Below are 72,089 nucleotides of genomic sequence, written 5' to 3'. Positions count from 1 at the left end.
GAAGCTAAGCTATCGAAAGCGGGAAACCCTAATGGGAACAAGGAAAGTGCAGGCATGGCCAAGCACTCCTCCGATCGAGATTCAACGAAACCAGAAATGAAATTTTTTTTGATTGTGATGTAGAAGAACTATCATCTGATGAGGAGGAAGCTTCTACTAAAACAAACTCAGCAGAGGAAGGAGAATCAATGGAAGAGGATAGAGAAGGCATTCCCAAAGTCAAAATCCCTCCGGCCCTTCCGAAGAAAATTAGAGAACCATGGTGGAAGTGTTTAATCGTGAGACTTTTGGGAAAAACTATAGGCTACAAACTTTTCATGACCAAAATGACAAAAATTTGGGGCTAGCAAGCTGATTTCGAAGCTCTTGACATAGGTAATGGTTTTTTCATAGTCAAGTTTGATATGATAGATGATTACATAAAAGTTTTCACTGGTGGCCCTTGGATTGTGATAAACTATGTGACAGTAAGAAAATGGCATCAAGATTTCAAATCTGATGATGCCGAAGAGAATACCATTATGATTTGGGTGCGGTTTCCAACTCTATAGAGTATTATAATGAGAAGGCTTTACTTCATGTAGCAAAAAGGCTGGGTGTCCCTCTGAAGATAAATATTAACACAACAATGGCAGTATGATGAAAATATGTGAGAGTTTGTGTAGAGATGGATCTTCGAAAGCCACTGATCTCACATCTTTCCATAGGTAAACATACATATGGTATTGAATATGAACATATACACTCATTATGTTTTTCTTGTGAGCAGATCGGCCAAGGAGCTATCAAAGAATAAAGTCAAAGGCAGAATACAGTCACTAGCAATAGGCCTGGTCCAAGTAATACCAAATTGAAGTTGGAGCCATACCTAGGAATTATGGGCCTTTGATGATTGTGTCCAAGCAAAAACAGGAAACCAAGGGGCTCAATTAATCATATGGGGCCCAATACCCAACATATTAATAGATTTGAGATCCTGAAAGAATGGAAAGACCATCCAAAAGGCCAAAAAGCCCATCTAGGTAGGGATAAAGATAATAGAGGTAAAGCCCAAACAGATATGAGCTTCAAGTATAAGGAAAAAGCCAAGAATCCAGAGGGAGGTGAATCTGAAAGTATTGATTTGGCAGTTGTAGACACTTCATTTTGACCGGCCCTAAGACTTGGGCGCTTTCTTTTAATTATCCGATGATGACAATTAGAAAGTGTTTCCCACAGAATCCTCAGTAAGAGAGATAGAATTTGAAGTTTAATCCCAACCTTCACCATTATAGCCAAATTATTTTAAAATACTAAATATTTCATTAGTTTAGTATTTTTGTAATTTTGCATAATCTTATGTGTTTGTTCATATTTTTAGTGCTTTTATATAAATTAGTATAAATTATATATTTTATTAATATATAAAATAAAATAATAAAAAGTTATATTATTATATTATATGTTTAGTATTTTGGTATAAATTATATATTTTTATATATTTTAAGATATCAGTTGATTATTCACTTGGTATCAGAGCCAAGTGATGTTGTATCCTGTTTCTAACTGTTTAGCTACTTCTGGTCAATCGTCTTCCTTGTTTGTTTAATTAATCATGTTTTCAGTTCATCTTAATCACCCACAAGATCAGTCTGTTTTATCCACCTAGTTTAAGTCACCCACTTCTTCCCAGTCTCCTGTAAGTCCTTCGGTTTAGGCATAGTCAGACTTTGGGGTTTAAAGATAGGGTATGTATGTATACTAGGTATGTGATAAAATTGACAAGAATATGGTATGTATTAAGATATCTGTAAAACTGGTTAATTACAACAAAACAATGAATCGATTATTTAGAAGTAACTCATCAGTAAGTTCTAGGTCAACTACCTTGCCTTTCCTACCTAATCCAGGCATCATAATTAATGAAGAAGATGTTGAAATACAAAATGATCAAATTAATTCTGGATGGAATATTCCAAAACTACCTATTAAAGAGATTTATAAAACTTCTTTTATACAGGATGTTTTTAAAGTTACACTTCATGTTAAAACTATTGAACAAGTTTATGCTTTAGAAAAACCAAGAGAAACTTGTCAGTTATTTGATAAAAAATTAATCAAACGACATTTAGATCGTGGTTACAATTTTATGCATATTGGCTTAATTCAAATTGGTGTCAATCCATTAACAATGATCGGCCAAAATACTTCTGTTTTACTCTGTTTAAGAGATGCTCATTTTCTTAATTACAATGCTAGTCTAATGGGCATGATGGAAACTGGTCTTAATAAAGGTCCCGTACATTTTAACTGTTTTCCTGATTTCACATTAAGTTTACGTGACCCACATATTCTCAAGGCATTAACACTAAACATTCAATTACATGGTGAATATACTTAAATGTTAGATTCTTCTCATAATATTGCTTTAATTTATCGTGTTCATTATAAATGTATGCAAACTAATTTAAATGTTCATGCTTTACATAAAAGTCCCAAAGATAAAACTTTACTAATCCAAAGCAGTAGTACTAATGAATCAAACATTAATATTCCTCACATGATTGAATGGAAAGATATTAATTTACCGGATCAATGGGTTACTATCAATGAAAATTACAAACATAATCAACAACAATCTTCAATCCAAGATATTAAACATATCCAGCAAAATACTGATGGATCCGTTAATATTAAATTTAATCGCAGTCAGTCTTCTAGACATAGTACATCTAGTGTCCCTTCTGAAATATCAACTGAAGATGAAATATTTAACACTCCGTTATTTAGAAAAAATAGTCAAATCCATCTTGGTCCAACTAATCCATCTTCCAAAAATAAATTAAAAGGAATTGATAATTCTACAACTTCTCAAATCAGTAAACCTGTTTATACTACTACCTCACACTTCCCTGAAGAAGAAATAGCTTCAAATAATTCTCCCACTCAAACTGATTTCGAAGAATTCACACCACCTGTGAATCCCCAGTTAATGACAATCAAAAAAGATTTTACTCCTGATTTAGATAAATTACTTATTGACTTTAGATCCCAAGAAAATAGGTCTAAAAGACATGCTTATAGTGCTAAATATAATTCTGCTCAACAATCCAAAATAACTAGAGAATGGTATGATTTTATGATTCAATATGGTTTCGAATTATTTTTCTTTGATTATATGGATCAATATTACAAAAAGATTAATACAATCACCAAACATAAGTGGAAAACTTCTCCTAATACTTCTGTGAGCTCTAATCATCCTCCTTTAGAAAATATAATTATTGATCACCAAGGTTCTGAAGTTCCAGCCTCTCCTTTTAAATTACCTGGTAATGATACTGAAATTAAAAAGGTTATTGAACAAAATAATTATACTAATCAATGTCTAAAAACAATTGGTAAACAATTAGATAAATTAGAAACTAATTTAGATGACCAATCTGCCAAATCAACTAAACCTTTAGATCAACCGTTACTTAATTTACCTAGTCATCGCTCTAAACGAACTAGCCTGGTTACTAATGATCAATCTACTGTCAAAGCCATTGAACAATTATTTACTAAATTAACTCCCAATGATACTTCTACTTCTAAAGATAAAGGTCTTACTGTGTTAAACCAACAACCTATTAACAACACTGTTTCTGACCAATCTGATAATGACACTACTGATAATGAAATAAATCAATTAGCCCAACAATTTCAATCTTCTCGTCTAAATAAAATCCACTATCCCAAAGTTAATCCTCACAATACCAAAAACTGGTATTCTAAACCAACTCCTGTCGACCTCCAATTTGAAGAAACAAACATTAGTAATCAATTTTCTGTTTCTGCTAAACGATTATATGAATGGAATATTGATGGTCTTAGCGAAGATCAAATCCTTCAAAAATTAAATCATTTATCTATGGTTGCAAATAGTTATCTTAGTAATTATCCCCAATATTCTCAACCTGAAATTGTTTCTTTACTCACCTCTGGTTTTACTGGTATGCTCAAATCTTGGTGGGAAAAATATCTCACTGAAACAGATCGTGACTCTGTTATTTATGCCAATCAAACTGATGCAAATGGTCTCCCTATTTTTGATGAATCTATAGGATGTTGTCACCCTGATGGTATTAATCAATTAATCTATACAATCGTTCGCCATTTTATTGGTACCCCTACAAATATCTATTCTCGCATACATGATCAACTTAGTAATCTTAACTGTCCCACCTTAAGTGATTTTAGATGGTATAAAGATGTATTTACCTCTCACGTCATGTTAAGAGAAGATTGTACTAAATCATTTTGGAAAGAAAAATTTATTAATGGATTACCTAGCTTATTTGCCCATAAAATTAGAGATGTTCTTAGTCAACCCACTGGTGTTATTGAATATGATAATTTAACATATGGTGATATAATTAGCACTATTCAAAAAGAAGGATTAAAAATGTGTATTGATCTTAAACTTACTCAGAAAGCTAATAAAGATAAACATAAAGCTAAATATGAATTAGGAAATTTCTGTGAACAATATGGTTTACCTCCTGTTCCACCCTCTCGTAGGAAATCACACAAATACTCTAAACATAAATCATCCTATAAACATTCCAATAAATATAACTATAAGAAGAACTATACCCCTTCCAAATCCAGTGATAAATTCTATACTAAACCCAAAAAGAAATATTATAAATCCAAATCACATCCAAAATCTAAATCCACTAAAGATGTTACTTGTTATAATTGTGGTCAAAAAGGACATTATTCAAATAAATGTAAAGACAAACAAAAATTAAAAGATAGAGTTAATCAACTCCAAATTGATGATACCTCTAAAAATCAATTATATGAAATCTTTCAATTAAATCACTCCCTTAGTAGTTCCTCTTCTGATCATCCTACTACTTTCTCTGATTCCCCATCACCCAGTGATGATTCTGATAATGATATTAAAATAGGTTGTAATGATGTTTGTTGTAAACCAGTTAAACAAATTACTGTCCTTACCAAAAATACTCAAGAAGAATCCGCTCTAATTGATCTAATTAGTAAGTTAGATGATCCCAAGTTAAAACAGAAATATACTGATAAATTAAAATCCTTATTAATCCATTCAGATTCCAAACCAAAGTTTGATAAACCAATAATCAGTCTATCAAAAACTCTAGAACGATTTAAAAATAAACAAAAAGAAGTTACCTTACAAGATTTACAACAAGAGATCAATCAGATTAAACAGACAATCAAAGAATTACAACATAAAGATAAAAAAACTCGAAGATGAAATTATTACTTTAAAAATTGATAAAAGTTTAGACAATTTCTAAACTAATGAGCACGAATCCCCACATGAATCTGAACATGAATCTGATCCTACTAATCCTGATAATTTGATATTTGATAACCGATCACACCACTCTCAATCCAATAATCCTGAAGACAAACGATTAAGTTTAATCAACAAACTTTACATTCAAAAATGGTATTCTAAAATCAAAATAATTGTTAATGATTTTGAATTAGAATTAATTGCCTTAATTGATACTGGTGCTGATTTAAACTGCATACAAGAAGGTTTACTTCCTACTACATATTATGAAAAATGTCAAGAAAAATTAACTTCTGCTAATGGTACTAAAATGCATATCAAATATAAATTACCAAAAGTACATGTTTGCCAAGACAATGTATGCTTTAAAACTTCTTTTGTCTTAGTTACCAATATGACTGATAAAATTATTTTAGGATCTCCATTTATATATTTATTATATCCTTTTACTACATCTAGTACAGGAATCACTACACATGTTTTGGGACAACCAGTTACATTTAAATTTCTATCTCCTCCTGAATTATTACATTTAAATCAATTAAAAGACTGTTCCATTTCTCACCAAATCAGTCGCCTGACTCGACATTTAAAATTTCTTAAAGACGAAATCAATCACAAACGTATTGATCAACAATTAACTGATCCCGTTCTTGTCTCTCAAATCAATGATTTCAAATTAAAACTTGAATCAACTGTTTGCTCCACTTTACCTACTGCATTTTGGCATAGGAAGAAACATGTAGTTACCTTACCATACATTAAAAATTTTAATGAACGAAATATCCCTACTAAATCTAGACCAATTCAAATGAATCATGAGTTACTTGAAATGTGCAAAAAAGAAATTAATGACTTACTACAACATCGAATCATTAGTCCCAGTAAATCACCATGGTCTTGCTCTGCTTTTTATGTTAATAAAAATGCTGAATTAGAACGGGGTGTTCCTCGCCTAGTTATTAATTATAAACCTTTAAATGATGTTTTAGAATGGATTAGATATCCTATTCCTAATAAAAAAAGATTTAATTAAACGACTTAGCCAAGCTGTTATATTCAGTAAATTCGATTTAAAAAGTGGTTTTTGGCAAATTCAAATTCATCCAAAAGATCGTTATAAAACTGCATTCAACACACCCTTTGGTCAATATGAATGGAATGTAATGCCATTTGGCTTAAAAAATGCTCCTAGTGAATTTCAACATATCATGAATGACATATTTAACCCATTTAGTCATTTTTCAATTGTTTACATTGATGATATCTTAATTTTTTCCAAATCCATTAGTGAACATTGGAAACATTTAAATGCATTCTTTTACACAATTAAAAGTCATGGTCTTGTTATTTCTGCTCCTAAAATTAAATTATTTCAAACTAAAGTTCGGTTTTTAGGATATGATATTCATCACAATACTATCCTACCCATTAGTCGATCCATTGAATTTGCATCCAAATTTCCTGATGAAATTCTTGATAAAACTCAATTACAAAGGTTCTTAGGATCCCTCAATTACATTGCTGAATTTTACAAAGACCTTAGGAAAACTTGTCAACCTTTATTTGATAGGTTAAAGGATAATCCTCCTCCTTAGTCTTCTGTTCATACTTCTATTGTCCAACAGGTCAAACAATATGTCAAGTCCCTTCCTTGTCTTGGTATTCCCACTCCTTCCTTGTCTTGGTATTCCCACTGAAAATTCATTCAAAATTATTCAAACTGATGCCTCCGATATTGGTTATGGTGGCATTTTACTTCAGCAACTTACTCCTCAATCATCTGAACAAATTGTTCGTTATCATTCTGGTGTCTGGAATAAAGCCCAATTCAATTATAGTACTATTAAAAAAGAAATTTTATCTACTGTTTTATGTATTCAAAAATTTCAAGATGATATTTTAAATCAAAAATTTTTACTTCGTGTTGATTGCAAATCTGCTAAATATGTCCTTGAAAAAGATGTTCAAAATCTTGCTAGCAAACAAATTTTTGCTCGTTGGCAAGCTATTTTAAGTATTTTTGATTTTGATATTACTTACATACCTGGTTGTCAAAATTCCCTACCTGATTTTCTTACCCGGGAATTTTTACAGGGGGGTAAGGGATGACTACACCTTTTACTGCTTACCATAAAACCCGAATTACCTATTTCAAAACTCTCATTAAACAACTTACCCATCGCATTCGCCGCCTCAAATCAGCTAGACCCACCACCAAACGAGCCAAATACATTAATTATCACCAACTTCAAGCTCGCCGCAATTTACTTGCTCACAACTACAATTGTTTACATCGTCACCAAGATTATTTAGATCTTCTTTCTGGTTGCTAATCACTGTTTACCATTTCACAGATGTCTCGTCCAAGGCCTCCTTCCAAGGCTTTGGCCTCCTCTTCCAATAAACCAAATCAACTTATTGTTCCTCCTCCTCTGGAGTCAGTTACCCCCTCTTATTCACTCGACCTCATTAACCGTTACCAAACTCTTGGTACTATTCATCGCCCTGATTATTCATCTGCATTGGCCTCTGATCCTTTTGTATCTAGCCAATCAGTTTCAGTTACTCCATTCCCAGTTAACCCTGTTAAATCATCTAGGTCTGAATATACCAATTCACATGTTACCAACCTGTTCTATAAAGAACCCAGTCACCCAAGAAATCAAACCATCAATGACATTGCTAAATTCCATTTTGGCTCTGGATGCCATTTCACCCTTTCTCATCCAGAGAAAACCCTAGCCTACTACAAGGATATTCTAATCAATCATCATTCCATTTTGATCAAACCAATTCAGGACCGCACCTATGCCTATAAGGTCTTATACCATTCACTCTATATTCACAACATTGTTTCCATGGCTGAATGGGGCAATCCTAATCAACTTCGGGATTTACCTGGCCATTCTATTCAATATAATTACCATGATTACGTTGATGCTTGGTTCAAGATTTTCTTGTACCAAAATGAAACTTTTAGTCATTCTTGGTTCATCTCCTTTGATCAGAAATTTAAATCTGAATTACCCACCTGGTTTCTGCGATGGTGGACTCACTATGGCGTCATTTCAGATATTCTCCCTGATGATCTCAGTCACATAATTCATTATTTTGCCTCTGTTTACCCATTTTCTACTCACCAACGGCAATTTCCCTTATTACTCATATTTATTGCCAAATACAAACTTCCATGGATATTCAAATGGCATTATGGGATTGATGATAATATCATCATCCGCCAACACACAGTTAAATGGTGGGTTAAGTTCAATGTTCCCAGAATTCTTGAAATTGTTCAAGAAGAATTCCCACCTGATCAATGTGCTCCAACTCCTGCTCTTGCTCAAGCCCAACAGAACCCAACTGCTGCATTTACTCAAGGAAGTCAGCCCAGTCTTCCTCCAGTCAATCTTGGAAGCCCCTCCTCTAGTGGCTCCAAGCCCAAATCATAATATATTATATAATATTTATATTATATAATATTTATATTATATATATTATATAATAAAAATAATAAAAGAATTTGATATCGGTCAGCTCGGCTGCCGACATCTCCCAGATCAAGCATATATATATATATATATATCATGATTATATTATTATTATATTATATATATTATATAGATTTGTTGCCTATATAAGGCAATCAAGAGAGCAGAGAAAGGGAGAGGCTAATCAGAGGAAGGGAGATGGCTAATCAGAGAGGGGAGAATGAAGTGGTGCGAGAGAGTTTGAGAGAAAAAAGAATCAGAAAGAAAGAAAATTAGTTTTTTTGAGAGAGAGAGAGGGAAAATAAAATATTTTCTTTGATATTTTTATTTCTATTTCATCAATACACTATTCAAAAATCAATTACTAAAGCTATAATTCCAAATTTTGGACTGAGAATTGAGAACATATTTCACAGACTTGAGAGTAATCAAAAGAAAGTTTGTGACTCAGAAAATTCATCATTTTCTCAAAAGGTGAGTTTTCGCAAATTTTCATTTAATTTAAAAATGTGATATAATTTGTTTAAATATTTCATTTACTTCTTTTCATAACTATTTTTTTTATCGCTTTATTGGGAAGGCTGCACCACTCACATATCTGCTGTAATTTAAATATTGTATACAAACTGTTGTAATTTATTACTTTAAATAATTTACCCTACCAGATGAATAGTAACCTCCGACAGTGAATAGTAACTTTCGGCGGTGAATAGTTACCCCAATGGTGAATAGTACCTCCGGCTATTTAATTTTGCTCGCTTTTTATAGCTTAATTTTAGCACAATTATATGTTATTTAGGGAGCTGTTTAATTTATTTCAATGATTTATGTTTTAAATATCAAGTTTGTTTGTACTAACCAATTAATCAACTTCGCATAATCATCTCTGCAACCTCCCTCCCTTCTTTGCTTATTTCGATTAAAAAGTTGTGAAAAATTAAGATTGTGGTTGAAGTATAAGAAAGAAACTCTTCCATGCTTAATGGTTTAATCTTTTTGGAGGTTCATTACCAAAGGTATAAAACGCTCTATACTTAATGGTTTAATCTCTTTGGAGATTCACTACCAAAGGCATAAAACGTTTTATGCTCAGGAGGTTCATTACTAAAGATATAAAACGCTCTATGCTAAATGATTTAATCTCTTTGGAGATTCACTACCAAAGGCATAAAACGTTTTATGCTTAAGAGGTTCATTACCAAAGGTATAAAACGTTTTATGCTTAAAAGGTTCATTACCAAAAGTATACAACGTTCTATACTTATTGATTTAATCTCGTAGGAGATTTACTACCAAAAGCATAAAACGCTCTATACTTAACGGTTCTTTGGAGGTTCACTACCTCAAATGTATACATGCTCTTATACTAAAACACAATCTTTTCTTTTTCATTTCTCTTTATTCATCAGTGTGTTTACTTTTAAGGGACTAATTGACCCTTGGAAATCACCAAGGAAAGTGTCATTATCACTTATTATCACGTTTAGATTTCAAGTCATTATCACTCAAGTTTGGGTTTTTCTACGTCATTATCACTCTTTTGAGTTTGACTAGTCCTTGTTGCGCATATTGAGTTTGACTTGGAATCCCTTATCGCGTGTAAATAAGTTTGACTCTTCCTTTGTAATTTCCCCCGAAGAAAATTTTCTCAGGTTAAGTTGATGCTTGTTTCTCTTTCTTGCGTTTTAGACTTAGTGGACGTAAATATCACTTTTGCACAAACAGGAGAAAAGATAAAGAAATAAAAGGGTAATAAAAAAGGCTAATAAAATTGGTTAAAATTGGACAGACATAAAGAACCAATATGATTAATTGAATTCAGTCAGACGTTATACTGAGTTTATTGAGTCAAGGTTTATTGTAATAAATTAGACAGCCCCTTTCATTTATTATTCATTCGGTTTTGTAATAATTATTTTTTCGAACATTTGGACATTCGGACCCTCCTTCGCGAGGACAAATATGTAATAAGTTGTATGTCTTCTAACCCTCATTCTTTCTCCATTTTATTTCACTGCTTATGATGGTTAGGTTAGGGACATCATATTTTCAAATTAGCATTTCCATGACTTGCATCCATTCGTTTTACATGCATAAAAGTTCGGCCATCATATTATTCAAATGTCAAATTCAAACTCTTTACTTGAATACATGCTCTATCACATGCCTTGAATTGACTCACATGCCATGCTAGTAGCCGAGCTTATTACTTGCACGTTGTATGTGTTGCATTAGCCATATCGCATTAATTAGGATCGTGCATTTTTTCCAACTATTTACTTTCTTTTGACTCGCCTTCGGACATAACGTAAGTTTTTATGCTTTAAGATATTACATAAGTGCGATTGCTATCATATCAAACATACTATCATGAGGCTAAATACTTACTTGATATACCTATTTGAATGCCTGTAGATGAAAGCTAATCACTTTAATTGGGATACTTTGATTCATGTATATATGAGATCACCATTTTCAGTGATACATATTCAAAACATTTTTTTCAAAACAAACATGGAATCAAACGTTTCAAGTTTTCGTGAAATTAGTCTATACTTGTATATTACATATGAAACAAGAGCATATACTGTACATAAAAACCACATCATGATTAGTAAAGGCCGATCTTTGATCGAGTGAGTGGGGTGTTCAATTATTGACCTTCCCCTCTCATACCTAAGTTACCGAACCAAGATACTTTGGTAACGACGGACTAATGGCCTTTGGCACGAGTCATGGGTTTTCTAAATTTTCCAAAGTAAATATTTAGGTGGCGACTCTGATATCTAGCAAAGCAGTCCATTTTTCGGCATTTGATTCAAACATCAATTTTTCAAAAGAAATTGTCGGATTTGGACTCTTTTTGTGTTTTCACTGTTTCATATTGCACTTGTGAAATCAGAATCAGAACCAGCACACAAATGGAGTCCGAACTGTAAAGGCTATTCATTCTTCCGAAAGAGAGCGTGAAAAGCCAAGCTACAGCAGTGACCAAGACTATAGAGCAGATCAGATTGGGTAAGTAATAAACTACTGAAATGAAGATTCGAGATCAAAAGGCTGGTCTGGGGAAAGATGAAGTTCCTACTCTTCCTAGCATCCTTTTATTCACAGTAACTCTTTCATCACCTAACACAATCCAGCCCTTAAAAACCCATCTACACCACACCACTTACCAATCTCCACCCAACAAACAAAACCTCAGTAACCTCATAACCAAACATAGGGATCCACCAGATAAAAATTGAGAAGGCCGGGGAGAATTTCCCAACGACGCAACACGCACTACTTCAGAACAGAGTTCTAGTGGTTCTAACCCCTGAGAAAGAAGCGTTTCACCTCATTGCCTCAGAATGGTGGAACAAAGAAGTCAAAGTAAAAATACAACCATGGAGACAAGTGGAAGTAGGCCAGGATCAACACTACATCTCGATATCTCTCCATAAATCAATGGAAGCTAACCACAAGGTTACAAAAGGATATCTGGCTCTTGGAGACCAAGATCCATTACCCAACCAAATTATTCCTTCCATGGATATGTAAATCTGGAATTGTAGGGGAGCAGGAAACCAGAGGTTCAAAAGAACAATGAAAGAACTAATTCAAATTCACAAACCAGACACACTCATACTTATGGAGACTAAAGTGGAGATTAAGTCTATGGGGATGTTTTTTAACTGTATGGGCTTCACTACCTCTATCCATATGGATCCAACTGGGCATAGTTGAGGCATTTGGATGTTATGGAATCCAAATGTGGTCAATGTTCGAATAGTGGAGGCCAGTTCCCAGTTGATCACAGCTACAATATCTAGGCAAGACTTCCCAGATTGGCTACTTTCAGCAATGAATGCAAGCCCAAACAACTGTAAGCGTGATGAGCTATGGGAGCACCTAGAAGCTATATCTCAAAACACGACAGAGCCGTGGCTTGTTGCTAGAGATTTTAATGATTTCTCCACCACTCAAGAAAAATGAAGCTTCAATGGACACCACAACCTTAGTCAGAGCCAAGACCAAAGAAGGAGTAAGAAGTTTAACGAAAAAATGCACCACTGCAATATTATGGACTTGGGATGCTCAGGGTCTAGATTGACTTGGTCCAACAATTGGAAATGATGGGCTAATACTTTCACGACCCAAACCTGCCCCTTTAGGTTTAGCGTCGTAACCTGCCAGTAATTCTTAGATTACAGATGGCCTCTAACCTGAAAAACAAACTATAAGGGGCTAGCAGAAGCAAATATAGAAACATACAGAGTCCATAGAGTTGTGTAGACATACATGAGAAAAAAACATTTAAAACTGATATACATAAACCCACGTATGGCATCATTTACATATCCATTCTTCATCATCATAATACAACATAAGGCAAAAGAACTGTTTACAAAACAACAAAAGTTCACAAAACTCAACCACTAAACTCTTTTGGAAACCTCCTTGAGAGACACAATGGTTGGCCAATAAAACAGAGACTCCAGGTCATCAACTTTGAGCCTGGTCACGCACTTGGTCGCCTACATACATAATATAAATAGTGAGTGAAAGCTCAATGAATAATAACAGAGTAAAGATTTTAATGAATGATGTCCAATTTCATATCATATTAATCAGAGAGATAAACATGGTCATATCATCATGTTCATAATCGTATTCAAATCATGTGTGGTACTTCCATTAGCATTAACATATCACTTTGGTCAAGCATATCAAGTTCCATAATGGAACCTTCGGTACTAGGTAACCTATCTTATACGTGGGCCGCGGTATTGTTTTCCCCAACCAAGGGCCTCATGACCATAAGCCACAATGTTATTTTCCCTAGACAAGGGTCTCTATTAAGGATACCACAAATACATGTCAAAGATATGGATCATCATTCATGGAATTACAAAATAGCCTTTTGTAGTTAGAAACAGTTCATATCATATCATAATATTCAAAAAGTATTTCATATCAAACATAGCTTTACTAAGTTATTACTCGCAGATAGTTGCGCAAATAGTTGCACAGATATCTTGATAGTAACCAATGGATCAATAGCTCATAGCGCGTGACCTACACAAACATAACAAATACATATACTGAAACACACGCTCAGATCGTACTTAACTTATTTCATTTTGTTCTTCGTGTGTTTATAAGTCTTATCCTCATTATTATATCTTAATCTTGGCCTAGGAATGCCTATGATGCAACGAAAATGCTAAAATGCACTTAAAAACACTTAGTCAAATATACTGAAAACAAGGGCCTCGCTCGAGTGCAATTTCTTTTGCTCGAGCGGATGTTCAAAAATGTGAGAGGTCGCTCGAGCGCAATTCTAGTCGCTCAAGCGGTCTGTAAATTTTGCAAAAGTACTGGTCGTTTGATTTTTTCGCTCAATGCACGCCTGACGATCGCTCGAGCGTGAGACTGAGGTCTTCGCTCGAGCGCAACTCTTGTCGCTCGAGCGGTCTGTAAAACATGAAAACTTCTGGGACCATGCAATTTATGCTTGAGCCAACTTTTGGTCGCTTGAGTGGAGGTGCAAAAATAAAGGTGGTCACTCGAGCGCAAGTTCTGTCGCTCGAGCAGAGGAGCAAAATTCAGGAATTTTTAGATTTGTTCCTAAGCTCAAAACTCGACTCTAAAGTTGCAACTCATGATCTTTTGGGTCAAAAACTTAAGGAAACTTAAATAAATTTGTTAAACTTCATTAATTTAAAGCCATTTTGGAAAATCAAGGCCCAAAAGTAAGCCAATTGTGCAAACTCAAACTCAAAATCCAAGAACATAGCATGTATGAATTTATCTTGGCTTCAATGCTTCAATACATGAGTTATTAAGGTAATTTGGTATGAAACTTCATGAATTCTCAAAACAAAGACAAGATGAACACATGTATGTGGAAATTCTTTGAAATCAAACTCAAAACATCATGAATTATGCATGCATGTAAAGACTCTTCCCAAATTCCTTAATCTAAGCTCAATTCTCATGTTTAGCCATCTTAATTTCTTGAACTCTTTCTCATATGTCTAGAATGCAAAGTTTAGGGACAAGATTCTTACATAGAGTCTTAAATTCACAAGTGTAGAGCTTAAACTCCCAAATTCTCCAACAATTCCTAGTAATTCCCTTAACTTGAGCTTAATTCCTTTCCAAAATGACTCTAAAATCACTCTTCTCACTCACCCTCATGTTTGGAGCTCAATGAGGATGAAATGAAGGTGCAAAATTAACTCATGGAGTCAAATTAGCCTTATATAGGCTCAATTAATGAAACTTAATTAAACTTGACTTAGGTTAATCAAATTGACATTAATTATTCTAATTTAATTCGTTTCGAATCGGATTTCAATTCAACCTACCATAAAATTTTAAAAAATCCAAATAATACATAACCGTAGTCAATTTTGTGATCGAATGTCAATAAGGTCTTCAATTTGCATAACAAAACAGAAACACAAACAAGTATTCCTACAACATAGATATATAAACGCAAATACCACATAGTTCATGCAATTAACACATGATTTTATCTTAATTACTTATTAGGCATATTTAATCATGAATTAATAGTTAATCTCAGGTTGAGGTTGTTACAAATACCATGGTCAAACTAAACAGAGCCATATGCAATTCGGAGTGGAAAACTAGCTTTCCAGAAGGTTCTGTTCGTAATCTACCTCGTACCTATTCAGACCATTCTCCTATGATGGTTTTCACTCAAGGTATGTCCCCCTTTAAGCCCACTCGTAAACCTTCTAAATTTTTTGTTGCCTGGATTTCCCATGGTGATTTTAAATCTATAGTAGAGAATAATTGCTCCAAACCTATTCCCTCTTTAACTAGTAAACTTGAGGTTCTTGCCAATGAGGCCAGTGTTTGGAATAAAGAAGTTTTTGGACATATTTTTTGAAAAAAAAGGTGGCTTCTTTGGAGAATTGAAGGCATACAGAAATTACAAGCCAATATTTATTCCTACAACCTCCCCTTAAGTTGGAGCTTATTGAACAATACAATAAAATCCTTTATCAAGAAGAGTTATTGTGGTTTCAAAAATCTCGTGCTAACTGGATTATCCAAGGTGAGAGAAACACCAAATTTTTCCATCTCACAATCCTAGCTAAAGGAAGAAGAAGGAGAATTGAGCACCTGAAAAATGATAATGGTGACTTGATTGACCAACCTTGCCTACTCAAAACCATGATTACTAACTTCTCCATTAACCTCTTTAGCCACCACTCTGCCAATTTTCTTGACCATTGGAACAATCTGATTTTCTGGAAAATTGATAAAGATGACAATGACCAACTTTCTAGTCCTGTTACTAATGAGGAAATTTGCCTTTAAAGCTCCTGGTAGAGATGGTTTCCAAGCCATTTTCTATCATACCTACTGGCCCATTATTGGCTCTGTTGTGTGTGAGTTTGTTAAAAAATGCTTTTTTAATATACCTCCCGAGATCAATAGAACTCTTGTTGCTTTAATTCCTAAAATTGAGAACCCCGAGAACATTAAGCAGTTTAGATTTATTATCCTGTACAATGTTACTTACAAAATCATTTCTAAAATCATTGTTAATAGATTACGCCCCCTTTTTAAGTGAGACTGTTCGACTCAATCAATGCAACTTCATACCAAGGAGGAATACAAGTGACAATATCATTATTTCTTCAGAAATCATACATTCTTTGAACCTCAAAAAAAGGAAGAAATGGGGCATGATTTCAAAAATTGATTTGAAAAAAGCTTATAATAAAATTTCTTGGGATTTTTTAAAACAAACACTTGAGGAGTTCAACTTGGACAAAACTTTTATTGATCTTGTTATGAGTTGTGTTACCACTGTGAGCACTGCCATTATTTGGAATGGTGAACCTCTTGAGGAATTTCAATCTAAGAGAGGCTTACGCCAAGGTGATCTTCTATCCCCTTACCTCTTTGTTCTATGCATGGAGAGATTGTCAAGCATGATAAGCTCCAAAGCTGAGAGCAAGAGTTGGAAAGGGATTGAGATTACTAGAGGTGGGCCTAGCCTAACTCACTTGTTTTTTGCTGATGATTTCATGTTGTTTGGCCAAGCTACCATCAATAACTGCAACACCATTATCAAGGTCATGGAAAAATTCTGTGACATCTCTAGATTAAGGGTTAACTCTCATAAATCCAAATTGTATGTATCCCCTCATATTGAGAAGAGGTGTGCTAAAGAGTTGAACACCAAGTGTGGTATTCCTTTAACATCTGAGTTAGGGAAATATCTGGGAGTTTTACTCATTAATGGCAGAGTTAGCAGAAGACATTTCAATGAGGTTTTAGAGAAAATGCAAAACAGATTGGTTGGCTAGAAGGTTAACATCTTATCCATGGTAGGTAAAGCTACATTCATCAAATCTATGAGCTCTGTCATCCCTTCCTCTACTATGCAAACTATGCTTATCCCTAAAAGAGTGAGCAATGATATTGATAGGTTAAATAAAAATTTCTTACGGGGTGACACCTTGGAAAAGAAAAAAATTCACCTGGTCAAGTGGGATGTTGTTTGTAACATAAAAAACAAGGGTGGTCTCAGAATTAAGAAGGTTAGAGACCATAATTTGGCTTTGTTAACCAAGCTAGGTTGGAACCTGCTTAGTAACAAAGAAGGTATGTGGTGTGATATGCTTAAAGCTAAATATTTGAAAAACAAATCTCTTTATGATTGAAATAAGGACATAAGAGCGTCCAATTTATGTAGGGGTATCATGCAAACTAGACGGGAGCTTCTATTTACACATCCCCGTCCCCTCTTTGCACACACTTCATAAAAATTATTTTTATTATAATTTTTTTTTCAAGTAAAATTACTATTATGGACATCAAATAAACATATTCGGAAGTCGAATGTCGAAAAAATGATAAAAATTTGGAAGTCTACTTCCGAACCAATTGTTTATTTTCAGAAAGCTACTTCCGAACCAATTGCTTATTTTCGAAATGCTACTTCCGAACCAATTATTTATTAAAAAAGATGTGTATAGAGTGTAATGAATGTGTGCAAATAGAAGCTCCCAAACTAAACACATTTTGAGTAAGGGTGTGAAATGAAAAGTTGGCAGTGGGCAACATGTGAATATATGGATAGATTGGTGGTGTGGAAATAAGGCCTTTAAAGCCCCTGAACCCCACACTAACCAAAACAAACCACAGTATTCATACTTCCCCTAATACTGTGAGCGAGCTGTCTAATTCTAATGGCAGTTGGATTGAGAACAAGATACACAGATTATTCTATCATACTATTGCCTCTTTGATTTTGGAAAATCCTAAACCATCTTCTTTGGAGATGGATAACCCTTTGTGAAAGGGCACATCTAATGGTTCTTTTAATGTTGTATATGTGTATAATCTCATCCTTGGCAGCCATGAGAATGGAACTGGAACTAGAACTGGAAATGGAAAATGAGATTGCCTCAAAAACTGAAAGGTTTTCTTTGGACTGTGTTCCATAGAAAATTTCTTACAAACCAAATAAGACTTAAAAGGGGTTTGACCACTGATCCTACATGCCTTCACTGCTGTGGGGTTGAGGATATGTCTCACCTATTTAGGGACTGCTTCAAAGCTAAGGAAATGTGGTTAGCTATATTTAACAAACAGAGATATTTGGATATGATGAGGAAAATTTGTTGGAATGGCTCCAGAGTAATGCAAAAAAAAAAAAAAAAAAACTTATGTTCAATGATAACACTTCTTGGCAATCTATCTTTATTGTTACTTTATGGAAAATCTGAAACAATAGGAATTCAATGGTTTTTGAACAAAAATGCTTTCACAACCAAGAAAGTGTTAAATTTATTATGGATTACTCTAGAGAAATACACCAAGCTTTTCTTCATTTCATATCCAATCCTAGACTTGCCTTTAGACTAATCCATTGGTATTTGCCACCTGTAACTTATAGCAACAAAAGAATTGGAGGTGATGAAGGCTTTGGAGGGTTGATTAGAGATGAAAGAGGAGCTTGGGTGTGTGGCTTCTATGGAAAACTGCAAAGTGGCACCAGTCTTGAAGCTGAGCTGTGGGCTCTATACAAAGGATTGACTATCGTATTGCAAAAAGGAATGAACCAAATAATCATCGAAACCAACTCAGAACAAGCAGTGCAACTAATGTATGAGGAACCAAGTGACAAAACACCCTTCAAGAACCTAGTACAAGACGCTCAAATTCTCCTCAGAGGCTGCGAGTGCTTTGTGCAACACGTCTGGAAAGAAGGGAATTTTATGTGCTGATGCATTGGCAAAAATAGGAGCAAACCAACCGGAAGATATGCTGGTGTTCAATGAACCATTGGCTGAATTAAGATGTTGGCTAGTTTCAAACATGATGGGAATGTCTAGGGAGAAGACTTAGTTCATCATGTTTGTTATTTATTTCTGATGTACCCAAAAAAAAATAATAATAAATTTTTTAAGGATGATTTACTGGTCTTGTTCATCGTTTGTACAGTTAAGTCCCGTAATAATTTTTTTTTCCCAAAACTATCTTTGAAGGCATAATTAACTATTGCGTGCTTTATATCTAGCACGCACGGACTACTTTATAATTTTTGCAATTGACTTGGAGCATGTCATTACTTTTGTCATTTAGTATAAAATTTTAAAATATTATGACTTTTAATATACGCATTTTTTAAATTAAAATTTATTGGTTAGATTAATTTTCAAATTTAATTTTTTATAAATTTTCAAAAAAATTAAAAACCAATTTAGTGAAAAACCAATTTTATTAGATAGTTTTGCAGACTAAGAAATTATTAGTTTCATATAGCTAAAAAAATATTATTTTATTTTTATAAAATTTTATATTCAATATTAGTCTTATTTTATATATCTCATTGTGTAGACTCCAAAAATATAGTAATTTTTATTAAAAATAAATGCAATTTACAAAAGTTATGAAAGTTTTAATTTTGAAATAACAAAACAAAAGTAAATATCACACCAAAAATGCCCACCTGATTTAGGAGAAATTATCTAGCACTTTTGGGATATGGTCGGGTGATTATTATGATGTTTGTGATTGGTAAAAAATATGGAATTCATAATTTTGTGTTAGGACATGAAAAATAATAACTGATGTTAATTAAAAAATGAAAAAATCAGTGTAAGGTCCCTCTCCCATTTTTAGTAATGGAAGAGATTTACAATATTATTTTATAATGTCTAAAATCCCTCAACCCACACCGATGTATCACAGAAAAATTTGACTCTCACAAATCAAACGTCTCTCTCTCTCTCTCTCTTCCCAAACTCCTTCCCTGAAGTCTCCCTCATATCCCCAGACGATCTCGATCTCATCTCATAATTTCCATAACCCGGTTCGTCTCTAAACTCATTGTAATCATACTCGTAAACCCGATTCGACAGCGATCGCCACCGCTCATCCTTCGATCCATACCTCTCAATCTCAAAACCACCACCATCACTTTGCTTCACCTCATACAAAATCAACTCCAATTTCTAGTCCAAATACAAAGCATAAGTCCTCACAAAAGCTGAATGGTCCCACGAATTTGAGTGCGTTTCGTCTAAAAAATCCGGCATGTTCAACAACCAAGTCCCTCTACAAGTCGCGTACATGATCTCTTGCTGAAACACGGGGTCGCCATCAGAGAGAAGGCAATGAACGATGATCAAACTCTTCAAAGCAATGATCCAATCTCAACTTCCCCTAATCACTTCAATACTGATGCTACGCAAGCACTCACGTAGCCTCTCAAGTTGGATGTCAATAGTGGAGAGGGATTGGGGAAGAAGGTTGAGGGTGAAGAGATTGGGGCATTGAGAATATTGCTCAAGACATTTGGAGAGATAGAACAATTCTATGACTGCATTGGAAAATCATTGGGTTAGTCTTCTATGTTGTCTATTTTTGTGTTTTAGTTCAATTATTTGTTGTTTGATTACTTTTCAACTCAAGGTTGAGTTGAGATATTTAGTTCATGTGAATTGTTGAATTGTTTTGATAGGTATAAATTTTGGAGTAGAATTGTTGGATAAGTTATGACAAAGGCTTTCTTCATAGAGAAATTTGTGAAGAAAGCCAGAGAAATTCTCTATGAACAAAGTCAGAGAAATTTTAATTTTCCGTGAACAAAGTGTTGGAAATGGTAGAAAAATTCTAGGTAAAACCAGAATTTTTTCTCAAGTTTGGTCTATTTTTTAGGTGGGCCCCAAGTGTCGATTTACTCGGGTCCAAGTGGTAACGCGTTCTATGCCGCGTTGTGATTCACGTGGTATATTTGGTTGCTCAAAACCATTACCGAGTGAATGGGAAATTGAAGCCAAAGTGTGCTCCATGGAAATGGAGTTTTGGTGAAAATTCCTTAAGGTTGTAAATTGGCTTATCCCACATTGATTTGGTGGGAAGTTTTGAAAGGGTTTATAAGGCTTGGGTTAGATACTTGGGGTGTGCCCCAAGGGGTACCAAAGTGTTTTAGAGGGAGAGGTTATGGGCAAAATGGGCTAGACCCATTGGACCCAAAAATCACCACACACGCACGCCACCGTCCGTCCGTCCGGTCGGGCTGGGCTTGGGCGCAGGTGCGTGGTTGGGTTGGGCTTCATTTGAATTTAATTTTATTTTTTGGTAAAATAAAATCCAAAATTCAAATTAAACTGATTTGGATTTTCTGTACATCCAAACAGGGCCCTTCCCATTTCCAAACAGAATTAAACTGGTTTGGATTTATTGCTCATCCAAACAGAGCCCTTCCCGTTTTTATCTGTTTGATTTATTAACCCAACAGATTCAAATCTGTTTAAATTTGAAACTAACAGGTTTCATACCTGTTCAATTCAAAACCAAGAGCCACCTTTACATCTATAAATAGACTAGCCTCTCATTTGGATTTCACTCCAATTTTCGTACTCCATCCTCTGCTTTAAATCTCTGCATTTTGCTTGCATTTTACTTCTGAAAGAAAGAGTGTAAACACTTTGTGTGTTCGACGAACGATTAAATTGTAGTGCTGCTTTTATTCGTTGATAAGATCATTTTATCCTGGGAGATAGACGTCGAAATTCTGAAAGCACCGTGGAGAGGACGAATCTGTCTTAAGGACACAGTGTTAAACACTAGACTTTATCAGAAAAGTTATTCAAATAAATTAACCAAGTAAGTTGTTTAATTTTATTCTGTTTTTATTTGTTTATTTAATCAGATTTTGTTTTTGTTTTTGTAACAAAAGATTTTATTTATTTATTTATTATTTCGAGTTTGATTTTTGTAATCAAACAAATTCTCTCCTTTTCTTTATTTCTTTAAATTCTAATTGTTGTTGTGTACACAGTAGAATTAAATCTTTTAAATACAGTGAAGATTGCACAACAATCTTAAGACAGATTCCTTTTTTGGTATCTTCATTGTATTTAATTTTCTGTGTTTTCAAAGTAATATTCTGGTTGGAAAAACAAATAGTGATTATGCTATTTGACAGATAGTAGTAATATACTGTCTCTTTTCTTTGACAACTAGTAGTAATATACTGGTGTCATTAACAATTGCAGAATATTATTTGATATTACAGAAAATTATTGTGATATTTTATTTTTCTAGTTTTAGTAACAAGGAAAATAAAATTATTTTGTTGTTATAATTTATTTTCTGGTTTTAGTGACTAGAAAATTAATTTGTGTTTTAATTTTTTCTGATTTTTGTAATCAGAGATTATGGCTACTACAACTGAAACTGCATCTGGCAGTGGTACTCTTATTGTTACACCTACATCGGTCCCTATTCAGAACCATGTTCATGTACCAATCAATCATGGAGAAAAACTGAAAAAATTTAACGGTACCGAGTTTAAGAGATGGCAATAGAAGATACTGTTTTATCTTACAACTCTTAATTTGGCCCGGTTTCTCCATGAAGAGGCTCCAACACTTAAAGAGGGTGAAAGTGATCGGCAAGTTGTTGCCGCTATAGATGCTTGGAAACATTCAGATTTCCTGTGCATAAACTACATCCTAAATGGCCTTGACAATATGCTGTATAATGTATACAGTCCTCTAAAAACAGCAAAAGAATTGTGGGATTCTTTGGAAAAGAAATACAAGACAGAAGATGCCGGCACGAAGAAATTTGTCATCGGTAAATTTCTAGACTTTGTTATGGCAGACTCCCAAACGGTAATATCTCAAGTTCAAAGTTTTCAAATAATTTTGCATGATATTCATTCAGAAGGTATGTCTCTTAGCGAGTCATTCCAAGTCGCTGCTTTAGTGGAAAAGTTACCACCGACTTGGAAAGATTTCAAAAATTATTTAAAACACAAACGCAAAGAGATGACTATGGATGAATTGATTGTAAGATTAAGAATTGAGGAAGATAACCGAAAGGCTGAAAAGAGGAATGGGAAAAATCCCATTGAGTCCAAGGCTAATGTGGTTGAACAAGTTCATAAACCACATAACAAAAAGAGAAAGTTTACTGAAGATGGTCCTAAACAAGGCGATAGTAGCAAGAAGTTCAAAGGAAAATGCTATAACTGTGGCAAAACTGGACATCGAGCTTCTGACTGCCGCCGCCCTAAGAAGGATCATGGAAGTACAAGTAAGAAGACCACCAATCAGGCCAATGTAACAGAATTGGATTACATCTCTGACGGAGTGAATGACATCAACCTCTCTGCTGTGGTGTCTGAGGCTAACTTGGTTGGAAATCCCAAAGAGTGGTGGGTTGACACTGGAGCAACTCATCACATTTGTGCAGACAAGAAGATGTTCACTACCTACAATGAGGCTGCAAATGGTGAACAACTTTTTATGAGAAATTCTTCTACTTCTACTGTGGCTGGACAAGGGAAAGTGATCTTGAAGATGACATCAGGGAAAGAACTAACCCTCAACAATGTACTGCATGTACCTGACATCCGGAAGAATTTAGTTTCTGGGTCTTTGTTAAGTAAAAATGGTTTTAGGCTTGTATTTGAGTCTGATAAATTTGTATTAACAAAGAGTGGTATTTATGTCGGTAAGGGATACATGAGTGATGGTCTCTTTAAGTTGAATGTAATGACAGTTGTACCGGAAGTTGCTATGAATAAGAATAACACATCTTTTGTTTATATTCTTGAGTCAAATTTATGGCATGGTAGATTAGGACATGTGAATTTTGATGCTTTGCGTAGATTAATTGGTTTAGATCATATACCAAAGTTTGAAATTAACCCTAATCATAAATGTGGAATTTGTGTAGAAGCGAAACTAACTAAGGCTCCATTTAAATCGGTTTAAAGAAAAACCGAACCTCTAGAATTAATTCATACTGATGTATGTGATTTAAAATTTATTCAAACTAGAGGAGGCAAAAAGTATTTCATAACATTTATCGATGATTGCACAAGATATTGTTATATTTATTTACTTAGAAGTAAAGATGAAGCCTTAGAAATGTTTAAATTCTACAAAACAGAAGTTGAAAATCAACTTGGTAAAACCATTAAAATGGTTAGAAGTGATAGGGGTGGTGAATATGATGCACCATTAAATAAATTTTGTGCACAACATGGCATTATTCACCAAACTACAGCCCCTTATTCTCCACAGCAAAATGGAATTGCTGAAAGGAAGAATAGAACTCTCAAAGAAATGATGAATGCCATGTTACTAAGTTCAAGCTTACCACAGAACTTGTGGGGGGAAGCAATATTGTCTGCTAATTATGTTCTTAATAGAATACCCCATAAGAAAACCAACAGCACTCCTTATGAATTGTGGAAAGGTCGACCGTCTTCCTACAAATACTTAAAAGTGTGGGGGTGTTTGGCAAAAGTTGAAGTTCCTGTTCCTAAAAAGACTAAGATTGGACCAAAAATAGTAGACTGTGTGTTTATTGGTTATGCTCAGAATAGTAGTGCATATCGGTTTCTGACTTATAAATCAAAAATACCTGATATAAATGTGAACACTATTATAGAGTCAAGAAATGCTGTGTTTTTTGAACATGTCTTTCCTTACAAGAAAGGACATGAATTAAGTTCACAGAAAAGAACTTATGATTGTACACAAAGTCAAGAGGCTAATGACAATCAAACACAAGAGACTAGTAATAGTCTCGACCAACAGGATTTAACTAATGATGAACCAAGACGAAGTAAAAGAGCGAGAACATCAAAATCCTTTGGTCCAGATTTTCTGACATACTTGTTAGAAAATGAACCTCAAAACTTTAAGGCAGCAATGACAGGTCCTGAAGCACCTTTGTGGAAAGAGGCTGTTAATAATGAAATTGAATCCATTATGCAAAATCATACTTGGGAATTGGTGGATCTTCCACCAGGTTCTAAACCTCTTGGATATAAATGGATATTCAAGAGAAAAATGAAAGCAGATGGTTCAATTGACAAGTATAAAGCAAGACTTGTTGTTAAAGGTTACAGACAAAAGGAAGGTCTGGACTATTTTGACACATATTCCCCTGTGACAAGAATAACATCCATTCGCATGCTTATTTCTATAGCAGCGTTGTTTAATTTAGAAATACATCAAATGGATGTTAAGACAACTTTCTTAAACGGTGATCTAAATGAAGAGATCTATATGGAACAGCCCGAAGGGTTTGTAGTATCAGGCCAAGAAAAGAAAGTTTGTCGACTTGTAAAATCCCTTTATGGATTAAAACAAGCACCTAAGCAATGGCATGAAAAATTTGATCATGCAATGCTTACTAATGGGTTTAAGATAAACGAATGTGACAAATGCGTCTATGTTAAAAACACTGACCAAGGATATGTCATAGTTTGTCTTTATGTGGATGACATGCTTATCATCGGAAGCAGTCAAAACATGATCAAATCAACTAAGCAGATGCTTAACAAAAGATTTGATATGAAAGATATGGGGGTCGCAGATGTTATATTAGGAATGAAAATTACTAAAACATCTGACGGATATGCATTATCTCAATCTCATTATATTGAGAAAATTCTTGATAAATTTATCAAGGATGATTTGAATTTAGCTAGAACACCTGTAGACATCAGTCTTTATTTATCGAAAAATAAAGGTGATGCAGTGTCTTAGTTAAAATACTCCCAAATCATTGGAAGCCTAATGTACCTAATAAATTGTACTCGTCCTGATATAGCTTATGCTATCAGTAAATTGAGTAGGTACACTAGTAACCCTGAAGAAGACCATTGGAAAGCGATCATTCGGGTTCTTAGATATCTAAGATTTACTCGTGATCATGGTTTGAACTTTACTCGATATCCAGCAGTACTCGAAGGTTATTGTGATGCCAATTGGATATCGGATACTAAAGATTCAAAATCCACTAGTGGATATGTCCTTACTCTAGGAGGCACTGCTGTTTCTTGAAAGTCCATGAAACAAACTTGCATCGCACGATCCACAATGGAATCCGAGTTCATTGCTTTAGACAAAGCAGGTGAAGAAGCAGAATGGCTTCGTCACTTCTTAGAAGACATTCCAATGTGGCCAAAACCTGTGCCAGCTATTTGCATTCATTGTGATAGTCAATCTGCAATAGGCAGGGCATAGAATCACATGTATAACGGTAAGTCACGACATATTCGTCGTCGACATAATACCGTAAGACAATTGTTGTCAAACGGAATAATCTCAATAGATTATATAAAATCTAAAGAGAATATTACGGATCCGTTAACAAAAGGTTTGACAAAAGAGCTAGTGTATAGTTCATCGAAGGGGATGGGATTAAAGCCTATTACATAAGAGTCGTCATAATGGTAACCCTACTTATATGACTGGAGATCCCAAGAACTAAGTTCAAAGGGACAACTAAGTTATGTATGGCTCACCAGAAATCACCAAGGGATTAAAATTTCCCTACCCATTCCTATGGTGAGAGTGATATCTGTAACATGTGTTGTCTGCAGGGGTATAAGGATAAGTTTTGCTTTTAATGATTACTTATATCTTGATTAAGGCATAAAATCAAGACGAGTATAAGGAGATACTCACAATAAGAATCACCTATATGAGTGTTGAACTGGGGCCGGTTCTATGAGAAGGAAAAGGCTAAATTCTCTAGAAACACTTATGAAAACCAGGCGCGTTTAAGGCCAAAATAAACACAACAGTGAGAACCACGATGTGTTAGAAGATATTTTGTGTGAAATCTATTGTCTTGGCTTACACAAACGGCTGAACAATTCAAGGCATCGCGTCCATTGGTTAGCCAGTAAGTCCGATAGGTTATCATTAGGGAAGGTTCAAGGCCGAAAACTACCTATCCTGATGCAAGGTATTTTCGACTTATACTCTTTCGTTAAAGTCTGCATATTGTTGCATTTCCGTTGTCATCAAATTTCATTCATGTGGGGGATTGTTGGAAATGGTAGAAAAATTTTGGATAAAACCAGAATTTTTTCTCAAGTTTGGTCTATTTTTTAGGTGAGCCGCGAGTGTCGATTTACTCGGGTCAAAGTGGTAGCGCATTCTATGCCGTGTTGTGATTCACGTGGTATATTTGGTTGCTCAAAACCATTACCGAGTGAATGGGAAATTGAAGCCAAAGTGTGCTCTATGGAAATGGAGTTTTGGTGAAAATTCCTTAAGGTTGTAAATTGGCTTATCCCACATTGATTTAGTGGGAAGTTTTGAAAGGGTTTATAAGGCTTGGGTTAGATACTTGGGGTGTGCCCCAAGGGGTACCCAAGTGTTTTAGAGGGAGAGGTTATGGGCAAAATGGGCTAGACCCATTGGACCCAAAAATTACCACACACGCTCGCGCGCCGCCGCCGTCCGTCGGGTCGGGCAGGCTGGGCTGGGCCTGGGCTTGGGCGCGGGTGCGTGGTGTATTGTTGGGTTGGGCTTCTAATCTTTTTGGGCAAAAAACATTTGAATTTAATTTTATTTTTTGGTAAAATAAAATCCAGAATTCAAATTAAACTGATTTGGATTTTCTGTACATCCAAACAGGGCCCTTCCCGTTTTCAAACAGAATTAAACTGGTTTGGATTTATTGCTCATCCAAACAGAGCCCTTCCCGTTTTTATCTGTTTGATTTATTAACCCAACAGATTCAAATCTGTTTAAATTTGAAACTAACAGGTTTTATACCTGTTCAATTCAAAACCAAGAGCCACCTTTACATCTATAAATAGACTAGCCTCCCATTTGGATTTCACTCCAATTTTCGTACTCCATCCTCTGCTTTAAATCTTTGCATTTTGCTGCATTTTACTTCTAAAAGAAAGAGTGTAAACACTTTGTGTGTTCGACGAACGATTAAATTGTAGTGCTGCTTTTATTCGTTGATAAGATCATTTTATCCTGGGAGATAGACGTCCAAATTCTGAAAGCACCATGGAGAGGACGAATCTGTCATAAGGACACAGTGTTAAACACTGGACTTGATCAGAAAAGTTATTCAAATAAATTAACCAAGTAAGTTGTTTAATTTTATTCTATTTTTATTTGTTTATTTAATCAGATTTTATTTTTGTTTTTGTAACAAAATAAAATCTGTGATTTTATTTATTTATTTATTATTTCGAGTTTGATTTTTGTAATCAAACAAATTCTCCCCTTTTCTTTATTTCTTTAAATTCTAATTGTTGTTGTGTACGCAATAGAATTAAATCTTTTAAATACAGTGAAGATTGTACAATACAAAGTTAGAGAAATTTCAATTTTCTCTGGTTTGAACTCAGAGTAATTATTTGCACGTAATGAGGTGAATTTCTCTAGGAATTTCTCTAGTTTGGAGAGAATTTCTTTGGTTTTGAGATAATTTCTTTGGGAAGTCTAGAGAAACTCTCTAGATCGATTTGAGAGACATTAAATATTATGAAAATATTAGATGTCCTTTATGTTATAAAATCTTAATATCAAAAATCCTAAAAAAAAATCCCCAAAAAATATATACAATATATATATATATATATAATATTTTTAATTTGAAATAACAAGTAAAATGTGAATGACACATTAGTGCCCACTCTACTTCCATATTAAGATTACAACCCTAGTTGTATGCTAATGTAAGAGTAATAAGGTCTAGAAAATATAAAATTTAGGGAAAATTGCATGTGGGGGAGAATTAGGACAAAAAATTACCAACAATGGAGGACACTTGCACCCTCATAACTTTTCATTTGCACTCTACCATGGACACACTTACACCTTTTTGTGTTCGTAATTTTTTCCTCCAACTTCCACCAGCATGTAGTTCTCCCTATAATTTAGGACTTTTCAGGCTAAATATAGGACTTATGCTACCATCAGTTAAGGATGTAAATATGGCCCAGCCCATATCGGGTCGCGCAGGCTCCCGCAAAAATTCGGACAGTGCTGGCCAGGTCCATGGGCCAGAAAACCAGGCCCAATGAATATTTCCCTGCCTTAGGGGAGCTGACGAGCCTAGGTTTGGGCCGAGCCTGGTGGGCTTGAACAATTTTTTTTTCTATTTTTTCCACTAAAATTTTATTCTTTTCCATCAAAAATGACATTGGGCCTTAGGTGTGCCGGGCCTTGGACCAGGCTTTAAGTGGCCTTGAATGGACCAATAGGCAAGTCCACCAGCCAAGGCTAGGCGAGTCAGGCTCACGAGTCGGGCCGAATCTCAAAATGACGGCTTAGAGTCTTGGACTGGGCTCAGACCTAAGCCTAACCAGGTCAAGCTTATCCCCGGGAGCGAGTGGGATTCTGGCCGTGGGTCATTTTTACACCCCTACCACTGGTCATGACGAGAGGACTTTTAAATAATTAACTCATTTTTTATTTTATTTTTGCTTATTTAAGTTATTGGTGCATCACATATCAACCGCGTGTATTTATTAAGAGAATATTGAGATGATCTAAATAAATATATTTTTTGAATTTTTATAAGAAGATGTACAGAAAAGTAAAGATGTGATTTGACCAAAATAAGTTCATTTATATAGGTTATGCCAAACACTCTCTAAATTAACTTTTTTTGCTATATAATAATAGTCTCATCTATATAGAAATATATCATTTTATTATAAAATTTCATAATATCAATCACAAAGTGTGTAATCTCATTATAAATTGGTATAATAAAAAACGTCATAATCAAATCATAAACTTTTATTACATGAAATACAAAATTTTAAATATTTTATTACGCTAATTTATGATAATGTCATGCTTGTTATGAAATTTTATGATAAAATTATATCAATTTGTAGTCGTATATGGGGTGTGTGCGGTGTGATTTGGGCGGTTTAAGAATAAAATTATAAACTGAATGATGGATTAACAAATTGGTGAGTTGGCAAACTACAGTTTGAGCGGTTTTAGGTGGATTGAAAAATATTCTACAAATTATTAAGCCTTTGCATAGTATATAATATTAATTTGCATAATTTTTTAAGAGATTGACTAATAAGTCCCATATTTTAGATTTGTAATCTATATAGTCCCATATTTTTTTTATTATAAGTCTCTTTGGATGTGCAATGTTTCATTTGCCCGCTACATTGGAGTGTCACATTTGAAAAAAGTACACTAAAAATTTTTTTAGTGTCACATCATAAGAGTGTCACATTTAAAAAAAAGTACATTAAAGAGTTTTTAATTTTTAGAGTGTTAAATTATATTCATTACGTTGGAGTGTCACATGTGTCACGTTTGGAAAAAAACAGACTAAAGAGTTTTTAATTTTTTTTAGAGTGTCACATCATACCCATCACATTATGCGTTTGAGAAAAATACACTAAGAAATTTTTATTTTTTTAAAGTGTCACATTATACTTGCCACGTTGTCATATTTGAGAAAAGTACACTAAGAAATTTTATTTTTTTTGGAGTAAAAGTTTTAGAGTGTCACATCATACCCGTTACGTTGTCACATTTAGAAAAATTACACTAAAGAGTTTTTAATTTTATTGGCGTATCACATTAATACATGTCACATTGAAGTATCACACCATGTCTGTCACATTAATAAAAAAGTATAACTCCCTACTAATAGGACTTCACAGATCAATAAAAAAAAATTGAGACTAAGCTGTGAGGATGAAATTAAGTCCTAAGATGAAAGGATGATTTTGTCGGGTATTTCCAATCCAAACCTGAGGTAAAGGGAACCACTCTACATGCTGATCTTGAGAACCTAGATGATGAAAACTAATTTGGGCTCCATTGATGCAATGTGTGTATATCTGTTTAGTGCCGTCTGCTATACTAACTAAAGCTGGGGTTGTTAAAGTCGTGCTCCATCCTGGGGGAACTACTTGTTGTTCAATATATGATTTACTAGCTCCTGTATCTATCATGGCATCTATGCTAAGGGTTTTGGCTGCAAACTTGATTACACAAGAGATCTCGACTAAATTTGGTTTAGGTATAACTGGATAATTAAATGGTAAAGATGTTGTATCTGGTTGGGCTTTAGAGTATTGACTAAAGGGTTGAGAATCAACTAGGTTGACTAATTCTAATGAATTCATATGTTCTTCAATCAGTTTATCTTTTAAAGGGTACTTATTATGAAATTGTTCTAGCTGTTGTTTAAGATGTCTATTTTCTAATTCTAAACATTCTATGTCAAAGCTAGTCTTAGTTTCTATCTCGTGTATTTGTATCTTTAGTTCTCTTACTTGTAGTTCTAATTCTCTAATTGTTAAATGTAATTCTCTGTTTTCCAGACTATGATCTTCTTTAGTATTTCCTAAGGCTATCTTATGTGTCATATTTAATTTTTCTAGACAGACTACACTATAAGTTATGCTGCATAATAAACATTGAGCTCGTTTATCTCTGGCTGGAAACCAATTACAATAGCTGCATCTAGTGGTATCAAATCCTAATCCTATTTGAAAGTTATGCTGACATTCAGTATCTGGATTACACTCCATCATAAAGAAAGTTTCTTGGGAAGGTGTTAGTCCTATTTCTTGGTTGAGTTGTCCTAAAAGATTATCTATATTAGTATCACTTTCTGAATCACTATCTGAACTTATGGCTTCTATTTGATATTCATAATCGCTGACTATACTATATATTTCTGAATCATCACTAGTTATGCTAACTATATCTTCTTCTAAGTTTTCTATAATATGTAGTCTTTCTATTTGTTTATTAGTATTTGGTCTTTGTCTTTTTGGGCAGTTTTTTGCAAAATGATTGGGTTCTCCACATATAAAACAATTGCATTTTTTACTGTTGGGTTTTCTAACATATCTTTGTTTTCTTCTATCTTTTTCTTCTCTAGGTAATTTCTTATAATTTGTCCTATTAAAAGTTCTACTTTTTCTAATGAATTTTTGTTTTCTCCATGGTTTTCTATAATTTTTCTTCCAATATTTTTCCTTTTTATATTTTCCATATTTTTTGTAATTTTTCCTATTATGTTCATCTTCATATTGCTGAGGAGTATATATTACACTGCTACAAAAGCCGTAACTTTGTTTTTTCAAGTCTTTCTGTATTTTAACTTCTATACATTTTTCTTTGAGCTTATAGAATGTAAAAATTATTCTAGGTCCTATTCCTAAAGTTCCTCTTATTCTTAATTCTCCAGTAGCTATTCTTGCTGGTAAACTTGCATAATAAACTGACCATTTGTTTTCTATCTCTCTTCCTAATTCTCCTGGTAATTTTCTAAAATATTTATTTCCTATTTCTTCATCAAAGCTTTTTCCAGTTCTTGCTGCTATGGCTAAATATTCTCTACTAAAATGTACAATGTATTTCCAACTTCCTAATGTCATTTGGTCTAACTCGGTTAATGCTATGCTTTAAGCGGAGTCATTTCCTCTAGAAGGATCATATCCTATAAGTATTTCTTTAATAAAATTTGTAAAATTCCACGGGTTATTTCCTAATTCTTTGAGCTGTTTAATTGTTTCTTCATATTTCCCCTTAAAAGTTAAATAAATATTATAAGCTGAATCTCCTAAAAGTGTCTCCATATATTCCCACATATCTGTTGATTCATAGGGACTAGTCATCCATGCTTTTACTGCATCTTTTTCCCATCTCTCTATTACTTCTTGCCATATCTGAGGGTCGAACCTAGCTAAATCTAAAAGGGTTCCTTGATTATGGACTGGCTGCAATTCTATACTCCTATCTAGTTGTCTACGCTTTCCATGAAATCTATAGCTTTTATCTGGGTCTGCTTGACTACGTCCTGAACTAGCTAATGGTCTTCTTCCTCCTACTGCATACTGCATTGGTTCTATTGGATCTTCTACAGTTGGTTGTGGATTATTGGTTCCTGAGCTTTCTGTAGTCATATAAAAAGTTTCTTCTAGGTGGTTAGGTTGTTCTGGTATTCTAAATATTTTGCTGGGATGTATATTATCTTCTATGATATCATCTACATATTCTGTATGAAATTCCTGATCCAAAAATGACACTGCTTCTTCATGGGTATCTCCTCTGGCTAAGTATTCATAATATCTGGCATCTAGTATTTTATTCATGTCTTCTAGGGTAAATTTTTCTAAATCTATCTCATCAATATTATATATCTTATTTTGTGATATAGTTTTTTCTTCCGTCATTACGTAAAGCTGATTTATTTCACTACGATTATCTTGATTTTCTTCCCTATCTATACTACTAAATTCATCATCTTCAGATTTTTCTGGTGCTACATAGGTGTACTAAGTAAATCTTACTGCATAATTTCCATCTGCTGTTTGATATAATAAATTATCTTGAGGGGCTAATCTCTTTTGTCCTAGAAAATCTCCTAGTTTCCAATCTAGTGCTGCATTATCTTCAGAATTAAATTTTTTAGCTGGTAATGCTTTTATTCCTTTTGCGCCTAATAATTTAACTATCTGATCATTAGTAAGTCTATAGTGAGTATTGCTTTCTGAGACTGCTAATCCTAAAAATCCTGTGCAAACTAATAAATTCTTTTCTCCCTTTTCATTTTATATCCTCTACTCTTTATTCCTATTTTTATCTTTTTATGAAAGGTTGAGGTTGGTAATAAAAAGTCTGGTGTAAAATAAACTATTCCTCCTTTTGAATTCATATCTAGTTCATAACTTCCTAAAATACTTTGTCCGACATCATTAAACCTATCATCATAGAGACATATAAACACTTTAGTTCCTAAATTTTCTCTGGTTAAAGCCTTAACTCCTACCACTACTAATCCTAAATGAGTCATTTTAAGATGTTCATTTACTGCATATTTATAGCTTTCTCTTTCTATTAAATTTAGCTCTATTTTCTCATCTTCTTGAGTTACGCTAATCATTCGTTCACCATAGTGTTTAAATAAATACTGTTTTTTATGAATCTTACCTAGCTTATACACATATTTAGCTGGAATTAATTCTAACTTTTCTTTTTTAAATTTTTCTATCTGCTGTTCTACATCTATAAATTCTTCTACTTTAACATCTTCATCTTCATTACGCTTTTTACTACTACTTCCTTTTATTAGCTGTTTAAACATTTTTATTTTCTATAAATTCTACACACTGGTTTCCTAGGTAATTTAAGTTTTTCAAAATATCTAGCTATTTCTTCTTCGTTTACTTGAGATTGAGGTTTGTTGGATTGTCCTTCTATTCCTTTTTCTTTCTGAACTATTTTTTCTAAAGACGCTAGACGATTTTCTAAACTATGTAGTTGTTCTGATAGGTATTCAAATTTTTCACACAACCTTATTAAAAATAAAATTTCTATATTATTTTGTCTTACTGTTATTTTATCTGATTGACTTACACCCTGATAGCTACTGATTCCTTCTGGGTTATTATGAAAATCTTCTGCTTGTTTTAAAATAGTCTGGTAATCTCTATTAGCTTTCTTATCACTACTCATAAACTAAGACCTTACAAGTTGTTCTAAAATTTCTAATTTTTGTTTTAAATTATCTTGAATTTGATTAATTTGTTCTATTTGTTTAGCTATTTGATTTGTAGCTGAAATTAATGTTTCTATTTCTAGCTTAGTGGGAAATTTTTCTAAATTTAAATCTATTCTTTTTTGTAGGATAGAACTACACTGATCTTGGATATAATCTAATTTTTTATCTTGATCTTTAATTATACTACGATTATTACGGAGATGATCTATAGATGAAATAAAAAGATTACTAATTTTATCTATGTCCCTTTTAATATTTTCTGCAAAATTAATCTGATAATCTATGATGCTATTTAGCTGAGGATTATGTTCACTATGAAGCTGACGTGTAAAAGTTTCTTCAAAATTACAACGGAAATTATTTTTATTTACGCTAAGGCGACGGTTATGGCTGCTGAGTTCTAAATCTAGATACTCTACTTTTTTCATATACAAAATTAACTCCTACTATAAAATTATTACAAGCTACTATAATATGAAATTTATAACTAAAATCTCCAAAAATAAAAACTACTCTATTACCATAAGCAAAATGCATAAACTAATTTAAACTGTCCTAAAACCGAACACTGCTCTGATACCAATTTTTTGGGGTGTGTGGGGTTGAGTTAGTGGTTTACCACTATTTTGAAATTGGGCTGAGAATTATCTGACTAATTCTACAGTTATGCTATGCTACTAGATCTTCAAGCTGTTGTATGGCTATTTTTAAGGCTTCTTGTTTTTCAGTTAGCTGTCTATTTATTTGAGAAATTTTTAAACTGTAATTTTCTAGGGATCTGCCAGATGCTAATTATAAAAGAAACTGATATCTAAATATCTGATCTTCTAGTTCTTGTATTAGCTCGGTACTAATTTTAATTTTATTCCTAAGGTCTTCGTCTAAGGGCATATACTTTCCTGATTTTTTGAAATTTAATTTCTAAAGTCTACGTCTTAAGGGCATACAACTTTTTGGTTTTTTGAGATTCTTATATGGACAATATTTCCTTAATATTTCTACTTGGGTTGTACTCCTTTTATTCTAAAATTCTTTTCTATGGTAAAAACTATTTTTAAGAAATGTTTGTTTTCATTACATGTACTCCCACCTTGAGACTAAGCCTCGTTCAACATAGTATATTTTTATTTTCCATTTTTTACTTTTTCCCTTTCTGCCTACAATTCGCCCTCCAACGCCTAACCACGGCTCTCACGGGCTCTTCAGCTAAGGTCACTCAGTAATAAAATAGAAAATTAAAAATACTACGAAGGTTCAAAGCATGTAATATTAATGAGCAAACAAGCATTTCATAAACTTAGTTTTTCCAAAAAGAAAATAAATTTTTAGAATAGAAGAGTTACCCTTTCGAAATATTTAAGGAAAAAGAGAAACTACTCATACTTCATATTAATAAGAAATATACTTACAGAGATTATATTACATACTTTGAAACTCTGAAAAACTTAATACACTTAGAGGTTTTTTGAGAGGGGTTGGAAAATTTACAACGCAGAGTGAAGTGGTGTTTTTTCGTTTTGCTTCATCCGTTGGCATGCAAGCCAATTTATACACAAAGTTGATATATACAATCCAAAACCATACGTCAAATGTCTTGGCTAAAAAACAAAAGCCTTAAAGGCTAGAAACAAAAAGTCTAAAAGGCTAAGGCTATTAACTCTACTCTAATCTTGACTCTAGACTAATAATATCTATGACTCTAGACTAATTATTTATAAATGCATAGGTAAAAAAAAAAATTTATCAATAAAAGATTAGGATAATGATATCGGGTACTGCTTTGGGCCCCATCGCATATCATTCAATCCTTCTTTTTTGACAAAATTCTGACACTATAAGTTATTATAGGATACGTATAAGGATTTTCACAGCTTTTCTTTAATAAAGCAGGATAAGAAATATCTACTTTATTAAAGTAGTGAGTGAAGGAAAATCCTTATCACTGACAGACTCAAATAATTACAGACACAAAATCTCTGCAAAATCTTTTTTGTTTTTTCTTTGGCGTGCATTTTTCTGATACCTGAGGAGAATCCTTATCTTCTATGGACTTCGTCTTCTTTTGCTGGAGCGTCAATTATTGATGTCGACCCTTGGAGTGATTTTTTCAAGATTTCGTGGAAAATCTTCAAAATGTAAAGAGTCGAGAAAATACATACCTAATGAGATAGCAAATACGTCTTTAGAAAATTTAGATACAGAAAATTATGATTTAGAAGAATTTGATTTTGAAACTAAGGAAGATTATTGGAACCTAGAAGATTTTAAACAATCAGCTAATTTAGAATTAATTTTTGCAAAAATAGGAAAAATAAAGAAAAAACCAATATACAGGAGAACAGAAAATGATTTAGATGAGATAATAAGATTAGCTGAAACAACAGAAATTTTAGGAGAACAGCCCATGAAATATTGGGAAAGAAATAAAATTTTAGCTAGTTTAGATATAAAAAACAAAGATTATAGAATTACTTCAGCACAAATAGATCATACACCAACAGACATAGAAGAATTTAGAACACAGATTAAAGAATTACTAGACCTAGGAGTAATTAGACCCAGCAATAGCCCGCACAGGAGTGCAGCATTCATGGTTAGAAATCATGCAGAAATAAAAAGAGGAAAAGCTAGAATGGTGATAAATTATAAAAGGTTAAATGATAATACAGAAGATGATAAATATAATATACCGGATAAAGACCAACTCATAAATAGAATACAGATAGCAAAAATATTTAGCAAATTTGATTGTAAGTCAGGATTTTGGCAGATTAAAATGGAGAAGGAAAGCATACCATGGACAGCCTTCTGTTGCCCTCAAGGACATTATGAGTGGCTAGTTATGCCCTTTGGATTAAAAAATGCACCTTCCATATTTCAGCGCAAAATGGATAGTATATTTAATAAATATAGTTTTATACTGGTATATATAGATGACATATTAGTGTTCAGTCCAGATAAAAGTAGTCACATAGATCATTTGTATATAACATTAGAAGAATTCATAAATAATGGAATAATAATCAGTAAGAAAAAGATGGTATTAAATAAACCCTACATAGAATTCTTAGGAATGGAGCTAGGAGATGGAAAAATTAGGTTACAACCTCATATAGTCAAGAAAATTTTAGACTATCCAGATAAATTAGAAGATACAAAGCAACTGCAATCCTTTTTAGGAATTTTAAATTATGCACGAATGTATATTCCTAACCTCAGTAAAATAATAGGACCCCTTTATAGTAAAACCACACCCACTGGACAAAAATACTTCAATCAGCAAGATATAGCTCTAGTTAGAAAAATAAAGGACATTTGTAAAAACCTACCAGACCTACAACTTCCCTTAGAATCTGAATACATAATTGTAGAAACAGACGCAAGTCAATTAGGATGGGGAACAATATTATTAGCTAAACCCAGTAAATATGACAGTAAAAATAAAGAACGCATTTGTAGATACAGTTCTGGAAAATTTAAAGAAAAAGATACAACTATGACCAGCCTAGATTTTGAAATACTAGGAGTAGTATACGCAATAAATAAATTTAGATTATTTTTGCACAAACCTTTTACAATAAGGACAGATTGTGAAGCCATAGTTAGATTTCATAACAAACTAAATGAGCGTAAATTAAGTACTAGAAGATGGGCAAAATTTTTAGATTGTATAGTAGGACAGGGATATAAAGTAGAATTTGAGCATATTAAAGGAAGCGATAATAAATTAACGGACTGGTTAAGTAGAAAAATTTATTTAGAAAAAGAAGATAACCAGTTTAATTTTTGTGCAGATAATGGAGAACAGCAAGACCATGAACTTTGGAGGATTTTCTCTTCCCATTCATGAAGGCAGAACCAAGTTCAGACCCTTAACAGGGATTGAGCTAGACCCAGTTCAACAGTGTCTTTTAGATAACCTTTGGACCAGCCAAAACCACCCAGCTAAGCGCCTTTCAGCCATAAACTCTCTCAGCATATATTTTTCAAAAATTCAAAACAAGCCCCTGTCTAAAAGTTTTTCTTTCTATGTAGTAGCTAAAGGAACCAAGCCTGGTATTTACCATGATTGAATAGAAGTAGAACCTTTAGTCAAAAAATTTCCCACACCTCAGTTTAAAGGATTTTATGATTTTGAGTCAGCCAGTACCTATGCCCGAAGACAAATAGGAACCAGTTACTTTATTAGCCAGATAGCTAAAGATTACCTGGACACATTGAGCAAGATGAGATCTACCATCTTTGCTACCAGTGGCGTTCCAGTTAGCCAGACAAGTGGAAGCAGTAGTACAAGCAGCAGTAGTTCTAATCCTCAGATAGATTCCCATAATCCGCTCCAAATGTGCAGACATTGTGAAGGTCTTTCCAGAAATTTCAAGAAAATTATGGATAAAGGCAAGAAGGTCAGTGAAGAGCTAGACCAGCTCCGAGACGAAGAAAAACAATTGAGAGCAACCATTAGAACCTTAACCAACCAGCTTAAAAAATTAGCTCCAGAAAGAACACCTACCTCCTTACCTAGCCCAGAAATCAAACAACTCACCAGTGAGGAATTTGACCAATTGAGTGCTAGAATGTATTTCTTCAGGCATTCTATCATTCGATCCCTTTGTGAGAAAAGCCAAGTAATGGAAGACCTAAAACCCTATATTTATACCTTAGTTGGAGATAGCAGAAATGACGAGTTAGTCATTATTCAGCAGTTTCTTCAAGATCTCTCCATAGCAAGAGTTGACTGCCCCGGCCTAGCTTACCAATGGACCTATACTTATGAAGATGAAGAGCAACCCTGCTTAGATGAAGAAAGATGCAATAAGAGGTCAGAACTTTTTGGTAGATGTCAGTGTAACCTTGACTTCAGCATTTGCCTTTGCCAGATAAATTTAGCTACATTTGAGCCGCTGGAGATAGAAATTAGGGGCGAAACTCGTTATCTAACAGCTCCAAAATTGTTAGATTACGGCTTTGTCTCTAGACTAATTTTCACAGATCCAGATCAGACAGATAACTTCGGACACAAGCTTGCTCATGCAGTACTGTGCGTAATGGAAGAACATCATCCGTATGTGGAAGCTTTAATAGATAGCAAACTACCAGAGTGGAAGGAAATATGGTGCAATCCAGCTAAACACAAAATGTACCTCAGAGGAACTTCCACATTTCCGGGGTACCCAGGACTTCTCAATAGGAGACCCTGGCCATGCAGAAGATTTTCACTCAAAGACCAGCTCAATAAATGGAGAAAATTCGCTAAAAACTCTCTCCTAGCCTATAATGGAAATTATGGACATCTAGTCTGTGAAGATAGACATCAGAAGATACATTGTAATTTAGCCATCCCAGGATATCCATTCAGCAAAGAGACATTTATCGATGAAAGTCAGTACCCAAACTACCAACATTGCGTCTCTCATGAATCACCAGTGATGGGAGAAAATGATCAAGAATGGGACGATGAACCACCCATGGGAGATGGAGATGATTTTTACGACCAACTTTCAGCAGCAGATCTTGACGACCTAGCAGATAGAATGTATGGATAAAAAAAAAAAAAAAAAAAAAAAAAACAGGGGGTCCCACTAAGACTCATAATATATTTTAAACATGTTTCTCGACTCTTTACATTTTGAAGATTTTCCACGAAATCTTGAAAAAATCACTCCAAGGGTCGACATCAATAATTGACGCTCCAGCAAAAGAAGACGAAGTCCATAGAAGATAAGGATTCTCCTCAGATATCAGAAAAATGCACGCCAAAGAAAAAACAAAAAAGATTTTGCAGATATTTTGTGTCTGTAATTATTTGAGTCTGTCAGTGATAAGGATTTTCCTTCACTCACTACTTTAATAAAGTAGATATTTCTTATCCTGCTTTATTAAAGAAAAGCTGTGAAAATCCTTATACGTGTCCTATAATAACTTATAGTGTCAGAATTTTGTCAAAAAAGAAGGATTGAATGATATGCGATGGGGCCCAAAGCAGTACCCGATATCATTATCCTAATCTTTTATTGATAAATTTTTTTTTTTACCTATGCATTTATAAATAATTAGTCTAGAGTCATAGATATTATTAGTCTAGAGTCAAGATTAGAGTAGAGTTAATAGCCTTAGCCTTTTAGACTTTTTGTTTCTAGCCTTTAAGGCTTTTGTTTTTTAGCCAAGACATTTGACGTATGGTTTTGGATTGTATATATCAACTTTGTGTATAAATTGGCTTGCATGCCAACGGATGAAGCAGAACGAAAAAACACCACTTCACTATGCGTTGTAAATTTTCCAACCCCTCTCAAAAAACCTCTAAGTGTATTAAGTTTTTCAGAGTTTCAAAGTCTGTAATATAATCTCTGTAAGTATATTTCTTATTAATATGAAGTGTGAGTAGTTTCTCTTTTTCCTTAAATATTTCGAAAGGGTAACTCTTCTATTCTAAAAATTTATTTTCTTTTTGGAAAAACTAAGTTTATGAAATGCTTGTTTGCTCATTAATATTACATGCTTTGAACCTTCGTAGTATTTTTAATTTTCTATTTTATTACTGAGTGACCTTAGTTGAAGAGCCCGTGAGAGCCGTGGTTAGGCGTTGGAGGGCGAATTGTAGGCAGAAAGGGAAAAAGTAAAAAATGGAAAATAAAAATATACTATGTTGAACGAGGCTTAGTCTCAAGGTGGGAGTACATGTAATGAAACAAACATTTCTTAAAAATAGTTTTTACCATAGAAAAGAATTTTAGAATAAAAGGAGTACAACCCAAGTAGAAATATTTTCTTATATATATATATATATATATATTAAATATAACAGAGTAAGCGGTGGATAATTATAAGTTTTAAAGTTTAAATTGCGACGGTACAAATTGATACAGATTACTTTAGCGATATTTTGCGCAGCCAAAATAGATATATATGGACGACACACGTGTTAAAGTCTGGAGTGGATTCTATCCATTGAGAATTAGGGTTTCTGCGTACGCGATTCTGGCATATCTCACTCGCAATCCGATATCAGCACTCCAAACTCCATATTGTTAGGCTGGCTTCGATTGAAGGATTTCTTTCTCACATTGCCATTGACATATCCAGATGTTCTTTTATCATCACGACGAGCGTGGATTGATTTCATTTTCTCTGTGTCTCTGATTTGTTAACTTGGGTGATTACACACACACATATATATATACCGACGATGGTTGAGCGAAAGCTATTCAAGACAAAGCTATGCGTGCTGTATCAGAAAGGTCACTGTCCGCGTCAGACCTGTTCGTTTGCTCACGGAGATGCGGAGCTCCGGCGCTTCTCTGCTTCCTTCAATGGTAACTCTCATTCTTAGTTCACTTTCTTGAAGAAATTCTTTTCAATTTTGAGCCAAATTTTTAATATATATATATATATATATGAATTTAAATAAAATTCAATTTCAGATTAATCAATATCATTTTCAATCTGTACTTGGTCATTCTCAACTTGTTTGGCTCTAGTAACTAAATTTACGGAAAGGCAGACATGTATCGTTATGTTTCATCGTTGCCATTATTAAGCTTAAAATTCATATATGCATATATGAAATTGTGAAATATTTTAATTTTTAAATTAGGCAAGGGATTAGCTAAATTAAATTCAAACCAATTGTTCATCTTCAATCTATCAACTAAACAATTAAACAATCAATTTAAGCAATTTCATGAAAATAAAAATAAAAAATCAACCATGAGACAAGATAATTAAAGTGGAAAAATTATAGAAGCCCACCTCTATAGGAGAAAACCACGATTTCAATACCCAAAACAAATGCATTAGTGAGTCAAACGGTTACAAGACTCTATAAGAAGGAATTACAACCCTTATCCAAGTTATCACACACCGTAGAGAGTCCGGCACTAGCCTCACCAAACTTGATCTTTACTCCATAGCAGACTTGACTGTGTCAAAGCTCCTATAGGGATAGAGAAGAAGTTAGAAAGTGAATAGTGAGAGTTTTGTGTGAGATTTATCAATCTAGATGAAGAATTTGAATTCAATTCATGACTTAATGTTTTAGACTAAACTGAAATTGAGATTCATCTTCGAACACTTTAAGAACAAGCTAATCCTCTAAGGAGAGAAAAATGTGATAGCTTTTAAACAATCAGAGGCAAAATGAGAATAAAAATAGGTCAAATTCGTATCGTAAGTGCTCAAGCACCTCTTCGGTGTGCTTCTTTGTAAATTTTGTACTCAAGCTGCTGTCAAACCATTGTCAAGCGGGGTTTAAATGCATTGAAAAACATTATGATATTTTTCTTGCTCAAATTTCAAGTTCTATATGGGTTATGCAAGTGAGATGCAAAACAGTGTTGTGCAAGGGTTTCAAACGGGGTTCATACTTGTGGGTAATAGAACAGGAGGCTTGCATCAACAACTGAAAACACTTGATCGTATGGACTCCGTATCAATCTCTCATCTTAAAAAAAAAAAAAAAAAAGCCCCAAACCCAAAGTCCCAATATTACAAACTCTAAAGATTTTGATCAACAGAATTTGCCAACCTAACTACATGTATCTTAAGAATATAAACACAAAACAAACTTTCTAATTCGTCTTCTTTTTTCCACCTCTAATGTAATAAGATGAGAAAGATGGGAATACATAAAGTAATGCATGTTGTAGAATGCACCACATACATTCCATTTAGCAGATTGAGCTGTCTATCTCTCTATTCTTTTTATTAAAAAAAATTCCTTTACCCCCATTTTATCCTTGTCATTCATGAAGACTCGAAAGGTTTGTAGCAAAGCAAATGTGCTATAAAAATAGGCTTATATTGTTGATTTTTTTAGTGTTAAACAACTTAAACTAATCACTTGTTTAGGTTAATCGTTCAAAGAGCTAATTGATTATATAATCATAATTTCTATATTGACCCCTTAGGCCTCGTTTAGGAACAGACTAATTTAGTAACTTTTTGGCTATTTAGCTAAAATATGAGCTAAAAAAAACTAGTATGTTTGGGATGACTTTTTGGTTTTTACGAAAAGATGTGCAAAAAGTAGAGAGAAAAGAGAATCTTTGACTTTTTGGTATGGGTTGTTGGCTTTTTGGCTTTTTGGCTTTCTCGCTTTTTGGCTTTCTGGCTTTTTGGCTTTTTTAGTAATTTTTTGACTTTTTGGCTAAACCGGCATATTGCCATCCGAGGCCTTAATGCATTGTTGCACATAGTGTTGTCTGTTTTGGGGTTTTCAAATTTAGTAGAGAGTTTAGACACTGGTATAAATGTTCCCAATATGAGATGGTCATACAACTTCGAATTTACTATTGGCAAAAGTATTGGATTTGTTGATTAACATTTGATGCTTGTATAATTACATTCATTCGATTAAATTTCTTGCATATATTTCGTATTTATTAAAATTTTCTTCCATTTACCATTCTTTATCTCTCTAAATTAATTGCTTTTTTGGTATCAATGAGATTATTCGTTTTTCTGTTGAGATATAGAATGACAGTTGTAAATTGAATGTATGGCTCGTTGTTTATTTTTTTTATTTCTTGGGTTTGCCAAATTTTCACAAGATTGCTTAAAAGATATACTGAAAGCATGGAAATAATCAGAGTGAGAAACTGAAGTCGGCATTTGCATGAGCTTTGAACATTACGCTTTGTAAAATTTAACAGCAGATCTACTTCCCAAATTTTCAAGCCATTTTCATTTTAGAGACTCTAGTTGTCTCATTTTCAAATCCATTATCCAGTGTCTAGTAGTCTGTCCTCCAAGGGCATACTTTTTTCTTCTGTATCTTTTTGTTCTACCTTTTGCTTAGTTGGTTTCCACCCATTAATCATCATAATGGTGATTTATTTCTCTGTCAAAGTTCATTTTGTGGCTGGTCCCATATTGGTCTGATATTTATGTCTTAATTTCTACGTAAGTCATGGCAAAATGGTACCCAAATGCGTGTGGTTAACTACAGAATATATGTGGGAAGAAGCCCATATTATTTATTGATTGGCTATTTCAGCAGTTTGGGTATGTCAATAATCAATAGAAAGTTCATATTGACTGACAGGCTTTAGTATTTTTTTTCATCAGAACAGATTATTCTGGTTGGTTTTATCTTGATGGTGCTTATGACATTATTTCTGAGAAAACTTCATCTTGGTTTATGCTATGCATCTAAGAAACAACAGTTTTGTATGAAGGATCAGAATTAGGTGTTTATGGAATATAATACCTTCCAAAATATATAGATCAGAAGCTGGTTCGATGGAACATCCAAATGTTTTTCTCTACCAAGCTCTGCAGTTAATATTGGTGGAGCATGTGGTATTTTCTTCATTCTTCATTTGTGACTTCTCCTTGAATTACATTGCAAAGAGGTATCTTGGATGGGAATTGTGCTCAGAAAACACCAATATATTGCATGTGGGGTGAATTATTTTATATCTTGATGTGGCACTCGGAACCAACCTGTACCATACAGATTGCATATTTCTTGTTCCTCAAGAAGACAAGGATGTCTCCTATTCTTTATCAGTTGCTTCCATGATATTCGAATGGTTTTCTCCATGGTGTAAGTGCAAACACTGGTATATCTATATCTAATTCATTGTGTGAGAGCGCTAATTTCCATGGATCCTGTGACACTGGCAAGAAGACACTATAACTATTCATTATTATGTTACTCATGTTGTACCATGTAATGGTAAGATTAGCTTCATATAATGGTAAGCTTAGCTTCATTATCAGTGATGGTCTCTCTGCTTAATTTCAAGTTTGCAATGAATTGATGAGTTTGTCCACCGTACTGGAAATGCTTCTCTTCCTTGTTGCAGGTAGACGTGACTATCGAAATAGTGACTTGAGAGATAAGATTGACAGAAGGCATTCTCCGCCGCGTAGGTATTCTCCTGAGAGAGATACAAGAGGCCGACATACACTTCGTGGTCAGCAATTTTTATCCTTATGATTGTCCCTTTTTTTATTCTCTAGAAGTTATGATACTGTTATTTTTGAGTTTGAGTTGTTCTTCTTGATTTTCTATTGAGGAGTGGAGTTCAGTTGCTGCTGTGTTAATATTCTGGCTATTGATCTTTTGATTTAGCTTTTGTGCTCATGATTATTATGGATGGTTCAGCACAGTGAACAACTAAGAAGCGCAGACACTTTTAAGAAGGTGGTGTGTCCGTGTTGGATATCAACACTTGTCAGACACTTCCTGACATGTGTCTGAAACTAGCCAAAGCGTGCCCTATCCTACCTTTCTTTTTTATTAAAAAAAAAAAATTAGACCCGAACACTCGTTGGACACTTGGAAGACACACATATTTATCGTTTAGGCACCCATGAAACTAATGATAAGTTTGAACAAAAGAACTTAAGATACAATGACAAGAAAAACAATGTAGGAATTAATATGCTTGCTTGGTTCCATTTTTCCAAAAATACTTTTCAGAAAATTCTACTTTCTTATTTTCCGTGTTTTTTTTTTTGTTTTTACTAAATTTTTTTAATATTTTAAGCAATTTTTTTACTTTTTAGACACACCTAACATAAATACACCTAAAAAGTAAAAAAATTGTAAAAAAAATCTTTTAAAAATTCACTAAATACGAAAAATACAAGAATTCAGTACATTTTTTGTATTTTTATGTATTTGTTAATTTTTTAAAATATTTTTTCACAATTTTTTTACTTTTTAGATACATCTAAGTAAGGTACATCTAAAAAAGTAAAAAAAAAATATTTAAAATTTTAAAAATATTCACTAAAAACAAAAAAAATACGAAAATAAAAAAACTCAGTTTTCAAAAAACTTAATCCAGAAAACTCTAACCAAATACACTAAATGTTATGTTGCATTTTTTTTATTATTATCTTCAAATGATATATTCATATATATGACATATAATAAATATATAAAACTTAATATTTTATGCGTGTCTTCCACATAGCGTGTCTTGCATTTTTAAAAAATTTCGTTGTTAGCGTGTCTGTGTATGTTATGTGCTATGTTATACGGACTCTTCAAAATAAATCAAATACTCGTGTCGAACACGCGACACTCGGACAAGGGTATGGAATGTGTCAAATATTTTCAATGGACACTTCTTATATAATTTTATATAACACTATTATTATATGTATATATTGTCGTATAATTGCTATAAATATCTTTTTGACACTATAAGTTACATATGACACCATTTTATCTCGCATACTTGATTGGAGATATAAAAATATGACCTTTTTTGGCCGAATCCACGTACCCTTGAATTTATGATTTGATGAGTCCGACATCTAGATACATATCCGTACCCGACACCCATACCATACCTGAATTCATGTAACATAGGTTATGTGTTTCTCTCTGTGCTTCTCAGGCTAACAAATATAAGGATGGCAATATGATATTCCTTTTCCATTTACTGTTTTGGATCATTCTCCTTCTAAATTGTGTTTACTTCATTTAATTTGCAGGATACAGCCCCACCAGTTCTCCTGGGAAAAGGTGGTAACTTGGATATAGTTAACTCTACTTAGTACTGCTGTATTATTCTTTTAAAATAAAGCAATGCTAAATTTATTTATAACATAGTTAAATTCATTGAAGAGGGAGAGAGAGAGACAGCTAAATTAGGAATTTGAATCTCATCTAAAACTTATAGACAAGTATTATGAGTTTTGAAAAATATGGAACCAAAAGTTGCGGCGGGTCAAGCTCTAATCTGAAAGAGAACTTTTCTCACCCTTTTTTTCCCCATGCAGTAGCAATCAACTCTCAATTTTTATTATTTTTATACCTATTCCTATTTTCATATTTGTTGTTCCCTTTTAGGAGAATGTATCAACAATTTGACACAATTTTATTGCAATATTTGGCATCCAAATAACAACTGCTCACTCTTCTTCACTTAGTTAGTTATATTGAGTCTGTTCGTACTTACGCTAGTTCAATAATGATGTCAAATGCTAGGAGAATTATTTGCCGGAAAATGTTAACTATCAATGCCTCCCATGCACGTTGAGGGTATTCCAAGTTCTTCTTTTGGTGCTGGATAAGAATTTTAGTTGGCTTCTACTTGGGACATTCTAACTTTTGACAACAATATTCTAATTTTCAAAGTAGTCCTCCGTCTCCCCCTTTTCCTTCTTTTATTAACTTTTGTGATTTTTTTGTAGAATTAGGTTATAGAATGTGGTATGGGCCTTCTATCAGTATATCATTGAATGATTGGCATGCTTACTATTTTCTGTTCTTTTGAGGTTCTGGGTCATGTTACCTATTTTGCTTCTTTTTTTAATTTTAGTTTAGTTTAGTTTTTTTCTTTTCTCCTTTTCTTCCAGGGGTGGGATTTGTAGACCCTCAAAGTATATTATTAGTAACTGGATGGCAAAGGACTTGCCACATGCATGTTCAGTAGGCCATGTATGAAATTTTCTTGTAAATAAGTTTTTTCTAAGTTCTTCTGCCAAATGTGTTGTCTGCATTGTTTCCTTTTTTTCATAAGTGGGAAAATAAAACAGTTTTCGGAAACAAAACCAAACAAGCCCTACGTTTGGAGACTCATCTCTGTGAAACTAGAACAAGTGGTAGAATCACTGGATATCTTTATATACCTTTCTGTTGCTAGCATTTCCTTATTTTACATGTATCCAACGTTATGCATTTTATGTCCCAGTGACAGAAAACGCCGAAAGAAACATCAGCTGGATGGTCAAAGTGATTTTTCTGGAAGTGCTAAAATCTCAGATGGGTCCGATGATCGAATTAGACACAGAAAGCTTACATCATCTGATTCCAAAGGTGTTCTTGGGGAGCAGGTACGGTTTGAAGAATTTGGTTCACTGGAGTAAAACACTGTAAATATTTGGTTCTGAATTTTCTGATAATAGTGCTCCCAATTGTATTTTACCATGATATGATCTTTCTTCTTCTTGATCCATGGGCAGTTAAGCCAAGTGCAGACAGAAATCAACATGCTGAATAGCCACAAAGGCCAACTGGAGGTTTGTTTAATTTCTTTGAAGTTGCAATAGCTTATGGATGATCACTAGAGTATGAATTGCTTTCTTGTTTATCTTGGCGTGAAAATTTTGAGACATCTGGAGGCACGTGGCACAGGGTTTGCTATCATTATGTTCCAAATGCAATTGTTAGGAAATGGTTATGTTCCAACTTAGTTTGTACATTGCTTGATGGATTCAAGTGTATGTAATGTGATGGCCAAAGTAGATACTGTGTGGTAGTCATTGGTGAAATATGAGTCAATATTTCCATATGTTAAAGAGTTTTTTTTTGCAAATTGCTTGCATTGTAAGTCATTGTACTTGGGTTTCATTTTTGTGATTTATTGTTCAAGTAAGTTGTTTAAACATTATGGATTAATGACAACCATGCATATCTAATTTTATGCTTGAATACGAGGTCAACTTGAAGTACGAATATACATTTGACAATCTATTTTTGCAATATCTAACCTTAGTGATTAAGGTAAAAGATTTTTCTAGATATGATATGCTTTCTAGTTTTGTAGACATATGATATCTCAAATTCTTTAACTACAAACTTGTAAATACTGAATTTTAGGATGTTTACTTAGGTTGGCCAACACATTTTAGTGGTTTCAATATGATCAGTAACCTAATAAAAACACTTTAGCTTCTAAAGAAGAAAAGTTGAAACCAAATTGTCAGGAAGCATGATACATAGTTATATATAAACCTCACACTATCTTGGGAGTGGAGGGGAGGGGAGGGGAGGGGAAGGGAAGTGTAGGGAAGAGTTTCTCTTCCTCTTATTTAGATTATAAGGGGATGCAAAAGGAAGGGAAGGGAATTAACATGAGCAGAAAGTAGAGTTATGGGCTGTCTTTGTGCTTCTGTAATCAATGCATTGAAAATATTTCTATTTCTTTTGGTACGGGGAACTGGATTGTGATTTGTCCATCTCAATCCTACAAGGACACGTTGGAGAAGAATTGGCAGTTTCCATTATCAGTAGAACTTAGTTTAGCATGAGCAGGTGCGCTTTCTAAGTAATGCTAGAAATATTCAGATTGGGAGTATTCTCCAGGATGATGATGTCAGCAGTATGTGTTTCTCCATGCCTTTTGGATGAGCTGATGCTGTAAGGGAAGAGGTTTGCAATATTTGTATGCTTGTTGATATTCGGAAGAGAATAATCTTAGAGATCATTGGGTTGAGGTGATTCATTTATGGTGATTAAGAGGGTGAGATCCAGTGTATGAGTTTGGGTCGAGAGTTTCTTCCTGCAATTGGGAGGCTAATGACAATTCCCAGTTGGAGGTTAGTTGCTGATGAGTGCACTTCTTCTTGCCAAGTGAGGGGTGTGTGTTCTCAAGATATTTAGTTGCATATCTATCCTCCTTGATGGGATTTTCATGTGTTCCATAATGGTGTGTTGTTGTTTTCTCCATTTTTATTCATTGAAGCGAAACTTGCCCTTCCCGTGTCCCTCTTTTCCTTATTCAGTATTTAATAGTTCTATTACAAAGAAGTCTGGGTTAAAGTTTTGATAACTATTACTTCGTTTTCCACCACCTCATTTGTTAAATCATACAAGGATCTTGTTTTACATTTATTTTCTGTTGTTGGGTCTTTTTCAACCTTTTTCAATAATAGACACTCTTTGTTCCTTTTGTTCTTTGTATTTGAATGTGAAGGCATACTATCTGACATGATTTATGTGATTGTGGGAAGATATACTTGGAAGAGAGTGTCCAAGAAGTAGATTGTCTAAATTCGCAGATCCAGGAACTAGAGATGCAATTGTGCCAAGAGAAAGAGGAATGCAAAAGGTATTTATACTAGTAATAATAATGAGTATTAAAAAGAAGAAATCTTTCAGTTTTTATACCTAGAGTAACTGGATTGATCAGTTCATGTTGTCTACTTACCGGCATTGTTTATTCTGAAGTGTTATGTGCTGATGAATGAATCCTCTTTCTAACTTTATTTATATTTGTTTCGTGGGATAGAATCACTTCAAAGATTAAGAAGTTCGTCAAAGCACATAATCGTTACTCACGCTTACAAGATGAACTGAAGAGGCAAGCTTCAATATTTTAGTTGTTTCTCTGCTGTCTTATGCATGCTTTTGTTTGCTTAGTTGCGTATGCTTCAATAAAATTCTCTACTTGGGTATTGAATAGTTTTATGATTCGATTATTATTTAAAATGTGAAGGTCGCATGACCGACTTCAGAAGCTGGGAGATCATCTGGGTTCAGATGCTGCTAGGCTTGGTGCCACTGAGGATTCAAGCATCAACATTTTAAGTGATGGAGAGCCTGCTGGTAATCATGCAATGAGCCCTCCGAATCAGCTGCAAAAGAATGTTTCTCCGAACAAGAAAAGGCTACAGGTGAATGTGGAAGCTGCTGAGGAATCGAAATCAGGTAATACTTCTATGACATTGCATTTCTATACAAAAAGTTATCCGCTTTATTATATTTTATTTTTTCAGTAAATTATCAATACATTGAGTTGTTTGGTTGAAGCAACTATCACTTGTTTTCTTTCAGTCACTGGAGTTAATGTTTTCCAAAATCACTTGTAGTTTACCAAGATTTGAGAGTTAACTCTTACGGTTCATTTACTGTCAGGGAGAGGTGGCAATGGTACTTGGAAATCCCATGACCTGTGTACATAAACACAACATGTATGACACATCACTGATTAGCTCTTTAGAAATCTAGATCTGTAGAAAACTGTGTGAGTGTCAATATTATATTGGGACAGATTGTGTTTGAGTATCTGCATTTATGTGGAAGAACCAAAAAGTTTTAGATAGTGAAGGCAGTTGACAAATTTACAATGTATTTATTATAGCTTGTGTTGCTCACATTTATGAAGTTGATAATATGGATGCGATCTTGTCAACTATGTAAGGTTGCTTGTGGGTTGCAAAATCTTTGGTAATTTGTTTGTACCAAAATGCACAAAATATGAAGCTGGTTTTATTTTACTGTTGAGATACCACTTTAGAAGTAACTGGCTTGATACATAAAAGATGTTCTTGCTACTAATGCTTACATTTCTAATATTATAGGCTTATATAAATTAACCTAATTGTATACCATAAACTCTTTGCCCCTCCCGAAGTTAGAGTTTTGGTGTTTTAAATGAACTATGACAATAGTATTTTATCCAAATTAATGTTGCAGTTTGGGGTTTCAGCATTAAATGGTTAATTATTTTAGAATTCCAACAGTGACAAATGAAAGCAATTGGACTTGTGTGACATAGATAACAAAAATGTAATTTTTTTGACTTATCAGCATATATCAACTAAGATAGTTAAATAAGTGGTATACATGTAAATCTTGGCAATTGGTACATGCATCTACAAAATCAAATACTCAATTGTAATTTTTCAATAATGAAAAGCTTTTTGTAAAGTATATATTAGATAATTCTAATACAAAAAAGGAAGCATTTTAAGTAGTCAAACATAAGGTATGAATCTAGAATAAGAAAAATATTAAAAATGGAGCATAAGACGTCAATTAGTAAGATCGAAAGGAAAGAGGGGGGGGGGGGGATGCGCCTTTCTTGAGCTTGGAGCCTTACTAAAGGCACTGGTCTGAGGGCTTTGTGTGCAATTGACTGAAGGGAAGCTTGAAAAGAACGAGGTCCTCTCTTTGAGCTGGAGCTTTTTTTGGAGCCTTGCCAAGCCTCTAACAACTATGGGTGGTGAAGCAGTTATTTTAAGAAGTTAATTGGTCCTATGATTGTTTGATTCGAGATGTATGAGTACTTTAGTCTGAATGATGTGTATAAAATAAAAAAAATAAAAAAAAAAGGAGTCTGGATGATATTCTAGCATTAAAAACATCAATTGACTATTTCAGTTTGTTATGCTGGGGTTGACTTTTGTTGCATGCATCAGTTGAGTATCATAGAAACAATTGTAGATGGTTTTTTGCTCAATTATATATTTATTTGGTAAGTTTTGTTTTGATGTTTATGTTTATGCTTTGAGATAAACTGGGATTATGATCTATCATTGCTAGCTATGTATTGGCATGAAGCTTGTGCTTGTGTTTATGGTTCTGACATTTTTGTGGTACACCAGCAAATCTGATGAAAGGAGAAGGAACTATGATGGGAACAATCAGATTACAGAAGAATTCCCGATGGAATATGCAACATTTTCAATACAACAATAACAAGGAAGCTGAGATAGAGGATAATGGAAACAACAATCGTAGGACCCTGGCCAATGAAGACATGCCTAAAAGGGGGAAGAATTTGTTTACTAATGTTTCCTCAGCAGAGAAGGTGCCTTTTTATTTATTTATTTTGGTGTGCATTTTTGTTGATTGGCATATAAAAGGTGAAAAGGGAGGGAAAAAATGTGTGGAATGGTAACACTTGATGCTATTTCTTACATTTTCTCTCAAAAAACTGAAAGCATGAATTGGAGGCAGGCAAATGTGTGCTTTCTAGCAAAGCTTTTCTAAGCATATGAAATAGTGACAGTGCTGTTGATATTAACACAAAATGGCATTGCACATAGCAGGTAGTGTGTCAGATTTGCACTTTTAGCATAGATGAAGTATCCAACATGGTTAAGGTGTAAAATGGCTCGCAGCCCGTGGCCCTGGGTGGGCCTGGCCTGTTTGGGCTCAGGACTGACCCAGCCTGAGCCCTTGGGCATGGGCCACCATTTTGCACCGCAGCCCGGCCCGGTCCATCAGCCCGCTTAAGGCCCACTTGGTCCACCCGAGGCTCAGCGTCTTTTTTAGTGAAAAATAATAAAATTTTGTTTGAAAAAATAAAATAAAATGGTTAGGCCCGCCCAAGCCCAAGGCCCGGCCCACCAGCCCGAATACTCCCTGGGCCCGGGGCTATTTTTTTTGGCTCGTGGTTTGGCCCAAATTTTGACGGGAGCCCATGAAGCCCGACACGAGCCGGGCCGGGCCAAGCCAAGCCAGATTTACACCCCTCCATCTCCCAGTTTTCTTGATAATACTTGTGCAAAGCATTGGGGAATTTTCATCAAAACCTCTTTTCAGCTCATAGCAGTTATGGACCTGTTAGAAACTCACAAAATGAAGAGCCCCTGATATTGGTGGCCCAATTGGTACTAGGGAAAATTTTTGGTTGGCAGTATTGATAGGGGTTGTGATATCAGTGGAGCCGAAATGTTTCACAATTGCACCAAGTATTTAGCACAACACCACCAGACTTGTAGCCCAGTGGTGTCTGGAGGATTTTTCCAACTTCAAGATGGGATTCAATCCCTAAGAGGTCATTTCCTAAAGTACGATAATGTATATGATGATGTTCTTAAGATACTGATTTTTTTTTTTATTATACATGTTTACCATTCTGGAAAACTGCTCTCTCTCTCTCAAGATTCATTGAAATCCATTTGCTAAATTCAATTGCTTGTATGATAAAATCTGCAGTTTAAGGGTTCTGAACCAGGCCTGATCTTGCCACCTACCAGCATGGCTGCTCATGCAGTCGATGAAGTTCTTGAAACAATCGAAGTGGAGGATCTTGAGGTTGTTGAAACAGCTTCTGCAGGAGTTCACAAAGGGGGTACCTCTGGAATCCCAGGCTTGCCATTTCCACTGCCGCCGCCACCACCACCACCTCCTCGTCCAGTCCCGCAAAATGGTTATCCACAGGTTGGCTTTATTTATGAGCATATAGAATCCTCGAGTCTCTGCATTATTTCTGCTTTCCAGTTTTAGTTCAACTTAAGTTAATAATAGAAGAGCATCTGATTATGTTTACCAATTTATTTTAAGTATGCTAAGTTTGAATTCCAACTATTATAATAATTGTATTGAATTGATAAATTGGCATCTGAGGTGATCATTTTGATTTTGGTTGCAGTATCAGGGTGAGGATGAGAATGTAGATGTGGAGGCACTTGAGGAGGAGATGGTTGATGTGGATATTGTTTGACACTACGCAGTAGATTGCTTTCTGTCACTGTTTGCATAACTCTTTCCTTCTTTGATAACCTTGTAGAGAGAAGCCGTTAAGTATGGTTGGTATAATTAACATGCACTTCAACAATTGTTTTGTTTTATTTTCTTTAGAATGCTGTGTTGAAATGTGGAGAGAGTTGAGAGGGTTGTTTTGAAACCTTGTAATGGAATTAGAAACAGCAGCTCAAGCAAAGAGAATTTTGAATAGCAAATAGATGGATTCCTACTAGCCTTTTGTTTAGATAGACTTTGATCACTCAGATTGAGACCTGGCGTAAGGGCATGTCTTGAAGGGCTCCTTGTTTGACATGGTATGTTTGAATCTTGAATTTGTAGAGGAAAATGAAAGAAATGAAATTATATACACACGCACATATATATTAATTTTTATGGATAATAAATTTTTTTTAAAAAAAAAAAAAAAAAAAAACCCTGATTTCCTTTTTTGACAAATACTTTCTTGACCCAACGAGGAAAAAATGGATTCTTTCACTTTCGCTTTCTGCCTCTTTCGTTTCCTTTTTCCTTTCTCCATAAGTATGAGATCTACCCATCGTCTCTTGATGGCTAAATTTGTACATTTTGGATTTTTGCTCGGTTCTGCTGCTGCAGATTCAGTGATTGAGGATGGTTGGTAGCAAGATGATCACTACTACGTAGTGTCACCTTGCTGGCAATGTATATTCATCTTTGAAATCCCATTCAAGTTATTTCCCAGGAACAACCTTGCTGGCAAGAAGATCACTACTGCATAGTGTCACTGTCACCAATTAAGTCCGAAGATGTCCCCATTAACCAAATTATGTCCATAGAAGGTAGGTTGAAACATATTCATGAATACAGGTTATTGCACTTGTAGTGCCTTCTTTTCTTCTCTCTCTCTCTCTCTCTCTCTCTCTCATATTGCATTTTGGCATGCATCAATGGAATCAAGATCTCTTCGTGTCACTCTTTTCAACTTGAAGTAGATTAGTCTCACCCACCCTTTCCTTCTGCTGCTGTCCCTTTGACCTTTGGGTGCCGAAGTTGTATCCCTATATTAATAGCGAGACTTGCGTGTAAGTATTCAATACATCCTATATGAATTAATTACATTTTTCATCAGATATTATTTAAAAAATGTTATTAATTGTTAATTTTCAGTGACAAATTGAAAATTATCACAAAAAATGATACTAATTATAAATTTTAGCAACAATTTTAAAAAATCATCACAAAGAAATGATACTAATGTTCAATTTTTAACGACAGTTTAAAAAATTTATCACAGAAAAACGTCACAAATTGTAAATTTTAATTATAATTTATAAAATTTGTGACAAAAAAAAGTCGTCAAATGTCAATTTTTAACGATATATGCAAAAAAGTATCACCAAAAATTATTTTTAGTAACGATTTTATTAAGACTTATTTTCAATAAAACTTAATAAGAATTAAGTCCAACTATTAAGAGCTATTAGTAGTTTACCCATATTAACATTATTTTCTGCACCCCAAAAAAGAACAAAGAAAAAAGAGAGCACATTTCTTACATTCATGACATCCAAAGACCCATTTCTTCAGCTCCTGTCTACCATGATTTGTATGTGCTAATTGCATTTGAAACACAATGACACGTTCATTTGCAACCCAGAAATTCAAAAATCCAATTCATCAAATTGTTGGAACCACCACAAAAGGGGGAAAGTTACTATTCTTTGAGATGCTAGATACACCCTTAACAAAAATGTCACATTTATGGTGATCAAAACCATTCCCTCAAATTTTACAGTAAATGATGAAACAAAAAAATATCATTTGAAATTTAACAATCTAAGGATAAAAAATCTAACCGATTTAAATGACCATTTCTAATGTCTTACATTTCCTAAATAAATGTAGCACAATTGTTGGTGATATGTCCAAATGGCACCAAACATCAGAAAGGCAGGTTAATTGTATAAATGATGGCGCACGTATCACCACCGCTATCCTTGAAAAACCTTATTTTAAGCTCATTGCCTGTACTTGGCTGGCAAACAAAATCATGATTTTGAGGGGGCGTCATCTCATCTGCTTGTTACAGCTCTTCTTCTAAGCATTTAGGACACTTGCATCTAAAACCATAATCTGCTAGCAATGCCTGTCTCTCTTCAAAAGGAAGGTCCTCTTCTATATATGATATGGTTACCTGGAAATGATCAAGGATGTCAAATATTTCATAGTGATCATCGAGTATTGAGTTTGACAATAGAGCTTCAAAGAGAGCCATATGGTGATTATTAATGATTCTTAAGAAATAGAGGAGTCATGTTTTAAGATATGCTAATTTAGATGAGATATTACCTCTTCTCCCTTGCTAATAGGTCGGAGAGCAATTATTGTTGCTTGGCCATCCCTGTCCTGCAATTGCAAACAATGACGAAACAATCATAAAAAAATCTAACAAGCACGGACACAAACACTCGACATGATATGACATGCCAACACGTTAATTTTCAAAAAGTCCAAGACTGGATATGCGGGCGATAGAAACAATCAAATCAAAAAATTCCCAACTTTGGAAAGATAATTACCTCGTCTCGTTTGAAGGCTTTTGCATTGGGATGACAGGAGTGGTTCATACAGCTTTGAAGAGGGAAAAATGCAGTGCCTAGAAATATAATGATGTTAATAGTTGGAATATAATAGTTGAATTTTAATTGATTATTGCTTTGTACTAAACACGTCAGCAAGGAAAAAATGATGGAATAATGATAGAGATATTTCCACAACGGTGACAACCAGACACTTAACAAAAGAAGTCAGTGAAGACATACCTACATCCAATAACAGGAAATCATCAAAACTAACAAAAAATATAATAAAAGTAGAACACTTAAAAATGATTTTGACTTTTAACTTCCCCTTATCATTGTGACACTTTTCACTTGAATCAAGCCAATCCTCATTGGTATTGCTCTATGTTGCACATGAAACTTGAAAGAGTCATCTTAGATGATTTTTCATCATCTTGACTAAAATTGGTGCCATGTCTAGCTTCTCACTATTGCATTCATCACTTGCATCTTATTTTCAGCCATTCTTCCATCTCAGCATCTTCATGTCCTAGACATCAATTACTTGTGCATGTTTGTTGCTTATTAAACATTTTAAACCACAAAACATGCCTAACCTTATAATACCTGACTTTTGGAAATTTCCATACAACTTAATATACATTGAACCAGCACACCTCTCCATTAAAAATCTGCTTCATCATATGCAACTTCATACATTCTTTACAACCTCCCTCATGGAAGTGAATCCAAGATAACACAGATAGGTGTTTTAGCTTCCGCCCACCATCAATTCCCCATCCTAATTCCTAGTTAAATTATGATGACATCTCATAGGTTCTATCTTACTTTGTCCTACAAAACATTCAGATTTTCAATTGAACCTCTATAATTGTAGTCTCTTCATTCAGAATTAAATTTCAAGCAACATAAACCATAGGATATCTTCCTCAATATGTCCAGCAAGCTCATCCATAAGATCTCTTCCAAAACAACTTTACGTGAGTGGTGATTTAGTTCTCTCTTATTATTGTGCATTACACATTTCTCACTCATCTAAATATTGCATTAATATAGCCCAGCCTTTCTTAGTTAGTTGAATATATATATTTATTGTAAGCTTACAATATAAGGTTTACCAGCAAATATTGCACTGCCTCTCCTAAAATTAAATCATACCTTCACAACAAACTGAATAGTCATCACCAAGAGCATCCAGAACAGGCCGAGTAGTTATTTCAGCTTCTTTCTGCCATGAAGTTAATAAGGAAACAGCATCAAAGCTTTCAATTAAGTAAAAAGCGTGAATATGTCCTAGGGCTGAGTGCAAACCTTATCAGAGTGTGGAAGATCATCAATGTACAGAAAGTAATCCTCCACTGGAGAAGGTACAACCAAATCACTGTCCCATAGAAATGCATCAACTAAGTATGAAAAGGTGGATGTGCCATGTGATATGAATCAGGAAGCATATATAGAGTTTTGTTTTCAAGTGCTAGACCAAGCCAATGCAAGTATAGAAGTTTTTGCTTGCATACTTGATGGATAACAAAAGACTAGAAGGCTTGATAAATATGACACTTACAGATTATTTAGCTCGAACATGCCGATAATATGCCCATAGATCTCAAGGGAGAATACTAAGAAAGTGTTAAGAAAATTTCAAAAATCATGAACCAGCTAATATTAAGCAAAACATTTCAGACAGAGGATTATCAATTGATCAAAAATTGTGGGGATACATGGCTCACATTCCTTGTCAAAGATAGCTGCCTTTAACAGTTGCAGAGACTGAAGCATTCAAACTGAATCATTAGTAGTAAATTGCCACATTAATCCGGACCAACATAAAGTGCACATCAATAATAAGTCAAAGAAGTCATTGACAGGTATGTGGAACCCCATCTTAAAAAGGGATCTAGCCTCTTTTCTCCAGGAAAATTTGTTCTTTAGTCAATAACACGAACATTTTTAAGAGACATTTTACAACTCTTGGTGACAAGTAGCATAATACAAAGGGCTTTGTATGCTCAGCACGAGAAATGTAACCATCATAATTGGCTAAAATGTGAATGAGGGAAAAGATCAATAGCAAGCTCTCTGAATGTTCTGTGAGATGGTTTGTTCTACATTTGGGGTTGACTTTTTTAGAAGCTAAAAAAGCTAGTGTGCTTGGGAAGTTGATAAAAAAGCTATTTTTTTGTGAGTGAAAAAAGTTGATGTGACATTTGGTTTCTTAGCTAATGACAAACAACTTAGTGGCTTTTTGGCTTTTTTTTATCATTACCCCAAACGCCCACCAAGTCAGATGCAATTTTGATTCAATGATTAGAGATCTTTTTAACACATTGTCTCTTAACTAGTTAGCACTGTCTATTCCAAAATTTGGCACGCACGAAAAACTGACAAGCATTGAGACACATACAATCCAATGGTGGGCTTGATAAAACATGTATCCAGCATAAACTTATTCAGGGGTTCAAGAATTCAATTTGCAATACAAGCACTATATCCACATGACACTTTCATATGCACACAAATAGCAGCTTGTACAACAGGTACACGTCAATATGACTCTTTTACATGTCTACATACATGTACATGAACATAAGTACACAGTTTTACATGCAAAAATATAAGTCCATGTAACATACAGATACAGTTATACCAAGAGATTTGGATTGAGGAACATTACACCAAGGAACTTAAAAGGCTATGTTAGTGAGGAGGGTGACATGGTTTTTTAGAATAAAGGAAAAAGGAAAGTACGAATATAGAAAGGGACAAGATAAGCCTGTCAAAAGACTAATGAAGGGAACAGCAAATGCATCAACTTTTAATCTAGTAGAGGTATTAAGATTGGAAATAAAGGAATAATCATGAAAGCCAAGAAGAGGTAAGTAAAGGCATAATAGACAGAATACTACCATTTAAGAAGAGTTGAACTTTCATGTTCTTTAAGTCAGTTCTTGTTTTTCTTAATAAATTCCAGAATATTATTATTTTATAGATAACAGTAAGTAAGTCTATTTTCTGTTCTTTTTCTTTTCTTTTCTTCTTCAGATGGATGGCACTTATGAATTGTAAAGAACTATTCTTGCAAAGGAAAGTGTGTGGAAGTTGATCAAGATCCAGAAGATTACACTACAACATGACAACATATTACCAGCCATGGATGTAGCACTAGTGCAGGGAAAACAGTCAAAAGGCAAACCTTGAATTCTCACACTTTAACTAAACATCAGCTTATAACATGCTCAAATAGGGGATGTTCTTCTGTGAACCTAAACAGCTCAGACCAGGCACTTAGGAATAGAGATGGTGATGAAAATGTATGTTATTATGCTAAATTGGCATTTGGATAGCTGTGGTCAAAGGTCAAGATGAATATGGAAACATCAAATCTATTATTGATACATGTTAAAGATAAGATTGTTGATTGTTGATTGTTGATTGTTGAGCATATTCGCAGACTGAATGGTAGAAAGGGATAGCAATATTCATTTGTATTTGTTCACTTTTTCCAACAAGCACACCATCAAGAGGAGAACATTTACCATGAATGCCAGCTCCTTTATTTGCATCCTAAATGCAGTTTCTTCGTGACAATCAACATCATCTGGTAAAGCAATGCACTCCCACCACCTATAGTTAAATGTGATAGCGTCATATACTTTGAATAACCAAAACCAAAGTAACACTTTCAGAGGCCAAAGAACAAGTACGCATAATAATAAACTAGTCAAGACTTTATATGCTGTGATCAACGAAAAATAGAGACGTCACTAAAAATTACAACTACCTTCTCTTGTATCCCATTGATATTGGTTTCCATGCCTCCAAAAGTAGAGAAAGATTACAGCTGTCAGTAGTGCACTTCCCTTCCTTTTCAAGATTAGCTGTTTTTGACTTCTTGTACCTTAAAATGGTGAACGAAACCACCTGAAAATGAAAACCAAATAAGTTTGTTAACATAACACCACTTTCATGTCATACATATGCAGAAGAAATATTTATACTCGTATACAATTCCAGACCCAAAAAAAAAAGTTTCTATTTGTATTAGGTTCATTATAAGGTATGTATGGTAATCTGGACTTTCTCTATGTGGAAAGATATAAAAGTAGAATGATTGTCTACAGTAGAGCATACCTTGGCAGCTAGGAGGAAAATGTCATTTGTTTCTGAGAGAAAAGAGCAGAGAAAAGGAAAAACAAATTAACAAATTTCGCTTAAAGAATATTTCTTTGTTGCAGTTAACTAACGAAGTGTTAGAGCCTTGCCATTAGCATGTTGTATAAATTTTAGAAGTGCCTCCTTATTTAATGATTTTGATCTTGCCCCCGTACAAAGTAGAGAATGAAACAAGTCCCAATCAGCCTCCGCACATAATTTGCTACAAAAGTTCGGCAACAAAAAAGAAGTGATTCATATTCAGTGCATGATTGTTATAAACAAGGATGAAAAATAGCACAATTTCTTATGCATACAGAGATATAGAGAACATACACCCTTGAAACAAGCATATGGTATAGAGCAGGTTTAGTAATTGATTCGGCTGGCCTAGCTCTACATAACAAGGATAATCTAAGCCAATATGTCATTCGAAAACCTCGACCAGAATACAAGTTTCACAATGTGGGTGCCCATGGTAATATGTCAATTCTCTTGTTTTTTTCTTTATCATAGAATTTTTAGGCCATTGATTCAGACACTTCGTATCAGTGTGAACAGAATCACTGTGTCCTTGTAAATAGTTTGGAATAAAAATAAATAAAAATCAACCTATTAATGCATTAGTAAGAGGGAGCCAATGAAGCATCCCCAGTTCTGGACTTGATTGTAATCACTTACTTAAAGTATCCTTTTATTATTATTTTCCTTTATTTTTTTGTACAATTTCATTCAAGTATCTTATTAGAAGAAAACATATACTCAAATTTGATAAGCATTCTAGGCTTACATTTACTGCTGCTTAATTTTTCATGGTCAAGGTTGAAATCTTGCAGAGCAACACACTCTGCTACAGAAAATCGTATTAAAAACACAAAATCCACAACCTCCTTAGGAAGGTATTAGGACCCCTACCTGCAGTAGTAAGATTCTCTACATCCACCTGGACAAGAAATAACTGAAGGCAATGGGAACTGTTTTGAATAAGGCAAAACCAATTCACCATTCATCAATGATTCCACAATCTCTTTAGGAAGAGAAGTTCTATATTTAGAACTGCTGGAACCATATTCTTTCGAGCTTCTGTGATCTACTACATAAGAATCGTCCTCACCGTCAGATGAATCAATTTGACATGTCTCTTTTGGGATATGTGAAAATGGTTTCCTCTCACATTCATTATTTGTGGAAACACCCAAATCTTGCAAATAGAGTTTCCTCCCAATTTGAAGTTCAATGGAGCCAATAAAGCAGAAACAGAAACTACATACTAAACAGTCAATCTGCAGCACGACAAAAAAGAGAAAGGAAACATGCAAACCATAAGGGGGAGAGAAGAAGAAGAAGAAGAAAGAAAAAAAAAACCCTAGTTCATAGAGAGAGAGTTAATATTTTCAAATTACAAAACCTTATTTGAAGAATGTTGAGAACCAGCAAGCATTTGGTCCTTCAAAACAAGGTCCCCTTCTTCGAAGTCCACATCAGCATAGACACCTACAGTTCACAAAAATAGTTGATGCTTGATGGCAACAAACACTTGTTTCATTGTTTTAGGTATTATATACTTCTCTAAGGTTGTGTTTGGTTCGAGGAGTTGATGAGAAATGGAAAGGGAAAAGGAAATGCAATCTCACTTTTTGTTTGATTATAATGGAAAACACATGGGAAAAGAAAGTGAGAGGAAAATACAATCCCACTTTTTATCTTTTGTGTTCACTTATGCTATTTTCTTTCTCCATTTCCCAACTCAACCAAACATAGGTTGGAATTCGAATCCTATCAATTCTTTCTCCTTTTCTTTCTATTTCCTTTCTCTTTCCCTTTCCCTTTCCATTTCCCCCAACCAAACACTGCGTTAGTAGGCGAAATGTAAATAAAATATACTTACATTTCACATAATTTCACACACCTTTTCCTTTTCCTATTCCCTTTCCAAATCCCTCTTCAAATTCTCCAACCAAACATACGCCAAGCAAACAACAATCAAACGATGTAACCGTGTGCATTAACTCCAGCATAAAAGTCATTTTCCATCCTTCTCTAATTAAACGTGAACTCAATCACCAATTAGTCAATTCTTGCTGAAAGTGACTGGAAATCATTAAAAATTGGAACTTTAGTCTCTCAAACAGTCAAATCAAAATAACAACATTATGAGACTACCCTTTCCCAGGATGATTTTAATTCTATTTCTTTCAGGACATAAATCAAACAGTTGGTACACAATCATATGGGTCACTTCCCAACAACTCAAACCAACACACAACATCAAAATGAGACTAACCCAAAAAAAAAACAGGTAGTCATATATAGTATAACGACTAAAAGTGAACATACCCTTTCCATGCTCGCCGTTTTGTCTTACTTTGAGTCCACGGATTTCTCTAGTTGTGGTAAGCTGATCGAAGTATTCCTGGGTTTAGAAAATCCAAAATCAAAATCATTCTCAACAACAATACATGTATGTGTGTTTGTGCGTGTGAATAGAGAGAGGGAAGGGGACAAAGCTTGCCTGAACTTGATGAGGCATAGGAGGTTTAAGAAGAGCTGAGATTTCATCTGCGAACTGAGAGTCGATTGGGCAAACCGCCTCCATTCAAACAAACCCTTATTGTCTAATTTCAAGAAAGTTTCTGCTGACGACAATGATTCGAGTGTTGCACTGCAATTGCTCCTCTACGGCCTCCCTCACTCGCTGTTGTTTGTTTTTGTTTCATTTTATTTTTCTCTTCCTTTTGCTAATCTACTATTTACAAAAATAAAATAAAATAAAATAAAATTTTTGATGAATGGTTTGTTGTTTTTGCTACTCTATTCTTTACATAAAAATTAAAATTTTTAATTATCCGTTGGCTGGATTAGTTTACACACATTTTAACTAATTTTAAAATTTACGTAAAATATTTCTTTCAAATGAATTGAGCGAATCTCAGATAAAATTGGTGGGCGTGACTTCAAGAACCAGATGGCTTATAATGAAAGTTAAACTTGACATTTAGAGAAAGTACACTCTCTAAATTTCAAGTTGCATCCACTAAACTAACCTCTCAGGTTACATAAAAATAAAAATTAAAAATTTCATTTTACTTTCATTTCTCTCCTTTTTTTATACTTATTTTATTATAAAGAAAATTTATCTATAAATCTCATCTTGGGAAATGATGATTCATTTTGTTCTAAGTATTTTCTTATAGACCAATTAGTTTCATTAATTTTGAAAAGGCAGACTTAATATATTATTTAAAAATTAGATTTACGATTATACCCTTATTTCTATTATATTCCTTTTCTTTTTTTCTTTTGTACTCGAAAGGTAAGGTACATAATATGTGGGAATCAAATTTGGGATATTTTTTATATAAAAATCTTTTTTATTTGAAAAATATTTCAAAAGGAATACAAAAATAACTTAAAACATAGAATTCTTCAAACATTCTAAAAAAATGAAGGATTTTTCAAACATTTCAAAAGGAGTACAAAAATTACTTGGTAAGTTTTGGCCAAATATATAATTTCAAGCTGTAATACTCTAATATGACACTCAAACGTAGCACTCCAATATACAATCCCGTTTTGTAACTCGAATTTCATTTGGCTCGAGTGGCCCGACTGCCCAAAACGACGTCGTTTTGGACAGTTTTTTTTTTCCGTCTTTTCTTTACTCTTTGCAGATGATGATGAAGAAGAAGAAGAAGAAGAAGAAGAAGGAGGAGGAGGAGAGAAGAGGAGCTGTGAGAGAGAGAGAGAGAGAGAGCAAAGAGAACAGAACATCATCATCATCTTCATCAGTACAGCAACATCATCTTCATCAACAACAAATTTTTTATCACCCATCAACAACACATTTATCACCCACATCCAGACCCAATTGATCTATTGCTAACACCATCTTCATCAAAACATGCTCTTTCTACAAATTCCCCCCCTCCCACTTCATCTTCAGATCTAGATCCACCAGAAAAAAAAAAAAAAAAAATCAACATCTTTATCAACATATCATCATCGTCATCATCAACAACAACATCTTCATCAACATCAACATAATTTTTAGATCCAGATTCATTTTCAGATCTAGATTCACTAGGGGAAAAAAAAGTCGAGTTTTGATCGGCGATCGGCAATCACCACCATCATCTCCATCTTTTCCCCTTCTCTCTTCCTCTTTTCTCCCCTCTCTCTCTCTCTCGCCTCCTCTCTTCCTCTTCTTTTCTTCTTCTCTCTTCCTCTTCCTCTTCCTCTTTTCTCCTTCTCTCTCTCTTTTTTGTCTCTCTATTCAAAAAGTAAGAAAAGAAAAAAAAATTAAAACCCAAAACGACGTTGTTTTGGGTTTTGAGCCACCGAATTTCGAGCTACCACGGAGTATTCCTCCAATATAACACTCAAAAAAAGAAAAAAAACTTAGTGTAATATCCTAATGTAACACATAAAAAATCATTACTGTATTTTTCTTAGACGTAACACTCTAATATAACACTCCAAAAAAATCTTCTTAGTGTAACACTCTAATGTAATACACACAAAAAATTCCTTATTGTAACAATCTAATGTAACACACAAAAAAATTCCTTAGTTTTTTTTTTTTTTTTTTTTCAAACGTAATATTCTAATATAACACTCCAAAAAGACTCCTTAGTTTAACACTCTAATATAATACACACAAAAACTCTTTAGTGTTACACTCTAATATAACACACAAAAAAACTTTAGTGTATTTTTTCCAAATGTAACACTCTATTATAATACTCTAAAAAAATTACCTGAGTGTAACACTCTAATATAACATACAAAAACTCCTTAATGTAGCACTCTAATGTAATATCCAAAAAAACTCCTTACTATACTTTTTTCAAACACAACGCTTCAATACAACATTCTAAAAAAACTCTTTAATATAACACTTTAATGTAACACAAAAAAAAAAAAAACTCTTTGGTGTACTTTTTTCAAACATAACGCTCCAATGTAATAAAAAATAATCTATATATTTTTCCTAAACATAACACTCTAATGTAATACTAAAAAAAAAATGTGAGATTTTTCAAATCATTCCAAAAAGAATACAAATATCCCTTAGTAAGTTTTGGACAAATATATAATTTCAAACTGTGAGTGTTACGTTTGGAAAAAGTACACTAAAGAGTTTTTTTTAATGTTTTTGTATGTTACATTAGAGTGTTATGTTTGGATTACACTAATTGGAGTGTTAGGTTTGGAAAAAGTATGAATTTTTTTTTTTTTTTTTTTGTGTATTACATTGAAACATTACGTTTGGAAAAAGTACAACAAATAGTTTTTTTTAGTGTTACATTAATACGTTTGAGAAAACTACATCAACGAATTTTTTTAATGTGTTACATTGAAGTGTTATGTTATTGGAGTGTTACATTAGAGTGTCAAGTTTTTGTTCGTAATGTGAGATTTGTTCTAAAATGAGAGAAAATTCAAAACTTTTATAATGTAAATTGCCCAAATATGTAATTTTACACTTCAATAAATCCACTTTTATCCCTAAAAAATTAAACCCAAACATGTAAGTGACTAACCTTTTATATAATTTCCACTTTAATGGGACATTGGGTTCATTAAAAAAAAAAAAAAAAAAGGACTAAATAGTTCACAATATCACATTTTGAGATTTATTGATACTTCACCCTTATTATAATTCTATCTCTAACTAAAATTATTTAAAGGCCTGGTTTGGGAATATGGCTAAAAGTTACTTTTTGGCTTTTAACTTGTTTTACGTCATATCACTTCTCTATTTTTTTTATATATTTAAAAAAAAATTAAAAATCAACTTTTAACCTATTTATCAAAACAAGCCAAAATCTGATTTTAGAATTTAAATTTTTAGTTTCTCCTTCTACCCATCCTTTCTCCAATTATGTCTACCAAACAATTGATAGAAAACTTTGCGGAACATAAACTAAAAACCATTAAGGATTCAATTCTATACATGAAAACTATATGAATTTCTACTATACAAAATAAGTGAATACATATCTTGATCCATGATTGTATGAAATCCTCTTGTAAGAAAGAGAAACCTTGAATGGAGGAACTTGATCTTTAAGTTCTTTACTTGTCTAAGATCTTCAAACCACTTCTCTCTCTCTAGGCGATGGGAGCCTTCTTGTGGTGACAACTTAAGTTTTGTGATGGAGAGTGTGGTTTGGGACCTTACACTATTTATAGTAGTATTCTTCCCATCAAAGAATACATTCATTCAATGAACTTCATTAAATAGATTAATGTATCTTATACATTCATAATAGACACATAATGCATCTCTAAGATTCATTCATAATGAATCTATCACATTCAATGCATTGACATTATCTCCATTAGTCTTCTATACATTATGTATATATATGTGCATTCATTAATGATTAGTCACCATCTAATTGATGTACATGTATCTTACTTAATGAGATGAATCTAGTATAATCATGCATAAGCCACATTAAGCCATATTTAGAAAAAATTCTTACAATCTCCCACTTGGCTTGCATGATGATATTACGTCACTAGATTATCATAATATGACCAACATTCTCCCACTAGAAGATTGCACCATCACCATTAGGTTCTGTTTAATGAAATTATTAGCACCAAATCATTGTAGTCAGTGATTTACACATTGATCAAGACTGTACAATGGTTATAGTGTTAATATTTTCCATTAACATGAATAAGTGAATCTTAAATCACAGAGATGACATTAGCAACATAATGGTGATTAATGCTAATTCATCTATAATGGTCCCGTTGTTTACATCTTCTTCTAAATTGTGCACAAGTATGAAGAATGAAAACAACAAACATAATCATTACTAACAGAAGATGATTATAACATAACATTTATCATGAACATAATACACTCATTTCAAGTCTAAACATGATAAACTTTCTACCAAGCCCATACGCGCAACATGTTCTTGAAAGAGCTTAGGTGTAAGACCTTTAGTTAAAGGATCTGCTAACATAAGTGTAGTACCAATATGAGAGATGGAAATAGTCTGATTCAGAACCCTTTCTTTAACAACTAGATACTTGATATCAATATGCTTTGATCCTCCCGAAGTTTTGTTATTATTGGAGAATCACACAGCAGCATCATTATCACAGTAAATCTGTAAGGGCTTCGAAATTGAATCGACAAGTTGTAATCTAGATATGAAATTCTTTAGCCATGCTGCATGACATGTAGCTTCATAACATGCTATGAACTCTACCTCCATAGTGGAAGAGGCTGTCAGAGACTGTTTATGACTCTTCCACAAAATGGGTCCATTAGTAAGCATAAAAATATACCCATAAGTGGACTTTCGAGTGTCTTTACATCCAGCATAATCAGCATCTGAATAACCAACAACTTCAAGGCTGTCTGTTCTTTGATAAGTGAGTATGTAATCCTTAGTGCCTTGTAAATATCACAACACTTTCTTAACTGCTTTCCAATGATCAAGTCCGGGTTTGCTTTGGTATCGACCAAGCATACCAACTACAAATGCTATATCAGGACGTGTACAAACTTGAGCATACATAATGCTCCCAACTGTAGAGGCATAAGGAATTTCTTTCATTTGTTCCCTTTCTAAATTATTTTTGGGACACTGAAATTCACTAAATTTATCACCCTTAACTATAGGGGCAACACTACTTGAACAGTTATGCATGTTGAATCTTTTAAGAACCTTTTTGATATAGGCTCTTTGGGACAATCCTAAAACACCACGAGACCTATCTCGGTGAATTTCTATCCCAATGACAAAAGAGGCTTCACAAAGATCTTTCATTTCAAAATTTCTCGTAAGGAATTTCTTTGTCTCATGTATCATTCCCAAATTATTGCTAGCAAACAATATATCGACACACAAAACTATAATGCAGATATTGCTCCCACTGATTTTAAGGTAGACACATTGATCAACCACATTATCCTTAAAATCAAATTTGGTGAGAACTTCATAAAATTTAAGATACCATTGTCGAGACGCCTGCTTTAGACCATATATGGACTTCTTAAGCCTACAAACCATAGTTTCCTTGCTTTCATCCTGAAAACCTTCAGGTTGGTCCATATAGACCACTTCATGCAAGTTACCATTCAAAAAAGTTGTTTTAACATCCATTTGATGTAACTCTAAATCATAATGAGCTACTAAGGCCATGACTATTCTCAAGGAATCTTTATTAGAAACAGGAAAATAAGTTTCCTTATAGTCTATTCCTTCTTTTTGAGTGTATCTTTTACCAACTAATCTGGCCTTGTATCTTTCGACATTGCCTTTAGGATCACGCTTGGTTTTAAAAACCATATGCATCCAACAGTTTTGGCTCCCTTAGGCAATTCTACAAGATCCCAGACATTATTGTCTTTCATGGATTTTAACTTATCTTTCATGGCATTTAACCATTGAGTTGCATTTCCATTTTTCATGGCTTGGCCATAAGAAACAGGATCGTTCTCCAATCCTATACCACACTCATTTAGGTAAACCTCATAGTCATCTGATATGGCTGGTTTTTTTTGTCACAACCCAAACTCGGTACCCAAAAGCTTGGCGTCGTAACAAGATAAAAAGGAAATAATTTAAATGATTTTGTAGTCGTAGTAGCGCAAGCGGAAAAATTAAATAAATTAAAATAAAATAATTGGGTACAAAATGCTTGTTTAAAAGGAAACAAATATAGTTACTTGAGCTTTATTCTATTACAAGAGTCCGAAAGGAAAAAAAAATAAAACAGATAGAAATCAAAAAGGAAATAAAATAGCACAACGATTCATTCCCCATCTTGATCCTGCTAAACCTCGTCACCTGAAAGGGGTAACAGCTATAACCACATAGCAGAGTGAGAAGTACTATACTGTGAGTATTAAGGTACAAAATAGCCATGGGTAGTTATTTAAACTAAAACATTAACATAATTTGAGTTGAATATGCAGATTATTTAACTGAATAAATAAATAACTATAACCACGGTACAAAATAGAACAGAATAGGGGTCACTAGAGTAACAATCAGAACATGGGTCAATAGATCCATGACAAACAGGGGACCACAAAGTGGTCAAACAGGGACCAATGGTTATTTAAGTCCCCCCAAGGCGTGGGACTCCCGTGGTGGTACTTACACAACGTAATTGTTTATAAGGTTATAGTCAAATATTCTTTAAAAAATACACGAACATATCCATCAGTTTTCTTTTAACCAAACAGGGTTCAGAAATTAAACCATGTAACTGAAATATTTATATAGTTTATAATAATTTATAAACATAACTTGTATAAAATAAATTATGGTGAGTCAAAACATACGTAGACTATATTATGGTAACTCAAGACATATTTAAAACATATTATACTAGCTCAAGGTATAATATAACTCACGTTAACTTAATTTTTTGTTCTTCCTTTCCTCCACTCAAAGATCCTCACCCGTGTTGTCCTCTTTTCTACTTTCTATTTCTTTTTTCTGTTGCCTTAAGCATGTCAATCTTCCCTATTTATAGGGAAGTAATCCGTGGGTAACAAGTTACGGAAGGGTCCGTGTATTTGACGCGTGTAAATCTTGGCTGATTCACCCTGATTCACCCTTATCTATTTATTTATTAACTTGTTGATTTTATCTCTTACTTTGACCATTGACTATTCTACTCTCTTAGGACTCAGGACTTACTTTGACCATTAATCTCTTAAGACTTACTTTGACCATTTTATTATTCTAAAAGTTATTACCTTCTTTGGTAATCCATGATGACTCCTAAAATTATATATGACCATAAGTTAGGTTCACGTCTAAAAATCTCACTACCCAACTATAAAACATCACTTACCACTTACTAAAATATTTAATGTGTGGTGTTTCGCAATGTATTTCCTTAGCAATTTAATTGATAAAATTCCCAATTTCCTAAATTATGCATTTATTTATTTTTGAGTTCTATTTATTGTAATATTAAATTTAAAACATTCGGGTGTCACATTTCTCCTCTCCTTAAAGAAGTTTGTCCTCAAACTTGACGTACCTTGGTATTCGAAGAAGTGTAGGAATTTGGATCACATTTGGCTTTCAGTTTCCCACGTTGCTTCTTCGACATGACAGTTTCTCCATAAGACCTTTACGAGGGGTATAGTCTTATTTCGAAGATCTGATCACGACGATCGAGAATCTGTATAGGTTGTTCTTCGTAAGAGAGATCTTCTTGAACTTCTAGGTTCTCATGATCGACAACATGCTCTGGATCTCGAAGATATCGACGAAGCATCGAAACGTGAAACACATTATGGACATTGGATAGTTCGGGTGGAAGCGCAAGACAATATGCTACAGGACCAATCCTTTCGAGTATCTCGAATGAGCTGATGTAACGTGGTCTTAACTTTCCTCGCTTTCCAAATCGGATAACCCCTCTTGTCGGTGAGATCTTAAGGAACACATGATCTCCTATTTGAAATTCTAAGTCTCGTCTCCGTATATCTGCATAGCTTTTCTGGCGGCTTTGGTGTAATAACCCTCACCACTGCTTACCGATAAACACTAATTACCGTTAAACTGAACTGATTATGACTGATAACTGGACTGATTATGACTGATAACTGGACTAATTAAAGTATTGAACTGACTAACTGAAAAACTGGAATCGAATTGACTGAGTATGTGTGTTAATTTGTATTCTATCTGTTTGACTGTTTGACTATCTGTTCATGTTTTATGTTTAAACTGCTAATTGAAGGCCTTATCGGCGGCCGAACTGGGAATTGATTAATGTTTCGTGATCCTCATAATTAATGTGAT

At 33.9% G+C, this 72,089-nt stretch overlaps 2 protein-coding genes across 11 annotated transcripts; one reads left to right on the top strand and one right to left on the bottom strand.

The window, feature by feature from the left end:
- Window positions 1-41,461: 41,461 nt before the first annotated feature.
- LOC114260160 (Zinc finger C-x8-C-x5-C-x3-H type family protein) lies at window positions 41,462-54,806 on the top strand. Of its 9 annotated transcripts, none has more exons than XM_028200219.2 (12): window positions 41,462-41,945; window positions 44,698-45,332; window positions 45,441-45,551; window positions 47,086-47,116; window positions 48,288-48,429; window positions 48,559-48,615; window positions 50,329-50,426; window positions 50,607-50,678; window positions 50,814-51,025; window positions 52,705-52,910; window positions 54,044-54,268; window positions 54,480-54,806. In XM_028200219.2, the coding sequence occupies exons 2-12, from the start codon at window positions 45,284-45,286 to the stop codon at window positions 54,549-54,551; spliced, it is 1,275 nt and encodes a 424-aa protein (XP_028056020.2). In that variant the 5' UTR covers window positions 41,462-41,945; window positions 44,698-45,283; the 3' UTR covers window positions 54,552-54,806. The 9 variants fall into 9 exon arrangements, with proteins under 9 accessions (XP_028056020.2, XP_028056019.2, XP_082740006.1 ...); XM_082883880.1 differs by having other exon boundaries at window positions 41,502-41,945; window positions 44,856-45,178; XM_028200222.2 differs by having other exon boundaries at window positions 41,502-41,945; window positions 44,856-45,332.
- Window positions 54,807-56,198: 1,392 nt separating this feature from the next.
- On the bottom strand, window positions 56,199-66,650 carry ATXR2 (histone-lysine N-methyltransferase ATXR2). Of its 2 annotated transcripts, XM_082883877.1 has the most exons (16): window positions 63,800-64,033; window positions 63,625-63,700; window positions 63,197-63,378; window positions 62,696-62,781; window positions 62,203-62,570; window positions 61,398-61,510; window positions 61,267-61,298; window positions 60,917-61,056; window positions 60,672-60,759; window positions 58,857-58,905; window positions 58,700-58,754; window positions 58,447-58,516; window positions 58,294-58,363; window positions 57,133-57,209; window positions 56,903-56,959; window positions 56,199-56,747 (listed from the first exon to the last, which is right to left on the bottom strand). In XM_082883877.1, the coding sequence occupies exons 3-16, from the start codon at window positions 63,312-63,314 to the stop codon at window positions 56,637-56,639; spliced, it is 1,434 nt and encodes a 477-aa protein (XP_082740003.1). In that variant the 5' UTR covers window positions 63,315-63,378; window positions 63,625-63,700; window positions 63,800-64,033; the 3' UTR covers window positions 56,199-56,636. The 2 variants fall into 2 exon arrangements, with proteins under 2 accessions (XP_082740003.1, XP_028056018.2); XM_028200217.2 differs by lacking the exon at window positions 63,197-63,378 and having other exon boundaries at window positions 63,800-66,650.
- Between the last annotated feature and the right edge of the window lie 5,439 nt (window positions 66,651-72,089).

The sequence above is a fragment of the Camellia sinensis genome, chromosome 8, assembly GCF_055761805.1.
Source record: "Camellia sinensis isolate YWXY chromosome 8, ASM5576180v1, whole genome shotgun sequence".
Classification (NCBI taxonomy): Eukaryota; Viridiplantae; Streptophyta; class Magnoliopsida; order Ericales; family Theaceae; genus Camellia; species Camellia sinensis.
Note: the sequence above shows the minus strand (reverse complement) of the source record. Positions and strands in the feature narration are given on the sequence as shown.

What these genes read in the sequence shown, in the direction of transcription:
- LOC114260160 (XM_028200218.2), top strand. Translation starts at nt 41,819, where the DNA reads ATGGTTGAGCGAAAGCTATTCAAGACAAAGCTATGCGTGCTGTATCAG. An exon ending in TTACAAGATGAACTGAAGAG is followed by an intron (nt 50,679 to 50,813) that starts GCAAGCTTCAAT and finishes TAAAATGTGAAG; the next exon opens with GTCGCATGACCGACTTCAGA. An exon ending in CGCAAAATGGTTATCCACAG is followed by an intron (nt 54,269 to 54,479) that starts GTTGGCTTTATT and finishes TTTTGGTTGCAG; the next exon opens with TATCAGGGTGAGGATGAGAA.
- ATXR2 (XM_028200217.2), bottom strand. Translation starts at nt 63,883, where the DNA reads ATGGAGGCGGTTTGCCCAATCGACTCTCAGTTCGCAGATGAAATCTCA. An exon ending in ATCTTCCACACTCTGATAAG is followed by an intron (nt 58,364 to 58,446) that starts GTTTGCACTCAG and finishes ACTTCATGGCAG; the next exon opens with AAAGAAGCTGAAATAACTAC. An exon ending in CTATTAGCAAGGGAGAAGAG is followed by an intron (nt 56,748 to 56,902) that starts GTAATATCTCAT and finishes GATCATTTCCAG; the next exon opens with GTAACCATATCATATATAGA.